This window comes from Bos javanicus, chromosome 11 (genome assembly GCF_032452875.1).
Source record: "Bos javanicus breed banteng chromosome 11, ARS-OSU_banteng_1.0, whole genome shotgun sequence".
Lineage (NCBI taxonomy): Eukaryota > Metazoa > Chordata > Mammalia > Artiodactyla > Bovidae > Bos > Bos javanicus.
Genome location: NC_083878.1, coordinates 30,789,936 through 30,851,703, shown reverse-complemented (window position 1 = coordinate 30,851,703; position 61,768 = coordinate 30,789,936). Strand labels below are relative to the sequence as shown.

The 61,768-nt window shown below is 38.6% G+C and overlaps 1 protein-coding gene across 3 annotated transcripts; it reads right to left on the bottom strand.

Moving 5' to 3' along the window:
* Positions 1 to 1,729: 1,729 nt before the first annotated feature.
* Positions 1,730 to 45,906, bottom strand: GTF2A1L (general transcription factor IIA subunit 1 like). 3 transcript variants are annotated; one of them, XM_061432318.1, is made up of 9 exons: positions 45,795 to 45,906; positions 43,082 to 43,183; positions 42,766 to 42,889; positions 34,880 to 34,935; positions 32,329 to 32,413; positions 30,981 to 31,300; positions 15,194 to 15,454; positions 14,427 to 14,516; positions 1,730 to 1,944 (listed from the first exon to the last, which is right to left on the bottom strand). In XM_061432318.1, the coding sequence occupies exons 1-9, from the start codon at positions 45,813 to 45,815 to the stop codon at positions 1,837 to 1,839; spliced, it is 1,167 nt and encodes a 388-aa protein (XP_061288302.1). In that variant the 5' UTR covers positions 45,816 to 45,906; the 3' UTR covers positions 1,730 to 1,836. The 3 variants fall into 3 exon arrangements, with proteins under 3 accessions (XP_061288302.1, XP_061288300.1, XP_061288301.1); XM_061432316.1 differs by lacking the exon at positions 45,795 to 45,906 and adding an exon at positions 45,520 to 45,785; XM_061432317.1 differs by lacking the exons at positions 1,730 to 1,944; positions 45,795 to 45,906 and adding exons at positions 4,373 to 4,422; positions 45,520 to 45,787.
* Positions 45,907 to 61,768: the final 15,862 nt, after the last annotated feature.

Here is a 61,768-nt window from a genome sequence, read left to right as displayed (position 1 = left end):
CTAGTACTAACTAAATCCTCATGCAGCTGCCACCTTGAGGCCAAAGACAGTGTCCCACTCACGTCATCCACGGTCCAGATGAGCTTTACCCAAATATCTCAAAAGACCTAACAGTAGCTGAGTCACTTGGGTAGAACAGAACAAGCACTGGAATAAATTAACCTCAGTAGGGATGCCTCTCTCTGAAAAAGAGATGGGGAATTCACCCTGTGACCAGCCAGATGCAGGAATCTAACCCTCAAGGAGCTTTTCACCCATTCCATCTCGGAACTTCTTTTTGTTAAAGAATTACTGTCCTGGAGAATACTAGTGAGTAAGTGAAAGTCGCTCAGTCATGTCCGACTCTTTGTGACCCCATGGACTATACAGTCCATGGAATTCTCCAGGCCAGAATACTGGAGTGGGTAGCCTTTCCCTTCTCCAGGGGATCTTCCCAACCCAGGGATCGAACCCAGGTCTCCCTCATTGCAGGCAGATTCTTTACCATCTGAGCCACAAGCGAAGCCCAAGTGGAGAACACTATTCAGGGCCAAAAGTAGGGATCCTAGACTTAGAGACCATGTTTCTCTGGTGGCTCAGACAGTAAAGAATCTGCCTATAATGCAGGAGACTTTCGGTTCAATCCCTGAGTCAGGAGGATCACCTGGACAAAGAATGGCTACCCACTCTAGTATTCTGGCCTGGAGAATTCCATGGACAGAGGAGCCTGGCAGTCTCCTATGTCCAAACCTATGGCAGTCCATAGGTTTGCAAAGAGTCAGACACGACTGAGTAACACACACACACACACACTCCATCCACTAAAAGCAGCAGTATGATGGGGAAAGTTTCCTTTAAGGAATTTGAATCTATTACTAAGGAAGAAAATATTGCAGAATAGTTTACTGAAATATTAATTTGCTCTGTTTTCATTGGTGTTAAGAAAATGAGAGCTATTTTGTTTCCGCTCTCTGATTTTAAGAATTATCCAGGTCTTCTGTTTTCAAATGAGATTGTCTCACCAAAATAGAAGGTTCCTGAAGAGAACATCTCTTCTTGACTTTTGATTTAGAAAGCCTAAACTCAATGAGGGAATTCCCTGTTAGGAAAAATGAAGAGAGACATTATGTTTGATGTTATAAGACTGCAAAGGAGTCTTCCACTGTAAGAAAAGTAGGAAAAAATTAGAGATGAGGAAGAAGACAGAAATATGAAGTTCTAAGAATTAAAATGGGAACCTAACCCACTCCCTAGAATTCCCCAGGGAAATATCAGGTACAAAGAAGAATGGTCTGGCCACAAGATAAACCCAGAGGCTAATCCTTGGCTCTAGGGATCCTGGCATCGACAAAGATTTTCATGTTCTAGTGTAGGCTCAACTGAGGCATCTGTCTCCAACGACCCATCTGGGCTTGCACAATCAGCATACTGTCGGTGATGAATGTAGACTAGTTTTGTCTAGAGACGCCTTCCTGGATATCTAGGTACTCACAAGACTCCAGGGTCTTTTGTAACATGGTTTGCTGAGTGGTGGGAGGAACACCAGCCCCAGTCTCATAACTGATACTGACCTTGCCATATTGCAGAATTGGAGTCTGACTTAAATTTTACTTCAGAATTAAAGAAATATGAAATTTCTTCATGCTACATCACACCTAATACATCTGTGCTTTGTAATGGTACAGACAATGAGGGTTAAAAAATAAAACCTGTTAAACAGTTTGAAATATAAAATGAAAGAAATGTAACATTGTATATTTGTATCTGCATCTGAATTATAATTTTATTAAATTCCATACAGTGAACAATATGTGATATAGTTCCTCTGATGTTTATGATGTACTGAGCTCGTAAGTGTCACCACTCTGCATCACCAATGGCTTTTGCAAATACATAGTCTCTCCCTCCAAAACACATAACACCATCTTTCAGATAGAATTTCCATTTGTCCTTGCTTCGATGAATCTGGAGGGAGAAGAACAGTCTAAATTAATCAAATTAAGAAGTTAAAAGATTATTTACATTTCTTTGCATATCCCATGGGATTATTGTGACCCTAAATGGGAGTTCTTTTTTTTTTTTTTAATATTTATTTATTTACTTATTTATTTGGTTGCCTTGGGTCTTAGTTGCGGCATGCAGGATCTTTACTGTGGCATGCAGGACCCTTTGCTGCAGTGCAGGAATCCTCCAGTTGTGGCTCACAGGCTTAGCGGTTGTGGTGTGCAGGCTCCAGAGCATGTGGGTCTCAAAAGTTGTGACATGTGGGCTCTCTAGTTGTGATGTGTGGGCTTAGCTGCTCCATAGCATATGGGCTCTTAGTTTCTGACCAGGGATAGAATCCACATCCCCAGCATTGGAAGGCAAATTCTTAAGTATTGGACCACCAGAGTTCTTTATAAATAAAATCTCTTTCAGTTCAGTTCAGTCGCTCAGTCATGTCCAACTCTTTGTGACCCCATGAATCGTAGCACTCCAGGCCTCCCTGTCCATCACCAACTCCCAGAGTTCACTCAGACTCACGTCCATCGAGTCAGTGAGGCCATCCAGCCATCTCATCCTCTGCCGTCCCTTTTTCCTCCTGCCCCCAATCCCTCCCAGCATCAGAGTCTTTTCCAGTGGGTCAACTCTTTGCATGAGGTGGCCAAAGTACTGGAGTTTCAGCTTTAGCATCAGTCCTTCCAAAGAACACCCAGGGCTGATCTCCTTCAGAATGGACTGGTTGGATCTCCTTGCAGTCCAAGGGACTCTCAAGAGTCTTCTCCAACACCACAGGTCAAAAGCATCAATTCTTTGGCACTCAGCTTTCTTCACAGTCCAACTCTCACATCCATACATGACCACAGGAAAAACCATAGCCTTGACTAGACGGACCTTTGTTGACAAAGTAATGTCTCTGCTTTTGAATATGCTATCTAGGTTGGTCATAACTTTCCTTCCAAGGAGTAAGCGTCTTTTAATTTCATGGCTGCAATCACCATCTGTAGTGATTTCGGAGCCCAGAAAAATAAAGTCTGACACTGTTTCCACTGTTTCCCCATCTATTTGCCATGAAGTGATGGGACCAGATGCCATGATCTTAGTTTTCTGAATGTTGAGCTTTAAGCCAACTTTTTCACTCTCCTCTTTCACTTTCATCAAGAGGCTTTTTAGTTCCTCTTCACTTTCGGCCATAAGGGTGGTGTCATCTGCACATCTGAGGTTATTGATATTTCTCCCATCAATCTTGATTCCAGCTTGTGCTTCCTCCAGCCCAGCGTTTCTCATGATATACTCTGCATAGAAGTTAAATAAGCAGGGTGGACAACATATAGCTTTGACGTACCCCTTTCCCAATTTGGAACCAGTCTGTTGTTCCATGTCCAGTTCTAACAGTTGCTTCCTAACCTGCATATAGGTTTCTCAAGAGGCAGATCAGGTGGTCTGGTATTCCCATCTCTTTCAGAACACAGTTTATTGTGATCCACACTGTCAAAGGCTTTGGCATAGACAATAAAGCAGAAATAGATGTTTTTCTGCAACTCTCTTCCTTTTTCCATGATCCAGCGGATATTGGCAATTTGATCTCTGGTTCCTCTGCCTTTTCTAAAACCAGCTTGAACATCTGGAAGTTCACAGTTCACATATTGCTGAAGCCTGGCTTGGAGAATTTTGAACATTACTTTGCTAGCGTGTGAGATGAGTGCAATTGTGCGGTAGTTTGAGCAATCTTTGGCATTGCCTTTCTTTGCGATTGGAATGAAAACTGACCTTTTCCAGTCCTGTGGCCACTGCTGAGTTTTCCAAATCTCTTTAGGATAGTTTATTCATTCATTCAGCAAATATTTGCTGAGTTCCTATGTATCAGGTATTGCTTTAAGCACTAGAGATTTATTCGTTTTTTAAAAAGGAAAATATATAATTTTTTTTAGAACAGGAGAAAAATTGCTGTCTTTGAAGAGTTTACATTTTACTAAGGATGGAAAAAACAAAGCCAATAAAACCATAAACTCCACAGACTAATAAAAAGTGGTGTGCATGCAAGCTAAATTGCTTTGGTCGCATTTGACTCTCTGTGACCCTATGGGCTGTAGCCTGCCAGGTCCCTCTGTCCATGGGATTCTCCAGGCAAGAATATTGGAGTGGGTTGCCATGCCCTCCTCCTGGGGATCTTCCCGACCAGGGACCAAACCCACATCTCTTATATCACCTGCACTGACGAGCAGGTTCTTTACCACTAGCACCACCTGGGAAGTGTTATGAAAAATAGATCAGGAAAAAAGAGTATCGCAAACACAGAGATGGGGTTACAATTTTAAGTAGAAGCATCAGTGGGAGCTTGAGGCAAAATCTGAGCAAAGACAGAAAAAGAATATGTTGACTAGAGAGCATTATAGGCAAAGAAAACAGAAGTCCTGAGATGGGCATGCCTGGATTGCTCAAGAACAGCAGAGGTCACTACATCTGCAAAGGAATAGAGAAGATGCAGTTAATATCAAGAATGAAAAAAATGGTTGTGTTTCATTTGAAGAAGAAAGTCAATAGTCCTAAAGAACACACTGAGCAAGGTCAGAAAATACAGCTTATAATCTATCAGATTCTATTGGCTATTCTTTAGATTCAGTAAACTAGACTGATACAAAATAAAAACTAGAAAATTTTACCATCTTAATAGGTAAGAAGTCATACAATTATTGTTACTTCTGGGTAAATCACAAGTGACTATTTAAAAAGCTTAGAAATACATGATCTGAAATCAAGAGTAAAAATTAAACCTAGTTGTTGACTGCAAATAGTCAAACTGAGGAAGAAAACCCTGTGTCTAGTATTCAGATGCATTTGGGGAGGCACAAGAAAATATAAAGGATAAGTCCTCCATTTGTGTGGGGAGGGGGGAAATGTCCTAACGATGGAAAATTTCTTCTCTGGGTTTTGATTTTCTAATTTTCATGTGCACTTATCTTTGGTCTCAGGGAACACAACCATGACGACAGAATCCTTAACAGAAATGATAAAATCTGACCAATATCAGGAAAAGAAAAATAGCAGAAGCAGCAACAACTCTTCCCATTACCTTTATCAAGTGACTATATTTATTAATTATTTTCTATATTTATTCTAGAAATGCAACCATGGTTCAACATTAGGAACTTATTAGTATAAAAACTGTATTACTAGACCTAAAGAGACAAATAATATAATCATCCCCAATGATGCTGAAAAAGCTTTTGATAAAATTCAAGCATTTTAAGAAAGACTATGTCCTACGAATACACACACACACACTCTCTCTCTCTCTCTCCCCTACCTCAACCCAAAAGCTGTGACTTAGTGCTTAGTGAGGAAAATCCTAAAAATATTCCCACTCAAGTCAGAACATAGACAAGAAAACTATTATCTAACTTTTCACTCTAGAGGTACTAGCCAATACAGTAGACAAAAGGAGAGTACAACTGGTACTAGACAACATAATTAGAGGGATTGGGGGCAGGAGGAGAAGGGGACGGCAGAGGATTAGATGGCTGGATGGCATCACTGACTCGATGGACGTGAGTTTGGGTGAACTCCGGGAGTTGGTGATGGACAGGGAGGCCTGGTGTGCTGAGATTCATGGGGTCGCAAAGAGTTGGACATGACTGAGCAACTGAACTGAACTGAAGAGATATGAAAACTGAAAAAGATGAAATAAATTTGCAGACACAATGACTGGATATCTGAAAAATCTAAGATAATCAATTAAAAATGACTAAACAAGAATTCAGTATTGGTACAAAATTAATATATAGAAATTCACAGCTTTCACATATACAAGCAACAGTTATAAAGAGCCTGTTTCCTGTAGCAAAAAAAGACATAGAATAGTTAGGAATAAATTTTACAAATACTCGACTACCAGCAACTTACACTCTCCTTTTTGAAATGTTTTCCTCATTTGGCTTCCAGAACATTCCTGGTTTTCCACTTCTTTCTATTCCATTTCTTTGACCATTCCTTTGTTCCTTTGTTTTCTGTACTGATTTCTCCTTCTCTCTCCCTCGCCTCACTTTTAGAGTGTATTCAGGACTCTTCTTCCTGTTTATATCATTCTCTTGGTGATCTTATCTAATCTCATGGTTTTAAATATCAACTTTGACTCCCGCAATTTATATCCCCAGCTCATACTTCTCCCTTAAAACTCTGATTCTCATTCAGCTGCTTCAACACATCTTCCTGAATGTCCAATAAACATCTCAAGCAAGTTTAAAACAAGGACACTGATATACATTCTCCCCTGAACTTCAGTCTTCCCCATCTCAGTGGGGAATGGCCACTCATTCAGACAAGAAATCTTGGACATAATCTTTACTCACACCTCATACACCTGTAAGCCATATTCATATTCCAACCATTTCCACCACCTCCGTGACTATTACTCTTGTTTCAGCTACCATCCCTTCTCACCTGGACTGATATGTTCCATGACTCGTTTCCCTATTTTCACCCTTGTCCCCCACTAAGTCTACTCTAAACATGGTAGCCAGAGTTGCCCTGTTAAAAACATAAATCAGATATCATTTCTATGCTCAAACTCTCCAATGACTTCTCATTCAAAAATAAAGTCCTTAAAATGGCCTAAAAGATCATTCCTCTCACTTAATGTTCTTCCCCTCACTTAACGCTCTGGTCTCCTCACTGTTCCCTGAACACACAGGTATACTTCTACCTCAGGACTTATGTATTTATTGTTCCCTCTGTCTGAAATGATTATATCCAAATATCCTTATGGCTCATTCTCTTACATTCTTTCGATCTTTACACTATCACGTCAGTAAATCCCCCCCCTGGACATCACATCCAAAACTGCAACCCACTCCTCCTTAATATTACTAAAATACCAAATTCTATTAATGTGATCTCAGTGAAAATCTCAACAGGTTTTTTTTTTTTTTTTAACCAGAGAAGCTGATTCTTAATACAGAGAAATAAATAAGAATGTCCAAGAAAACTCTGGAAAAGAATATGAAGAAATACCAGCCCTACAAGATATTAAAGCTGTGGTACATATACACAATTGAATATTACTCAGCCATTAAAAAGAATACATTTGAATCAGTTCTAATGAGGTGAATAAAACTGGAGCCTATTATACAGAGTGAAGTAAGTCAGAAAGAAAAATACCAATACAGTATACTAATGCATATATATGGAATTTAGAAAGATGGTGACGATGATCCTATATGCAAGACAGCAAAAGAGACACAGATGTAAAGAACAGACTTTTGGATTCTGTGGGAGAAGGCAAGGGTGGGATGATCTGAGAGAATAGCATTGAAACATGTATATTATCATATGTGAAACAGATCGCCAGTCCAGGTTTGATGCATGAGACAGGGTACTCAGGGATGGTGCACTGGGATAACCATGAGGGATGGGATGGGGACGGAGGTGGGAGGGGGATTCAGGATGGGGAACACGTGTACACCCATGGCTGATTCATGTCAATGTATGGCAAAAACCACTACAATATTGTAAAGTAATTAGCCTCCAATTAAAATAAATAAATTTTAAAAAATAAAGATATTAAAAACCTCAAAACAATTAAAGCAATGTAGCAGAGGTTAATGGACAACCCAATGAGACAAAACAGAAAATCAAGAAGTAAATTCAAAATACTGAACTTCAGTAGATATAAGGAAATCATTCTCTTTTAAGTGGAGACAAAATAGACTTATCAATAAGCAATATTAAGAAAACTGGGTAGCCATCTGGGGGAAAAAAAAAATCACCTGTCACACCAAGAAAAATGGCTCCATCAATCAAGACTTACATTTTTTAAAAGAAACCAAAGAAATACTAGAGGAAAACATGGGTGAATCCCTTTAAAATCCTGAGGTAAAAAAGAACTTTCTATTCATGATTCAAAATTCAGAAGCCATAAAATAAAGGTTGACAAGTTCAACATCTGCTTGAAAGGAAGAAAAAGCATTGAAAGCAAATAACTGAGGAACAAGTATTTTTGCACTGCTGCTGCTGCTGCTGCTGCTGCTGCTGCTAAGTCGCTTCAGTCATGTCCAACTCTGTGTGACCCCATAGACGGCAGCCCACCAGGCTCCCCTGTCCCTGGGATTCTCCAGGCAAGAACACTGGAGTGGGTTGCCATTTCCTTCTCCAATGCATGAAAGTGAAAAGTGAAAGTGAAGTCGCTCAGTCATGTCCGACCCTCAGCGACCCCATGGACTGCAGCCTACCAGTCTCCTCCGTCCATGGGATTTTCCAGGCAAGAGTACCGGAGTGGGGTGCCATTGCCTTCTCCGACCAAGAGCTAATCTCTCCTAAAATAATACAGAACTCTTAGGAATCAATAAACTGACTAATAATTCAATTTTTTAAAACATAGAGAGTGGGACGAATTGAGAGAGTAGCATTGAAATTTACACATTACCATATGTAAAATAGATACCTAATGGGAATTTGCTGTATAACACAGGGAGGTCAGCTCGGTGCTTTATGACAACCTAAAAGGGTGAAAGGGAGGCTCAAGAGAGAAGGTATACATGTATACTTGTGGCTGATTCACGTTGTTGTACAGCAGAAACCAACACAACGTTGTAAAGCAATTACCCTCCAATTAAAATAAATACAAATAAAACAGACAAAAGTTATGAACAAGCAGTTCACATAAAATTAAATATAAATGGCTCATAACACACAAAAATGTCACCAAAGTATCATTTTTCACCTTTCATAATAACAGAGATCCAAATGTCTCATTACACTCCATTGGCAAAGCTGTAGAAAAAGGAGGACTCTCAAACACTCTAATAGGCATATGTACTGGAATAACCTCCAGGAGAGCATTCTGGCAATATCTAACCAAATATATTTGCCCTTTAACCCAGTAATTCCACTTATAGAGATTTATTTAATAGATAAAACTGCCCACATATGAAATGTTTTATGTACATGGTCATTCAATAGCAAACAACTGAGAAATAGCTCAAATAAGAGATGAGTTAAAGAAATTTTAATAATTCCACAATGGAATATTGTGGAATTTATAACACAGTTATAAAAATATCCAGATGAAGATTTCTAAGATATATTGTTAATCTCTTAAAAGACAAGTTGCAAAATATAGTGTTGTCTATGCTACCCCTTTAGGCTTTACTGGAATAAAGATACTAAATATATAAAGAAATTAATGTAACTGGTTACTTATTTGCACTGAAGGCAGTGACAGGGAGCTACTGGTAGGAAGAGCAGATGGAGAAGGACTGGGTACCAGAGTCCTTATGGTATACCTTTTATAGTATTTAGGTATTTTAACAATGTGTATGCGATATCTATTCAAAAAACAAAAGCGAGAGAGAGAGAGAGATACTGTGCTACACACCTAGTAATTACCCACTGTAATACAAGTATCTAAGGGACAAAGTCAGCTAAACTGTTAAATGAAAATGGAACATATTTAAATAGTTTCACATTCCACTATAAATAGTATCCTATTTATAACACAGAACACTCCTAACTATAGTAAAATGTTTCATTTTGCCATTAATCTTCCCTATAATATCTTTATTATTTTAATCTTTATATTAATCATGTACATTCTCTCTGCCTCTGAAATAGTATGTCCATAACTTTCATTCAGCATGTTTATCAGTGACCTTCATTTAACCCTTTTTCACTGCACATCTTAATCTCAAAGTTTTTCCCTTGACTGTTAGCTTATAAATTTTAAAGTTAAATCTCATATGATAATCAAAGTCAGATAAAATATACTGAAAAGCAAACAAAAAACCCAGCTCTTCTCAAAGTTTAATGAGCATGAAAATCACCTGGGAGTCTTGTTAAAATGCACTTTTGATCCAGTACTCCAGGATAAGACTCAAAATTCCTTATTTTTAACACTCTCCAAGGGAAACTGATACTACTGGCCTTCAAAACACACTAAGCAGTAAAGCTCTTACAAGACTACTACTGAAGTTTTTCAATTTACTTGAGTTTGGTTACATTCAATACTTCTTCAAATAAGACAACTAGTAACCAGAACTTGAAAGTTATTCTTTCATAAAATTTCACTAAAACAATGGTTCCTCCCACCCCACTTTGATTGCAGATACATTCTCTTTGCTAGCTATCTTCCAACTTTCTCACTTCCTTTTCAAAAACTTTTCAGTAGTTCCCCCAATGTCCTGGTTTTGTATTGTTCTTAAAATATTCACTAGTTAGAGTGCCCTCAGACAACTAGATTTATTAACATGCTACATCCTCAGTCGTGTCCGACTCTGCAACTCCGTGGACTGTGTAGCCTGCCAGGCTCCTCTGTCCATGGAATTCTTCAGGAAAGAATACTGGACCAAGTTGCAATTTCCTACTCCAGGGGATCTTCCTGACCCAGGGATCAAACCTGCATCTTCTGCATTGGCAGGAACACTCTTTACCACTGTGCCACCTGGTAACACTAAATATCAAACACCACTCTTTCTATCTACCTAACAGGTTGTTGGCAAAAGACAATGTATAAGAAAATACTTTGGGGACTTCCCTGGTGGTCTAGTGGTTAAGAATCCACCTTGCAGTGCAGGGGACATGGGTTCAATCCTTGGTCGGGGAACTAAGATTACACCTGCCACAGAGCAACTCACCCGGTACCACAACTACTGAGTCCATACACTGCAACAAAAGATCTCACATGATGCAGAGAAATCCTGCAAGCCCAACTAAAACCTCAAACAGACAAATACATACTTTTTAAAAATACTTTGAAAAATATAAAGCACTGTGTTAATTAACTGCAAGCTATTTTCCACAGTGCAGTACCACTAAGGATACTGGATCCATAATGGTCTAGAAAACTATTTGTGACTCTGTGGAATGCAAATATAATTTAATGCCTTATATAATGCAACACACTGTTTATAGAATGCAATACACTATTTATAAGAATAAGAATCTAAACAGTTTCAAAGCAAGACCAGTTCCTTTTCTATTACCTCTTCCTTCTTATGTTTATGTTTACTAGCATATAAATTGCCATTTTCTATATATATAAAATGTTATAGGAGAGAAGATCCTATTTTTAGAGAAAAAGATTTATTTTTACAGCAATTCAAAATATCATCTTCTGTTTGACCTGAGTATATTGAAATTGTTACTGAAAAAAAGTGAAAGGTATAAATATGTATTAGTCATCAGGGAAATGCAACTCAAAACCACCAGATACCACTTAATACTCACTAGGATGGCTAGAATCAAAAAGTCAGATAACAAGTGTTAGTGAGAATGTGAAGCAATCTAAACCCTCATACACTATTGACAGGAATGAAAAAACAGTACAGCCATCTTGGAAAATAGTCTGATAGTGCCTTAAATTATCACTGTATGACCCAGGAATTCCACTGCTAGGTATATACCAAGAGAAATGAAAATATATAGTCACAAAAAAAACTTGAATATTTATAGCAAAATTCTTCCTAATAGCCAAAAATTAGAAAAAACTCAAATGTCACTCAGCAGATGAATGGATAAGCAAATTGTGGTATATCCATTCAAAGAACTAATATACATCAGTAAAAAGGAATGAAGAACAGTTACAAGCCATGATATGGATGAATCTTGAAACACTGTGTGTGGCAGAGGAAATCGGTTATAAAATACCACCTATTATAAATTCTTTTCATATAAAACTCCAGAATAGGGAAATCTACAGCAACAGAAAGTACATTAGTAGTGCCTTACTACTGAGCACGGGAGGAAATGGAGCAGTATGGGAGTGAGAACTAAAGGCAATAGGCTTTCTTTCTCAGGTGATGAAAATTTTCTAAAATTGACTGTGTTAACAGTTTCAGACTGTGGTGCTAGAGAAAACTCTTGAGACTCCCTTGGACAGCAAGGATATCAAAGCAGTCAATCCTAAAGGAAATCAGTCCTGAATATTCATTGGAAGGACTGATGCTGAAGCTCCAATATTTTGACCACCTGATGCGAAGAGCTGACTCACTGAAAAAGACCCTGATGCTGGAAAAGATTGAAGGCAGAAGGAGAAGGGGGTGACAGAGGATGAGAAGGTTGGATGGCATCATCGACTCAATGGACATGGGTTTTAGCAAACTCCGGGAGACAGTGAAGGACAGGGAAGCCTGATGTGCTGCAGTCCATGGGGTCACAAAGAGTCGGACATGACTGAGCAACTGAACAATAACAATGGTTACACATATCCATAAATATACTAAAAATCATTGAATTGTACACTTTAAATAGGTAAAGTGTATAGGGCATCTTCAACTCTCCCTTGTCAATCATTCTCTCATATCCAGCTAACTACTAGATCCCAATGATTCTTTTTTCTTTTTCTTAATTTTACTGAAGTATAGCTCATTTACAGTGTTTTTCTTCTGTACAGCAAAGTGACTCAGTTTATACACACACACACATATATATTCTTTTTCATATTCTTTTCCATTATAGTTTGTCACAGGATATTGAATACGGTTCGCTGTGCTATACAACAGGACCTTGTCATTTATCCATCCTATGTATAATATTCTATCTCTGTTAACCCCAAACTTCCAATCCTTCCCTCCGCTACCCCCACTCCTTGGCAACAAGTCTGTTCTCTACATCTGTGAGTCTGTTTTCATTTCATAGATATGTTGATTTGTGTTGTATTTTAGATTCCATACGTAAGTGGTATTATATGGTATTTCTTTCTCTGTATGATTTACTTCACTCAGTATGACAATCTCTAGATCCATCCATGCTGCTGCAAATGGCATTATTTCATTCTTTTTTGTGGCTGAATAATATTCCATTGTGTATATGTACCAAATCTTCTTTATCCACTCCTTTGTAGGTACACATTTAGATTGTTTCCAAGTGCTGGGCTATTGGATTGTAAGCAGTGCTTCTATAAACATTGGGGTGCAGGTATCTTTTCGAATTACAGTTTTGTCCAGATAAGTGCCCAAGAGTGGGACTGCTGAATCATAGGGCAACTCTAATTTTAGTTTTTTGAGGAACCGCCGTACTGTTTTCCATAGTGGCTATACCAATTTACATTCCCACCAACAGTGTAGGAGGGTTTCCCTTTTCTCCACACCCCCTCCAGCAATTGTTATTTGTAGACTTTTTAATGATGGTCATTCTGATTGGTGTGAGGTGGTACCTCACCGTAGCTTTGATTTGCATCTCTCTCAAACAAAATCCAATAACACGTAAAAAAGGTTCACACACCACAACCAAGCTGGACTCATCCCAGGTGCGCAAGGATGGTTTAATACACACCAATCCATACGATATACACATTAACAAAAGACAGGACAAAAACCATGTGATCCTCTCAACAGAAAAAGCATCTGATAAAATTCAACACCCATTAATGATTAAAAGTGATTACCCTTATGAAAGGGCGTATAGAGGGAACATGTCTCAATATAATGAAAGGTATTTATGACAAACCCACAGCCAATATAATACTCCACAGTGAAAAGCTGAAAGCCTTCCTGCTAGAATCTAGAACAAGACAAAGATTCCCACTCTCACCACTTCTCTTCAACATAGTATTGAAAGTCCAGTGATTCTTCCAACATAATCTCTAATTCTTCTATGTTCTATGCTTCCATCTTTAGTCTGGGCTCTGTTACTTTAGGTACCATCCCTGTTCTTCTTACTATTTGCCACTTCCAAATTAATAAAGCCAGTTTTTAAACCCAACTGAAATTTTCTCAATATCATCCTTAGAGGGCTAATGTCCACCAAATCAAGTTTGAATTTTCCCTACCAGGATTTTGGGTTTTCCAAGCTGCTTCAACCTCTGTCCCCCACCCAGCCTCATTTCCTAAAATATTCAAAAGGAAAACACTTTATTCAAGGCAGAGTTGTCTCTTCACTCTTCCTTATAATTCTACATGCATTCATTTCTCTGCCTTTTATTAGGCTATTCTACTCTCCTGAATGCCTACTCTCCATACTTATCTACATCCTACAAATCATTCAAGACCTATTTAAAAGCCCCACATCACCCAGGAAGGATTTGTGGAGAACTCCAACTACAAATGATTTCTTGCATTTCCCAGCCACTTCTAGGACTTAACTGTCTGTGCCACTTATCTTAGCATTTGATTTACATGCCACTCATCTTGGTATTTGATTTACATGCCATGTATTTTAGTATTTGATTTATCTGTCACATATTTTAGCTTTTGATTTACCTACCATCTTATTGTATGCCATTCTATTATTCCATACAGAAACATCTTGCTTCAATAAGATTGTCCCCTCTTTAAGACAAGGACTGTCACTTTTTTGGTTTCACTGAGACCACACAGCACAGTGTTAGACCCAAAATACCCCTCAAATTTATAGAATTAACTATCTGAGATTAATTTAACTGAATAAAAACTCATCATAGTATTTCCTGTCATTTTGCTTACTTTCTCCTATAAATGCAATTAATCAATCCAAAGTCTAAAAGGTGAGTACAGTACCTTATCATACTGACAGACAATCACATTATCCATGTCAAACAGGTCTGGCACATCCTGCTCACTAACATCATCTCCAGAATTTAAAGGGTCCTAAAGATGAAAGATAGTCACATTAATGAATTTTATGATACTCTGAATTTTTTAAAGATAGAGGGACATATTCTGTCTCTCCCAAGTGCAAAGAATAGTACTATGCTTAAAAGTCAAACAGCCTGAGTTTGACTCCCAGTTTGACCACTCAACAACCACAAGACTGACCTATTTGGCAAGCTATTAAAACTCCTCATATCTCAGTTTTCTCATTTGCAAAATGAGAACAGTAATAAGAGCCGTAGGGCAGTGGAATGTTAAATAACAAAAGGCAATACGATTTAGTATGGTACCTGGCACATATGTAAGGCCACCATAAACGATAGCTAATAACACTTATGCTTCTTAATTATCACATTCCACAAAGATTTCATGGCGTGTATTAGGATTAGAGCAAAACATTGTGCTTCTACCCTGGCTGCCTTCTTTAACTTCACTCCCATCCCTTCAAACTCCCACTACCTCTAGTTAAGACTAACAAATACAGTAACTGATTCCTAAATACTGATTTACATTGCAGCTTAAGGTCAAAAGCTTAAATACAAGTACAAATACAAGTCTCACTTTAAAGATTAAAGACAGCATTGATCTGAACTGTTATTTCTCTTGGTTCCAAAGTATATTAGAACACAAATGCTATAAATTTTTAAAACTTTCAACTCAAAAATAATCCTTACTTCTTCCAAAAGGTCTATCTCAGGGTCTTCATTATCACTACTGTTCACACTTGAATCTTCATTTGATACACTGCCAGTTTCTTCTTCAGTTACCTTCAGGTCTCCTGCATCAATAATCCCTAGCAATCCATTCTCATCTACATCTCTTGTATTTCCTATTTCATCATTGGAAGATGTATCTCCAGTTCCACCTATTTGAATTATCTCATTAACGTCACCATCAGTTACCCGAATGCTTAAATCCATCTCAGAACTGGAATCCTAAAAATAGAAAGAAATGCAATAAAGTTTTGTAAGTCAAAGGAAGTATACAAAACACTGAATCAGCAAAATATAAAATTACATAAGCATTTCGTAAGTGGCTTCTTAAAATATATTTCTCCCTAGTCAGGTGATGTTCCCTAATTTTGAATTTTAGAACATTGCTAGCATTTCTACATAATATGGGGATAAATTTATATTTAAATTGTAAATAAACTCGCAGTCATACATAGACAGAAATCAGTTGTCTGCTTTCCAGTAATATTTATCAGTTTTTATACATTTCTAATTTTAAAAAGATATGCAACAAGCAACAAATGTTAACTGCATAGCACAGGGAACTATAGTCAATATCTTATAATAACCTATAATGGAAAATAATTTCAAAATTAACATGTTAATACATACAACATGTGTCACACAAAAAAGAATTCTACTTTCTTTTTGCCAGTTCTTCTAAATGTCCTGCTGCTGCTGCTAAGTCGCTTCAGTCGTGTCCGACTCTGTGCGACCCCATAGACGGCAGCCCACCAGGCTCCCCCGTCCCTGGGATTCTCCAGGCAAGAACACTGGAGTGGGTTGCCATTTCCTTCTCCAACGCATGAAGGTGAAAAGTGAAAGGGAAGTCGCTCAGTCGTGTCCGACTCCCAGCGACCCCATGGACTGCAGCCTACCAGGCTCCTCTGTCCATGGGATTTTCCAGGCAAGAGTACTGGAGTGGGGTGCCATTGCCTTCTCTGCTAAATGTCCTGTGGACATCTAATAACAATCTATGAGATACAAAATTTTAAATACATTTGTGTAGGATATGATTAATATAAATTAAATATAAATCTATTACATTTAAATTATAAATGACATTTCAAGATGCTCTTATTCTTATTTTTTCTGCATTTGATAAAATATTCTCAGAGAAATGTTCATATGTCTTACTATGATTATATATTTTTTTATTTTCCCTTATATTTCTTCTGATATTCTAGTGGTTTATGATGTCTATCTTCTTGGTGAACTGTACCTTTTATTATTAAAAATATTCATCTTTGTTTCATTTAAAATAAGTAATTTTTTAAAAAAAGAAAGCCCAGAAAAAAAAGTATCAGCTTTTATACAAACTAATGTAAAATTAAATAATACCTCTAAAGTTTTAACTGTTTTATTTTAAACAATAATTCAACAAAGTAGAAAGGACAAGTGACATCACGTTTAATGGATAAATTAAAAATATAAAGGACTGTACTAACTAGAATAAGCCAAACACTAAAAGAAAATATAAATCGAAACTGACAGAAATGAAAAGATTAAGACAAATCCACAATTATAGTTGGAGAATTCAACATTCCTCTCCATAGTAATCAATTTAAAAACTAGACTGAAATTCAGTAAGAATGTAGAAAACCTGAACAACACAATGAACCAACATAACCTAACTGGCATTTACAGAAAACTACTCCCAAAGAGCTAAATGCACATTCTTTTCAAGAGTACACAGAATGTTCATGAGATGTATCATATTCTGGACCATAAAACAAACCTTGACAAATATAACACATACAAAGTATATGTTCACTTAGCAAAAGGAATTATACCAGAAATCAGTAATAGAAAGATCTGGAAAATCCTCAAATATTTACAAATTAAACAACACATTTCTAAATATCCATGGGTCAAAGAATAAGTCACAAGGAAAATTAAAACATAATTTTAACTGAATGCAAACAAAACCATGACATTGTAAAACTTGAGATGAACCTAAAGCAGTGCGTAGAGGGAATTTTATAGCATTAAATGATTATATAAGAAAAGAAGCAAGTCTCAAATTGCTGACCTAAAATTCCACTTTAAGAAATTAAAATGAGAAGACCAAATTAAGCTCATAGCAAACAAGGAAATAATAAAAAGGAGCAGAGTAATTACATGAAATTAAAGTTGATGTCAGTTCAAAACAGACTGTTAACAACTTTAACCACAAAGAAAACATGGAATACACACAAAAGAAATGAGAAAGGAATCAAAATGTGTCATTACAAAAAATCAACTACACACAAAAGAATATAATAAGGGAAGAAATGAAGGTCAAAAAAGCTAAAAGACACACAGAAAATAACAAAATAGCAAGAATAACTCCTCCCCTATCTGTAATTACTTTAAATGTAAATAGATTAAACTCCCTAATCAAAAGTAACAGTTTGGCAGAATGGATAAACAGTACCCAGCAATATGCTGTCTACAAGAGACTCAACTTAAACGGAAGACACACACAGGTCAAAAGTAAAACTATGGAAAAAGACATTCCATGCAAATAGTAACCACAAGGGTTGGGGAAACTATGCTAACATCAGACAAAAAAGACTTTAAGTCAAACACTGTTAAAAACAAAGAAATTATATTATGATAAAAGGATCAATTCATCAAGGAAATATAACAATTATAAACATATATGCACCAAACATCAGAGCTCCTAAATATATGCAACAAAAAGGGAGAAATAGCTCTGCAATAATAGTAGGACATTTCAATACTCCACTTTCAATAATGAATAGAACCACAAGACAGAATATCAATAAGGAAGTAAAGAACTTGAACATGACAGACTAATTACACCTAACAAACATAAACAAAATATGCAAAGCAGCAGGACACACATTTTTCTCAAGTTCACACAGAACATTCTCCAGGATAGGCTGGTAAGTTAGGCCACAAAAAAGACTGAAATCATACAAAGTATCTTTTTTTGATCACAATGGAATGAAACCAGAAATAAAAGCAGAAGGAAACCCAGAAAATCTACAAGATAGAGAAGTTAAAGAACAGTCTAAAAAAATTCAATGGATCAAAAAGAAAATCAAAAGAATCAGAATCTTCTGTCAAAAGATAAAAAATATCTTGAGACAAATGAAAACACAACACACCAAAACCTATGGGATACTGCAAAACAGTGCTCAGAGGGAAACTGATAGCTGTAAATGTTTGCATTAAAAAAAGAAGAAACATCTCAAATTATTAATAATAATTTTAAGAAACTAGAAAAAGAAGAAATAATAAAGCCCAAAGCTAGTAGAAGGAAGGAAATAATACCAAGTAAAGCGGAGATAAAGAAAAGGAAAACAATAGAGAAAATAAAATCAGGAGTTATTTCTTCAAAAAGATCAATAAAATTCATAAATATATGACTCAACTGATAAAGAAAGCTAAAAATCAGAAGTAATGAAATTTTACTACTAATTTTACAGAAATAATAAGAACTGTAAGAGAATACTATGACTAACTGCATGCCAACAAGCTAGATATCCTACATGAAATGAACAAATTCCTAAAAACACATAACCTGCCAAGACTGAATCATGAAGAAAGAGAAAATATACACAGACTTATAATCAATTATGAGATTGAATTTAGTCATCAAAAAATCTCTCAACAAAGAAATGCCCAGGACCGGATGGCTTCACTAAAGAATTCTACTTTTATAACCTCAATCCTCAAAAATCCTCAAGAAGGGAATTTCCTAATGGTCCAGTGATTAGGACTCTTGAGTTCTCACTGCAAGGGCTAGGTTCAATCCCTAGTCAGGGAACTAACATCCCACAAGTAGCACAGAACAGCCAAAAAAAAAAAAAAAATTCTCAACAAAATACTAACAAAATTCAATAGCACATTAAAAGGATCACACACCTTGGCCAAGTCAGATTTATTCCTGAAATGCAAAGGTGGTTCAAAACATGAAAAAGTAATATTAACACATTAACAGAATGAAGAGGTGGAAAAAACTACACAATCATCTAAATTAGTGCAGAAAAAGCATTTGAGAAATTCAACACCTTTTCATGATTTAAAAGAATTCAAACTAGGAATAGAAAGAAATTGCCTCAACATAATGAAAGTGAAAGAGGAGAGTGCAAAAGTTGGCTTAAAGCTCAACATTCAGAAAACTAAGATCATGGCATCTGGTCCCATCACTTAATGGCAAATAGATGGGGAAACAGTGTCAGATTTTATTTTTGGGGGCTCCAAAATCACTGCAGATGGTGACTGCAGCCATGAAATTAAAAGACGCTTACTCCTTGGAAGAAAAGTTATAACCAACGCCTAGACGGCATATTAAAAAGCAAAGACATTACTTTTCCAACAAAGGTCCATCTAGTCAAAGCTATGGTTTTTCCAGTAGTCATGTATGAATGTGAGAGTTGGACCATAAAGAAAGCTGAGAGCCAAAGAATTGATGCTTTTGAACTGTGGTGTTGGAGAAGACTCTTGAGAGCCCCTTGGACAGCAAGGAGAGCCAACCAATTAATCCTAAAGGAAATCAGTCCTGAATATTCTTTGGAAGGACTGATGCTGAAGCTCAAACTCCAATACTTTGGCTGCCTGATATGAAAAGCCAACTCATTAGAAAAAGCCTGATGCTGGGAAAGACTGAAGGCGGGCTAAGCGGACGGGACGACAGAGGATGAGATGGTTGGATGACATCACTGACTCAATGGACATGAGTTTGAACAAACTTCAGGAAATAGTAAAGGACAGGGAAGCCTGGCATGCTGCATGCAGTACATGGGGTCACAAAGAGTCGGACATGACTTAGCGATTGAACAACAATAATCATGATGGCAGGGTACATCTTCTTTAATTCTTAACAGAAATTGAGCCAAGCACCTCCCATAAAGCAATGGCAATGATTATTTATTACCTAGCTATGTACAAGATCATCCTATGCCACTCTACTCTTACCTGGGGTGAAATACATCTCAACATATTTTGACAAATACAAAAAACAGATTTTGTTAAATTGGCTTTTTCCTACAAAGAAATAAAAACATCACATCAGGTCAGTTCAGTCACTGAGTCGTATCCAACTTTGCAACCCCATGGAGTGCAGCATGCCAGGCCTCCCTGTCCATCACCAATCCCAGAGTTTACTCAAACTCATGTCCATTAAGTCAGTGATGCCATCCAACCATCTCATCCTTTGTCTCTCCCTTCTCTTCCTGCCTTCAATCTTTCCCAGCATCAGAGTCTTTTCAAATGAGTCAGTTCTTCATACCAGGTGGTGAAAGTGTGGAGTCTCAGCTTCAGCATCAGTCCTTCCAATGAATAGTCAGGACTGATTTCCTTTAGGATGGACTGGTTGGATCTCCTTGCTGTACAAGGGACTCTCAAGAGTCTTCTCCAACACCACAGTTCAGTTCAAAAGCATCAATTCTTCAGTGCTCAGCTTTCTTTATAGTCCAACTCTCACATCCATACATGACTACTGGAAAAACCATAGCTTTGACTAGACACAACTTTGTTGGCAAAGAAATGTCTCTGCTTTTTAACATGCTATCTAGGTTGGTTATAACTTTTCTTCCAAGGAGCAAGTGTCTTTCAATTTCATGGCTGCAGTCACCATCTGCAGCCACCACCTGCAGTGATTTTGGAGCCCAAAAAGTAAAGTCTGTCACCGTTTCCACTGTTTTCCCACCTATTTGCCATGAAGTGATGGGACCAGATGCCATGATCTTAGTTTTCTGAATGTTGAGCTTTAAGCCAACTTTGCGCTCTCTTTCACTTTCATTAGGAGGCTCTTTAGTTCTTCTTCACTTTCTGCCCTAAGGGTCATGTCATCTGCATATCTGAGGTTATTGATATTTCTCCCGGCAATCTTGATTCCAGCTTGTGTTTCATCCAGTCCAGCATTGCTCATGACGTACTCTAAATAGAAGTTAATTAAGCAGGGTGACAATATACAGCACGTACTCCTTTCCCGATTTGGAACCAATCTGTTGTTCCATGTCCAGTTGTAACTGTTGTTTCTTGACCTGCATACAGATTTCTCAGGAGGCATGTAAGGTGGTCTGGTATTCCCATCTCTTTCAGAGTTTTCCACAGTTTATTGTGATCCACACAGTCAAAGGCTTTGACATACTCAATATAGCAGAAGTAGATGTTTTTCTGGAACTCTCTTGCTTTTTCAAGGTTGGCAATTTGATCTCTGGTTTCTCTGCCTTTTCTAAATCCAGCTTTAACATCTGGAAGTTCATGGTTCACGTAATGTTGAAGCCTGGCTTGGAAAATTTTGAGCATTACTTTGCTAGTGTGTGAGATGAGTGCAATTGTGTGGCAGTTTGAACATTCTTTGGCATTGCCTTTCTTTGGGAGTGGAATGAAAACTGACCTTTCCCAGTCCTGTGGCCACTGCTGAGTTTTAAAATCTGATTAAGAGATATTCATTTTGAAGTATCATATAGTGACTTAAAAAATATGTGCTCAATTAACTAAATCATCAATTCAAATAACTATCAGTATGATGATTTATCTTAGAGGAATATCAGGATGGATTTGGAATTTTTTAATGTCCCAATAATTCTAATGGGTGTCCCAAGTGGCACTAGCGTGGGAGAGGTAAGAGGCACGGGTTCCACCCCTGGGTCAGGAAGATCCCCAGGAGGAGGGCATGGTGACCCACTGCAGTATTCTTGCCTGGAGAATCCCAACTACAGAGGAGCCTGGCAGACTACAGTCCAGAGGGTCACAAAGAGCCAGACATGACTGAAGCAACTTAGCATGCATGCACACAATAATTCTAATATTTAGCCAGAGCTGAGAATTATTGAGCCAAATAAACTCGTCACAGATCCTCCCTTTTAAAGTTTATATTCTAATATACATATATATCTTTCCCGCTCAGGTGCTGGGTCTGCAGATATTAATAAAATATACCTCTCCATGCACAGAGGACATTGTAACATATCTTTTAACTACATTATGACAGATACATGCTTAAGGGGCTATGATGATACAGAAGAGATACATCCAAGCTAATAATAAAAGGGGAGTGGTTAGGTAGAAAGGTATTAAAATAAGACTTCTGGAGAAAGTAATAAATGGCTAAGTAGGAATTAACCATAAGGAAGGATGGTGGGAGAAAAATCCAGGCACAAAGCTGAGGGGACAGCAAAACCAAAGAGAGGCAGGAAACAACAAAGTCAACACAGCTAATTGCTCGTGGTTTGTTGTTCCCAATAAAGCAGTAGGTATGAAAGGAAGGAAGAGTAAGAAAGAAACGCAGAAAACATGGAGTCCTTGTGCGCCACACTGAGTGCTGGCCTAGGAGAAGGAGACTGCCAGGGATTTCTCAGCAGAGACAGGGTTACTCAGGATCAGCAGAGATGTGGGGTGTGCAACCATGGGAGGCTTTGCGCAAGTCCCCTCGAGGTAAGAGAGCGTATAGAAAGAAGGCAGTTGGGAAAGCTGCAGTAAACAAAGATCCCACTGCTTTTCATTGCTTAAGTTGTTGTCAGGAAACAAGAGGGGTCTTTCTTCTGGCTGGGCTCTGCCATCGTCACTGGGTGTGAAGAGTGCCCCCTGTAGGTCTCCCAACAGTATTTAATCAAGGTTTCTATTAATGTTTTTTCACAAGGAGTTTAAATTTTATCCTGTAGCTTGATGGGCAATCAGTGACATGGCAAGCGGGCTGTATGCTGGGTAAATCTATGGTAGAGAAGAGGAGCAGAGATCATAGCAAATGTGCACTGAGTTCTTACCATGTGCTAGGAAGTACACTGCTGAGCACTTCACACTGATTTTCTCACATAATCTTCCCACCATCACAGTTCTACGGTAGATATGATTATCTTTATTTACAAATGAGGATATAGAAACTTGCCCAACTCACATGGTTATTAAGGGATATAAAAGGAATCCAAAACATTTCTCATCCCTGAATCTTTTAAGCTCTAGGATGGGTGGATTGGGAAGAGTGGAATAAGAACCCGCAAAGACTATAAGGCTAGTAATTAGTTAGAAACTATATTATCCCAAGTGAGAGACAATTAAGGCAATAGATGGAGAAGAGGGAATAGACTCCAGAAATACTTGGTTTTAAAGGATGTCAAAAATCATATGATTCAGTCTTTAAAAGGAATGAAATTCCTTTATATGCTACAACATGAATGAATCTTAAAAATGTGCTAAGTAAAATAAACCTGTCACAAAAGCACAAATATTGTATGACACCGTTCACAAGGTACCTGCTGCTGCTGCAGCTGCTAGGTCGCTTCAGTCGTGTCCGACTCTGTGCGACCCCATAGACGGCAGCCCACCAGGCTCCCCCATCCCTAGGATTCTCCAGGCAAGAATACTGGAGTGGGTTGCTGTTTCCTTCTCCACACAAGGTACCTAGAGTAATCAAATTCATAGACACAGAAAGTAGAATAGAAGTTACCAGTAGCTGAATGGAGGGGGTAATGAGAAGTTATTTTCTAATGGGTACAGAATTTCAGTTGGGGGATGATTAGAAAGTTCGAGAGATGCACAGTAGTGATGGCTGCACAACAACGTAACATACTTAATGCCACTGAACTGTACACCTAAAAAATGGTTAAAATGGTAAATCATATGCTATACAGTGGACCCCTGAACAATATAGGTTTGAAATGTGCAGGTCCATTACACATGGATCTTTTTCAATAAATATGTACTACAAGATCTGTGATTGGTTGAATCCATAGATACAAAGGGCTTCCCTTGTGGCTCAACTGGTAAAGAATCTGCCTGCAATGAGGGAGATCTGGGTTCGGTCCCCGGGTTGGGAAGATCCCCTGGAGAAGGGAAAGGGTACCCACTCCTGTAGAGTCAGACATAACTGAGTGACTTTCACTTTCATGGATACAGAGGGCTAACTATAAACTTGTACATAGACTCTTCACTGCAGAGAGCTCAGGGTCCCTAACCCCTCTGCTGCTTAAGAGTCCACTGTATGATAAGAGAACAGACTCTATATGATTTCAATACTTTCAGTTCAGTTCAGTCACTCAGTCGTGTCCAACTCTGCTACCCCATGTACTGCAGCACGCCAGGCTTCCCTGTTCATCACCAACTCCCAGAGCTTACTCAAATTCATGTCCATCGAGTTGGAGACTGAAGCTCAAGAGAATAAGAAGATTGGAAATGCACTTATCAATAAGAAGATCATCATTAAAACCATGATATTGCATGAGACTGCCCACGGAAAACATGAACTAAGAAACGAGCTGAGGATAGAACCTTTAGGAAACAGGAAGGGCAGATAAAGAGGAGTCATGAAGGAGATAAGAAGAAGCAGTCAGAAAGGTAAAAGAGAAGGCAGCAGAAATAATATTTGGGAGAGGGACAATGAAGATGGTGGGGAGAGAAGCAAGAGATGAAAAGGAGCTGGAGAAGATACACCATCATACCCATTTCTCTCCTTCTACTTTTGGGAGTTACAGTGAAAACCTGAGTTCCTAATTTTCTATAGCATTGTAAGATTAGAAAACAAAATTCCTCCACTGAGGAAAAACTTAACATAGTAATATACAATAATATGCACCTTAAAATAGGAGCATGTCAAAAACTGTCAGGAATATATTTTATGCAACAGTAATGATGTTAAACCTACATAAAAACTTAAGATCTTTGGCAGTCTACACAGGAAAAGCAGGCTAATTGTACACGAAGGGCTAACTGTAACTTGTTTTCAGCAACAAGAATTTCTGAAAGCTACTTATAAAGAGTTATTTATAAACTTTTTTGAAAATTATATTAGTATAAATTTTACCAGATTACTATTTTAAGATATCCTACGGAAAAAATTTTTAATATAAATTAAATTCCTTTCAATGTTTGTGTTTTAAATACAGATATATTTTAAATCAACCAACAAGTTGTATGAACCATTATCCAATATGTCACATGCCCATAAAGCGTAACAGCACTAATCTAAATCTTATCATGGTGACAGAAGCTATTAAAAACTCCATAAACATCTCTGATAACTCTAAAAATTATGAGGCTGGTTTTATGCCCAGTCTACAGCAATCACTGAATTTTAAAGAGCAACATTACATAGTTTGCTTTTAAGAGGCAACCCTGGAATTTGAACCTGTTGTGCTTAAGCTCTTAACCACTACCCTCTAAACAATCCTTGCTTAGTCTTCCTTAACTGATCTATTTCTCCATATCAAAACAAAGTACAAGATGACATCTAATAGGTGACAGTAGAATAAGTCCTTGAATCATCACTCCAGAAATCTTTAAAGGTCAGAGCCCAGGAGGAAAATGCCTCTAAAATTATAAGTGATGAAAACACTTACAGTCATTTTCTCTCAAAATCAACTGTTTCATAATTAGGAATTTATCCTACATTTCTTAAATTTTATATGGTTTGTGAAAATATGATAAAAAATGCTCAAAAAGTATTTTACCCTTAGTGTGTGTACTTAGTCACTCAGTTATGTCTGACTCTTTGCGACCCTATGGACTGTAGCCCGCCAGATTCCTTTCTCCGTGGGGATTCTCCAGGCAAGAATACTGGAATGGGTTGTCATTCCCTCCTCCAAGGGATCTTCCCAACCCAGGGATCAAACCCAGGTCTCCCGCATTGCATGTGAATTCTTTACCATCTGAGTCACTAGAGAAGCCCTTAATACATTATACCAAACTAAACTAAAAACACTTGCTAAAAGATTTTGAACAGGCTTCATCAAACATCTGAAATACTCTAATAATAAGTCAAATGGTTTCTGATAAACATGTTCTTTGTTCATTATCCTTCACTGTACCCTATAGGATACCTTGGGCTTCCCTGGTGGCTCAGACAATAAAGAATCTGGCTGCAATGCAAGAGACCTGGGTTTGATCCCTGGGTTGGGAAGATCCCCTGGAGAAGGGAACGGCTACCCACTCCAGACTAGATCTGATAGACAGAGTGCCTGATGAACTATGGATGGAGGTTAGTGACACTGTACAGGAGACAGGGATCAAGACCATCCCCATGGAAAAGAAATGCAAAAAAGCAAAATGGCTGTCTGGGGAGGCCTTACAAATAGCTGTGAAAAGAAGAGAAGTGAAAAGCAAAGGAGAAAAGGAAAGATATTCCCATGTGAATGCAGAGTTCCAAAGAATAGCAAGGAGAGATAAGAAAGCCTTCCTCAGCGATCAATGCAAAGAAATAGAGGAAAACAACAGAATGGAAAAGACTAGAGATCTCTTCAAGAAAATTAGAGATACCAAGGGAACATTTCATGCAAAGATGGGCTCAACAAAGGACAGAAATGGTATGGACCTAACAGAAGCAGAAGATATTAAGAAGAGATGGCAAGAATACACAGAAGAACTGTACAAAAAAGATCTTCATGACCAAGATAATCACGATGGTGTGATCACTGACCTAGAGCCAGACATCCTGGAATGTGAAGTCAAGTGGGCCTTAGAAAGCATCACTACGAACAAAGCTAGTGGAGGTGATGGAATTCCAGTGGAGCTCTTTCAAATCCTGAAAGATGATGCTGTGAAAGTGCTCCACTCAATATGCCAGCAAATGTGGAAAACTCAGCAGTGGCCACAGGACTGGAAAAGGTCAGTTTTCATTCCAATTCCAAAGAAAGGTAATGCCAAAGAATGCTCAAACTACTGCACAGTTGCACTCATCTCACACGCTAGTAAAGTAATGCTCAAAATTCTCCAAGCCAGGCTTCAGCAATACGTGAACTGTGAACTTCCAGATGTTCAAGCTGGTTTTAGAAAAGGCAGGGGAACCAGAGATCAAATTGCCAACATCTGCTGGATCACCAAAAAAGCAAGAGAGTTCCAGAAAAACATCTATTTCTGCTTTATTGACTATGCCAAAGCCTTTGACTGTGTGGATGACAATAAACTGTGGAAAATTCTTCAAGAGATGGGAATACCAGACCACCTGACCTGCCTCTTGAGAAACCTATATGCAGGTCAGGAAGCAACAGTTAGAATTGGACATGGAACAACACATTGGTTCCAAAAAGGAAAAGGAGTTCATCAATGCTGTGTACTGTCACCCTGCTTATTTAACTTATATGCAGAGTACATCATGAGAAACGCTGGGCTGGAAGAAGCACAAGCTGGAATCAAGATTGCTGGGAGAAATATCAATTACCTCAGATATGCAAATGACACCACCCTTACGGCAGAAAGTGAAGAGGAACTAAAAGCCTCTTGATGAAAGTGAAAGAGGAGAGTGCAAAAGTTGGCTTAAAGCTCAACATTCAGAAAACTAAGATCATGGCATCCGTTCCCATCACTTCATGGGAAATAGATGGGGAAACAGTGGAAACAGTGTCAGACTTTATTTTGGGGGCTCCAAAATCACTGCAGATGGTGATTGCAGCCATGAAATTAAAAGACGCTTACTCCTTGGAAGGAAAGTTATGACCAACCTAGATAGCATATTCAAAAGCAGAGACATTACTTTGCCAACAAAGATCTGTCTAGTCAAGGCTATGGTTTTTCCAGTGGTCATTATGGATGTGAGAATTGGACTGTGAAGAAAGCTGAGTGCCGAAGAATTGATGCTTTTGAACTGTGGTGTTGGAGAAGACTCTTGAGAGTCCCTTGGACTGCAAGGAGATCCAACCAGTCCATCCTAAAGGAGATCAGTCCTGGGTGTTCATTGGAAGGACTGATGCTGAAGCTGAAACTCCAATACTTTGGCCACCTCATGCGAAAAGTTGACTCGTTGGAAAAGACCCTGATGCTGGGAGGGATTTGGGGGCAGGAGGAGAAGGGGACAACAGAGGATAAGATAGCTGGATGGCGTCACTGACTCAATGGACATGAGTTTGGGTAAACTCCAGGAGTTGGTGATGGACAGGTAGGCCTAGTGTGCTGTGATTCATGGGGTCGCAAAGAGTCGGACACGACTGAGCGACTGAACTGAACTGAACTGAACTGAACCCACTCCAATATTCTTGCCTGGAGAATTCCATGGACAAAGGAGTCTGGCAGGCTACAGTCCATGGGGTCGCAAAGAGTCAGACATGACTGAGTGACTTTCTCTTTCATAGTAAACTTTATACTATACCCTTCCCTTTTATCTAGAAAAGTATTAAGGTTGCAGTTAACTACTATATTGCTACAGATTTGTACAGCATTTCTAAAGGACTACTAAATCATTAGTCAGAGACACAAGTTTTCAATTATTTGTCATATGTCACTAAATTGTATAAGTGGAGTTAGCTGTAAGACATTTTACATTTGTAAAAAAATAACACAAACCACTTGTAAAAGAATGAAACTAGAACACTTTCTAACACCTTACACAAAAATAAACTCAAAATGGATTAAAGATCTAAACGTAAGACCAGAAACTATAAAACTCCTAGAGGAGAACATAGGCAAAACACTCTCCGACATACATCACAGCAGGATGTTCTATGACCCACCTCCCAGAATATTGGAAATAAAAGCAAAAATAAACAAATGGGACCTAATTAAACTTAAAAGCTTCTGCACATCAAAGGAAACTATTAGCAAGGTGAAAAGGCAGCCTTCAGAATGGGAGAAAATAATAGCAAATGAAGCAACGGACAAACAACTAATCTCAAAAATATACAAGCAACTCCTACAGCTCAACTCCAGAAAAATAAATGACCCAATCAAAAAATGGGCCAAAGAACTAAATAGACATTTCTCCAAAGAAGACATACAGATGGCTAACAAACACATGAAAAGATGCTCAACATCACTCATTATCAGAGAAATGCAAATCAAAACCACTATGAGGTACCATTTCACACCAGTCAGAATGGCTGAGATCCAAAAGTCTACAAGCAATAAATGCTGGAGAGGGTGTGGAGAAAAGGGAACTCTCTTACACTGTTGGTGGGAATGCAAACTAGTACAGCCACTATGGAGAACAGTGTGGAGATTCCTTAAAAAACTGGAACTAGAACTGCCTTATGATCCAGCAATCCCACTGCTGGGCATACACACTGAGGAAACCAGAAGGGAAAGAGACACATGTACCCCAATGTTCATCGCAGCACTGTTTATAATAGCCAGGACATGGAAGCAACCTAGATGCCCATCAGCAGATGAACAGATAAGAAAGCTGTAGTACATATACACAATGGAGTATTACTCAGCCATTAAAAAGAATACATTTGAATCAGTTCTAATGAGATGGATAAAACTGGAACCTATTATACAGAGTGAAGTAAGCCAGAAAGAAAAACACCAATACAGTATACTAACGCATATATATGGAATTTAGAAAGATGGTAACAATAACCCTGTGTACGAGACAGCAAAAGAGACATTGATGTATAGATCAGTCTTATGGACTCTGTGGGAGAGGGAGAGGGTGGGGAGATTTGGGAGAATAGCATTGAAACATGTATAATATCATGTATGAAACGAGTCGCCAGTCCAGGTTCGATGCACGGTACTGGATGCTTGGGGCTGGTGCACTGGGACGACCCAGAGGGAGGGTAGGGGAGGGAGGAGGGAGGAGGGTTCAGGATGGGGAACGCGGGTATACCTGTGGCGGATTCATTTCGATATTTGGCAAAACTAATACAATATTGTAAAGTTGAAAAAAAAAATAAAGAAAGAAAAAAAATAAATAAAATGCATACATAAAAAAAAAATAACACAAGATTTTTTAATTTTACCATGCAAAATTCTCTATGAATCTTTCTGCAATCACTATGAATTCCTTGGAAATTAGTAATGTGAACCTATTTTTAATATGGAAAGTTAATTAGGAGCTATTTTTTAGTGGTTTGAATTCCAAAAGAAATTAGTATTTTAGCAGAGAAACAAAATATCTACCAGAAAGATACTTCCTCTTGCAGAGAAAACTTTCATACGGAAATTTAGGAAAATTATGTAGAACAGAGTGACTAAGCACAAAGGTAGAACAAGAAATAAGACTTTGGATCTCTTTTGAACATTTAATGAATTACCTCAAAATACTCATTTAATTACTAGGATGCACTTCTGAATCTTAAACTTTATCTGCACACAAAAACAATCCTCACAATGTAAGGGAAACATAAAACAGATTGAAAAGTGAAGGTTGCTCAGTTGTGTCCAGCTCTTTGTGACCCCATGGATTATGCAGTCCATGGAATTCTCCAGGTCAGAATACTAGAGTGGGTAGCCGTTCACTTCTCCAGGGGATCTTCCCAAACCAGGGATCGAACCCAGATCTCCCGCACTGCGGGCAGATTCTTTACCAGTTGAGCCACCAGGGAAGCTTAAAACAAATGCATTTTCTTCAAAGAAATATTCTAATTCATTCATGAAAACTAAAAGTTTAGAAATGTTGAGCATGAATACTTTTAAAAACTGATAGGTGTGTTTAAAGAAAATAAAGAAACAATCTTCTAAACGAAAAAGCAAAGCATACTTTTGAATAATGTTACAGGTTAAAAAAAAAGCCACTCAGGACATCTAATCACTGGCTACTGTTTATCTGTTAATATCAGTAAGTTAAACACAGTACTACCTTCTCTGAGACAGGTAGGCTGCTGGGCTCCTCTGTATTTCTTGGTTGCTTTACAGAATCACATCCACACAGCCTGTTTTTAAGAACACTAGGCTGAGCCTCAAGCACATGTTGGTGCTGAGCTCCCTGAGGGCTAGTGGAAAGGGGCCCATGCAGATTTTGAGTCATGCGAGCTGAAACCCAGAGCACTGGCTCCACAATGGAATCTGTTTGAGAGACCTGTGGAGTAAATACACCACCTGGAAAGCTGATGTACTGAGAGCTTACCAGCTGATTCAATAAAGCTTCAGATATGGTTTTATGCTCATTTCCAGGAGGTACAAGAATATCACTGGTAGTGTTTTCTAAATGTTTCCTATCCACTGTCTCAGAAGGAAGAACTATAGGTTGCTGGAGCACAGTTTCCATTCTCAGTGATTTTTCAGTAGTTGCTTGAAGAAAACACGGGTTTAATTGTGGAATACTGGTCTGTATTATTGACGGCTGCCCAAGCAGCTGAAATACTTGCTGAACTGGATGCTGAAGAATACTTGCTCTTTCAGAAGTCTGTGTCACCATAAATGGTACACTGACTTTATAAAGGTGAGCTTTAAAAGGAGAAAACAAAACTGTAAGTATAACAGAATCCTAATCTCCTTTAAAAAAACAATCTCATGCACAGGAGGCCAGGAGGAAATATATCAATAGGTTAACAGTGGTTATCTCTAGGAGTTTTTTTTTCCAGATTTTTTTTGTGTGTCTTCTACCATAATAATCTATTACTCTTATTTCAAAAAATTAAATATATCTTGCTTTAACTTTAGGCTTTTCCCACTATTGCTTATATGGCACATTTGGAGACGTACACAGGCCACCAATATTTATTCCATGAGCCTTTCCCACTGTGTAATAAATTACAGTGTTAATAACCTAAATTGGGATTTTTAAGAAACCTAGTCATGGAGAATGTATACTTTAGATATAAGATACCATAGAACAACTATAAGACAAGGCTGTCCAAAAAGGATTTAATAATTTCAAAAGTTAACAAATTTCCCCCTTCTTTCCTTAAAATAATACTAAAAAGAAGAAAGACATTTACTTTTTGAACACTGAGTCAGGTACTTTGCTTAAACTCTGTAATGACCAAAAAAAAAAATAGGTATGATTCTCTTTCAAATAAAGAAACAGTTCTCTGAAAAGCAGACACAAGTTAAACCTCCAAATTTTTCAAATATTCTGATACAATCTCCAATAAGAAAGGAGGCAAAGGTTGATAAATCTAATCTTTAGTTTTTCCTGATTAGACCTAGCTGGGACATGTGTATAAAAATTCCGGAAACTAGCTTAAACTAGAGAAAACCTACACAAAGCATCTTATACAATGTTGGGAAAGAGAACTGGAAGTGAAATGTGGGGACAAGCTTAGTGCCTGTCTTAATAGAGAGGCTTAGTGTTTTTTGCAGTAGCTTGCTTTCATAACAACTACTATTTATTATTACTTTTAAGTAAGGCTTATCAAAAGTTCCTATAACTTCAATGACTTGAGGTATAGTTAATTTAAACTCATGGAAGTTAATATCCAGAAGTCAGTACCAATGCTAAAAACAAAATATTCGTAAGACTATACTCTTACCAGATGCAGTCTGCTGTGTCACACCCACCGGTACATGAATAGGATAACCAGGAAAAGTAAAGCTTGCACTGGAGTTTGAGGTGCCCTAGATATGAGAATTTTACATTCGAAAGTTAGAAAGACGCTTTACTTGAAACTTTTTTCCTGATCTCATAGAGGATACAAAAAAAATCTGATTAAGGTCAACAGGACAATAGTAACCCAACATTAGGGCTGAGTACTCTTGAGTAAAACAGCTTTTTAATATTTGATGTAGATCATCTCATTAAAAATAAAAGGAATTTCCCCCTATGGCTATTAGCAATGAAGTCAGTAAGTCTTCATAAATAACATGAACACTGACTCATAAAATCTGCCCACAGCATAGCTTTAAAATGGGTACTGATCCTCAAGATGTCAAATATAAGAACCACAGTTGTTTATAGGAGTCCTCTAGTCTGTAAGTTGATCACTAATATTATTTTAAAGCAGATTAAAGTGTATCATTTTTATTTTAGAATAATTAGACCTTAGGGTTTTAAAATTTTTTAAAAACTAAATGAAAAGATAAGGAAATATGTTTGCCTATCTGACATGCAAAAATCTAAAAGACTGATTAATATTACCCAGTGTTGCTAGAATATGATAAAAATCATATTCTCTCACACCACTGCTTATATGAGCATATATGGTACAATCCTTTTGGACGGCAATTTTGCAGTATATACCAAAACTAAAAACATGCATTATCTTTGACTCAGAAATTCTACTTCCAGAAATTTATCCCAATTACCTGATTATCACAAACACACCAAAACATTATCTACAAGTATCACCAATGTAAGTCCATATTAGAAAAATACTAACAATAATTTAAATGTCCATAAACAAAAGACTGGTTAATTAAACTGTGACACATCCACTAAGGCTAATCAATATTTACCTGGCATTGAAAAGGGCCATCTATATTACTAAGTTTAGAAAAAAGAAATGACAGAAATAGTCCAGAGAATGATCCTACTTTTACTGTGAAAATTAATACAACTTTCTTTAATGAAGAAGTCTAAATGGATATATATCATACAGTTAAAATAGCTACCTTTGGGATACAATCCTGTAGGGCCCTATCACTTTTTACTTTCTAAATCTGATTTTACTCTTCATGTGTGCGTTAGTTGCTCCAGTCAAGTCCAACTCTTTGTGACCCCATGGCCTGTAGCCCACCAATCTCCTCTGTCCATTGAATTCTTCAGGCAAGTACTGGAGTCAGTAGCCATTCCTTTCTCTGGAGGATATTCCCAACACAAGGAACAAACCTGGGTCTCCTGCACTGTAGGCAGATTCTTTACCATTTGAGCCACCAGGGAAGCCCATCATTAATGAGAACTTATTTCCAAGAATTCCAAAGATAGAAATATTTCTTCACTGGTATCCTATCAAAAGCAGCACCATCCTTTCTAAAAATTGTGGTAAGGACTATGATTTTTGTTTTTAATGAAGAAACAGAAATAAATGGTCCACTAAGTGAGTCAGCTGTAAAGCACCTGCCTGCCAATGCAGGAGACACAGGTTCTATACCTAGGTTGGGTAGATCCCCTGGAGAAGGAAATGGCAACCCACTCCAGTATTCTTGCCTGGAGAATCCCAAGGACAGAGGAGCCTGGAGAGCTACAGTCCAAGGAGTCGCAAAAGAGTCAGACACAACTTAGCGACTAAACAACAGCAACAACAAAAGTCTTGTACCCCAGAAAGGTAACTCATGGGCTGAAAGAAAATGAAGAACAGTTAGTGGATCATTTATCATCTTTTGTCGTTGTTTAGTTGCTAAGTCGTGTCCAATTCTGCGACCCCACGGACTGTAGCCCGCTAGGCTCCACTGTCTATGGGATTCTCCAGTCAAGAATACTAGAATGGGTTGCCACTTCCTTCCCCAGGGGATGTCCCTGATCCAGGGATGGAATCTGCACTTCCTGCATTCGCAGGTGGATTTCTTACCACTAAGCCATCTTAAAAAAAAGAGAGAAAGAGTTCTATTTTTCCCCACCTGAAAACTACTCAGTTTTCTATATGTAAGTTTTAAATTTTATCTTCTGTCCCCAAATCCTAGGGGGAAAACCGACCTCTATTATACAAAGGTAAAAAATAACCAAAATATTCCACTTAAATAAAAGGAAGAACTATGATGTGCCTCAACGCTAGGGGGGAAAAAGTCAGAAAATGCAGCAGATCAAAATCATCTACTTAGGAACCACTAAGTATGTAACATTATACAGTGTATTAAAACTCCATACAATGTAACTTTAGAAATTTCCTAATCTTGTAGGTACAGTCTTGGCAGATGCTAACAACTGCTCTGGAAGATAGGAAAAGTTGGTGAGAAAATATTACATCTGAAACTCCTGACTTTTTCCAACACCTATATTATAGAAGCTATTTTTGTCTTCCCATCCCTTACGACATCTTTCCTCATTCAACTAAAGTTTTACAAATTACATCTCTGCCCAGCCTTCAGCCACCATTCACTAAAACTGGGGCATCTCTTTTAAAAATATATCTTAAATAAGCTACATACCAGTTCTGCTGCGGTAAAACTGGGACGAGTTCTACCAGCAGGAATAACAAACGATGCTGTATAGAAAACAAAATAAATATTAAGTAGTCATTAGATTTTACCAATTTAATAAAATTGCTCTAAGTATACCTTATTTTTTTTAATGCTTTCCATCACTAACATTTCAACATTCAACATTCAACATTCAATGATAAATTCTATACTTTCTGATTCCAAGTGAGGTAAAAATAGTTAATCATATCTTTTCCCAACAATTTCAGATAAAGACTTTACAACTAAGTCTTTAAGTACCAAAAGAAAATCCCATTGCAATCAAGTATATTGTACTATAGAAGTCCATAAGAAAACAGCTAGGTTGTCTTTAGGAAGTCAATGTACCTCCATCACAACTTTTCATAACAGAAAAAAGTAATTTTATGGCATTTTTCCAAGCAACTATACTTTGAGCAAAAAAAACCAAAAATGTAAACTACCATAAACCATTCTAAGTTTTAATAGGTTCAAAAGAAATTTCAATTCATTTATTTCATGAAAATTTATTTATAGTACTTTAGTCAAGTAATTAAGCAAACACAGATACACAGTTTTAAGAGTAAATCTAAAAGAACATGTCTCCTGAAGTCTCTGCAGTACTTCAGGTAAACTGCGAAGAAAAATATGACAATAAATTCTTAGAAGAACACCAACTCAACCTGCATTAAACCTGTCATCTCATTTATCTTTATTTGCACCAACTTCCTATGCTAACTGTCCCTTTGGTTATTGTACATCTAGAAGGTTGGCCAAATGGTTTTAAATGCAATTGTTTAAAAATAAGTCTAAAAAAGAACAAAATAATGTCATCTGCAGCAACATGGAAACCTAGAGATTGTCATACTGAGTGAAGTCAGACAGAGAAAAACATATATATAATATCATTTATATGTGGAATCCAAAAAAATGGTACAAATGAACTTATTTACAAAATACAGTCACAGATGGGAAAACAAACTTACAGTTACTAGGGTGGGAGAAGGTGGGGGAGGGATAAATTGGGAGAGTGGGAATAACATATACATATTACCACATATAAAATAGGTAATTATTAAGGAGCTATTGTATAGCACAGGAAACTTCTCAAAACCCTGTAATGACCTATATGGGAAAAGTGAAAAGTGAAAGTGAAGTCACTCAGTCATGTCCGACTCTTAGCAACCCCATGGACTGCAGCCTACCAGGTTCCTCCGTCCATGGGATTTTCCAGGCAAGAGTACTGGAGTGGGGTGCCATTGCCTTCTCTGCTATATGGGAAAAGCATCTATAAAAGAGTGGATATATGTATATTTATAACTGATTCACTTTGTTGTACAGCAGAAACTAACACATTTTCAATCTACTATGCTTCAATAAAATTTATTTAAACATCAGTCTAAGAAACAGTTACTAGAAGGATCTTAGTTGACCAATATAACCTTAAACCTTATCTCAAGGTTCATTGTATCTCCTTGAACCTGACTGTTAGAAGACCATCTCTTTTCTTCAATGAAATAGAAAACATTTTTGCATGTTTAAGCAGGCTTTTTTTTTTCACATATTGTATTAAGGAAGACTTGGAAATGGCAACCCACTCCAGTACTCTTGCCTGGAAAATCCCATGGACGGAGGAGGCTGGTAGGCTACAGCCCATGGGGTCGCAAAGAGTCGGACACGACTGAGCAACTTCACTTTCACTTCCCCAAAGATCCATTTCTGACATAGAGTGGCTCCATCACACACAACAAACAGCTCAGAAGAGCAAATTTTTTTAACTAACCATTCTTGTCACATTAAGACAACAGAAGTGAAGCTACAGAGACTGATAGTTAATGAGGTACAAAATTATTTTTATCCTCTGCCATCTATGGCTTTGCTTATTAGCAGGCATTCTTTTAGAAAGGCCCAATTAGAAAGAACTGGAGTGGCAGGAACACAATGGTATTAGTCTTAATTAGCTGAAGTGAGCAAAGCTTAGGCTGGTACAGCTTAAGTCACAGCCTGAGAGGAAACAAAAATCTGTTAACATACTGTCTGCAGCAATTAAAAGAATTTCTTGAGGAAAAATAGCAACAATTCTCCCCTTTTAAATACTCTGAAATAAATCCCAGAGGATAATTCTCTCTACTCATGTAAATCAAACAAAGCTATAAGAGAGTTTTAAGAGTTTCTTTATAGTCATCAAAAGAACTGAACGAACAAAATTTTATAGTAAAGTTTCACGCAGTTCCTACTGAATTTTGATACTAAATTCACAAGTTAAATTCACCATTCATACACATTCACAAGCCTGAGCATTTGGGGCAGGGTATTGTTGACATCTGCACTGTGGCACAAAGCCACAGTGATTAAAACCGAAGGCACCGTCACATGAAGTAAGCCTGGAAGCACCAAACCCTACTAGTGCTCACTGTATTTACTCTCCATGGCTGTTCACTCACAGCTAAAAAATAAATAAAACCAACAACAACAAAACTGTTTCACTTAAGAAGTTCCTTGCTGCTAAGTCACTTCAGTCGTGTCCGACTCTGTGCGACCCCATAGACGGCAGCCCACCAGGCTCCCCCGTCCCTGGGATTCTCCAGGCAAGAACACTGGAGTGGGTTGCCATTTCCTTCTCCAATGCATGAAAGGGAAAAGTGAAAGTGAAGTCGCTCAGTCGTGTCCGACTTCTAGCAACCCCATGGACTGAAGCCCACCAGGCTCCTCTGTCCATGGGATTTTCCAGGCAAGAGTACTGGAGTGGTGTGCCATTTCCTTCTCCAAGAAGTTCCTTAATGTAACTATAAATAATTATTTTTACTAAATTTCAACCCTCAAGTATACTTCCTTTTAATATTCTGTATGAGGAAACTGGAAGAACATATAAAGCATTTCTGTAGCATACAGAAGTCCAAGGAAGTACAATGAGACGCAATGGTGCTATTGTTTAAGTTGGGAGCTGACATAGCTAATTTCTTTTTTTCAAGAAATACTACTTTCACTTGAAAGAAAAACTGACAGTAACCATGCTTCTTCAAAGCTGGGTATATGGCAGTTTTCTGAAAATGAACTAAGTGTGCCCATCACTTCAAAGAAAAGCAAACTGACAATGTTTGTTTAGGAATGATAAAATTCAAGTTTTCAAGCAAAAATTAGAATTTTGGAAACTATATCCACAACAGTGAGCTTCATTGCTTTCTGATACTTAGAACACTTTTCTAATGAGATGTGGGGGGATGATAATGACTTTTTATCCTGTATCATGAACAATGTGTCAAATATTTAACTCAGTGAACCAACATTTTCCAAGTCATCAACATATGTTACAAAATTACACACAGGTTAAAGAGTCATTCAAAGTGCAAGATACACCAGGGAACTTTAACAAAAAGTCCACTGATATGGTTTCAAAAAGTCCACTGATATTGATTCTACTTTGCACCTAATCTCTCAAAAGCTACCACTTGTTGAGTTTTACCTTAGTACCAAATTACCTGAAAAAGCTATTAAAATACTCCTGCTTTTTCAATTATCTAACCGTGGAATTCAGACTTAAATTGAAGAAAGTAGGGAAAACCACTAGACCATTCAGGTATGACCTAAATCAAATCCCTTATGATTATACAGTGGAAGTGAGAAATAGATTTAAGGGCCTAGATCTGATAGATAGAGTGCCTGATGAACTATGGAATGAGGTTCGGGACATTGTACAGGAGACAGGGATCAAGACCATCCCCATGGAAAAGAAATGCAAAAAAGCAAAATGGCTGTCTGGGGAGGCCTTACAAATAGCTGTGAAGAGAAGAGAAGCGAAAAGCACAGGAGAAAAGGAAAGATATAAGCATCTGAATGCAGAGTTCCAAAGAATAGCAAGGAGAGATAAGAAAGCCTTCCTCAGCGATCAATGCAAAGAAATAGAGGAAAACAACAGAATGGGAAAGACTAGAGCTCTCTTCAAGAAAATTAGAGACACCAAGGGGACATTTCATGCAAAGATGGGCTCGATAAAGGACAGAAATGGTATGGACCTAACAGAAGCAGAAGATATTAAGAAGAGATGGCAAGAATACACAGAAGAACTGTACAAAAAAGATCTTCACGACCCAGATAATCACGATGGTGTGATCACTCACCTAGAGCCAGACATCCTGGAATGTGAAGTCAAGTGGGCCTTCTAGAAAGCATCACTACGAACAAAGCTAGTGGAGGTGATGGAATTCCAGTGGAGCGCTTTCAAATCCTGAAAGATGATGCTGTGAAAGTGCTCCACTCAATATGCCAGCAAATTTGGAAAACTCAGCAGTGGCCACAGGACTGGAAAAGATCAGTTTTCATTCCAAGCCCAAAGAAAGGCAATGCCAAAGAATACTCAAACTACCACACAATTGCACTCATCTCACACGCTAGTAAAGTAATGCTCAAAATTCTTCAAGCCAGGCTTCAGCAATATGTGAACCGTGAACTTCCTGATGTTCAAGCTGGTTTTAGAAAATGCAGAGGAACCAGAGATCAAATTGTCAACATCCGCTGGATCATGGAAAAAGCAAGAGAGTTCCAGAAAAACATCTATTTCTGCTTTATTGACTATGCCAAAGCCTTTGACTCTGTGGATCACAGTAAACTGTGGAAAATTCTGAAAGAGATGGGAATACCAGACCACCTGATCTGCCTCTTGAGAAATTTGTATGCAGGTCAGGAAGCAACAGTTAGAACTGGACATGGAACAACAGACTGGTTCCAAAGAGGAAAAGGAGTACGTCAAGGCTGTATATTGTCACCGTGCTTATTTAACTTATATGCAGAGTACATCATGAGAAACGCTGGACTGGAAGAAACACAAGCTGGAATCAAGATTGCCAGGAGAAATATCAATAACCTCAGATATGCAGATGACACCACCCTTATGGCAGAAAGTGAAGAGGAACTCAAAAGCCTCTTGATGAAAGTGAAAGTGGAGAGTGAAAAAGCTGGCTTAAAGCTCAACCTTCAGAAACGAAGATCATGGCATCCGGTCCCATTACTTCATGGAAACAGTGTCAGACTATTTTTTGGGCTCCAAAATCACTGCAGATGGTGACTGCAGCCATGAAATTAAAAGACGCTTACTCCTTGGAAGGAAAGTTATGACCAACCTAGATAGCATATTCAAAAGCAGAGACATTACTTTGCCAACAAAGGTCCGTCTAGTCAAGGCTATGGTTTTTCCTGTGGTCATGTATGGATGTGAGAGTTGGACTGTGAAGAAGGCTGAGCGCCAAAGAATTGATGCTTTTGAACTGTGGTGTTAGAGAAGACTCTTGAGAGTGCCTTGGACTCTTGCAAGGAGATCCAACCAGTCCATTCTGAAGGAGATCAGCCCTGGGATTTCTTTGGAAGGAATGATGCTAAAGCTGAAACTCCAGTACTTTGGCCACCTCATGCGAAGAGTTGACTCATTGGAAAAGACTCTGATGCTGGGAGGGATTGGGGGCAGGAGGAGAAGGGGACGACAGAGGATGAGATGGCTGGATGGCATCACTGACTCGATGGACGTGAGTCTGAGTGAACTCCGGGAGTTGGTGATGGACAGGGAGGCCTGGCGTGCTGCGATTCATGGGGTCGCAAAGAGTTGGACACGACTGAGCGACTGAACTGAACTGAACTGAATCGTGGAATATTAGATTTTCGTCTTATACGTAGTTTTGCTAAAACTACATATCAAAACAGATTAAATTTAGAAATAGATATGAGAATCCAGCTGTCTTGAATTAAGCCAGACATTAACTAGAATTGCAGAGAAGTGAAACAATACCAATCTTCCCACTAAATACTTTTTGTTCTAGAAAACAGTTATTTTAAACAAATATATATTAACATGCAATCACTTTTTAAATTAATAAATCAACATTTTTAAAAGTCTCAGCTTTAACTTCTAATATGCCAGATATCTATAACCCAAAAGAAAAGTACTTTGAGGTTCTCGATTTCAAAGTGTAAAGCATTCCTGAGTTACCCCCCCCTAAAAAAAAGAAAAAAAAAGCTGACAATTGAAGATACAGCAAATTATTAAACAAATGGATAATACAGTCAAAGAAAACATAATAAAATTTGTGGAATAGACAAAGGCAAATGACTTATTCCATTGTAGATTTAATTAGAACTTGTTATCAAGAGATGAAAAGGTTGTAGAAGTTTAGGTTATCTTAATCAGGCTTTTAAAAGCATACAATGAGAAGACATAAAAAGCACTTCCAATTTTATGAGGTTATTTACTAGGTACTAGAGTACCTAGAAATGAAGATGGAAGGCAGTAAGGCCTATAGTGCAGTTTTACAGGACACACGTGCTTCCTCTTCACTTCATTATGAATGAAGCAGGAGAGAATAAGAAAAACTATCTTGTTTAAATGTAATTATGTCTATTATTCTAACCTCTAAGAAAGAAACTAGAATGAAGTGTTGAGTGAAAGTCAGCTAGATATATTAGTTGCAAGACCATTTTGTGATTTAAATCATTGGTAATATTACCATCTTGCGGCAAAATCTAGTATTGCAATTTTGAATGACAGAAAGTGGAAGTGTTCTGGCTATTCTTTTTTCAAGAACTACACTTTTGATAAAATTCAGTCAAGTATATTACTCCTCCACATTGACCACACTCCAAGCCACTCCTAAGGAAAAAAATCTTTAAAGTTCTTTAATGATGAAAAAAAGAGTAAAAGAATGTTATTTAAAGGCAGAAATAAAAGGAATGCCCTAATAAAACAGTAAAATTAAAAATGAAAGCATAGCCAAAAAAAAAATTTGATGGAAAATGTTTCAGTGTGTCAACTAAGTAATTAAAACTGCTATGGCTAACTCTTACAGTGCAATATTCTACATTTTAGGCACAGAGTCAGATAAAAGCTGTTTGGTAACTCAACACTCTTTGCTGGTTTCATTTTTATAAGTTATAATTGCTACCACACTTGAATTCTCTCATCTTGTTATAGAGAAGGTACAAGCCTACTTACTATTGTCCCTTTGCCTTGGCCCACACCAGTTTGTACTGACAATTTAATCCACCCTTACAGACATTAATCTATCAAATTCCAGCTAAATCAAATAAAACCTACTTTGTGTGTGTGTGTCTGTCTGGGCATGTCTGTATCTAGGCGTGTCTGCTGGTGTGTGCCTCTGCGTCTGTCAGTGTCTCTAACTGCCTGCTTCTCTGTGTATCTGTGTATCAACAAGAAAATGTATACACATACATATATCAGGACAGCATAATGATCATAAGAATCAGGGGAGAAAAAAGAAATAAAGGCTAGAAAGACATAATAGTATTGCTAACAGCTAATCTTTTCCAGTGTAAACTAATAGACATATTATGGACAAATATTTCCCTTAAAAGCAGAGATCTAGATTCACTAGGATCAAGATTAGTGACAATACATGTAAGGTCCATTTCTAGCCATCTTCACAAAAGCTCCATTTTGCTTCCAATTCAATGGCAGATTTATAATACATACAGACAGCAAGAAAAAAGAGTGCATAAGCTTGCAAGTACCCATCTTTCCCTCTGCTTCTTTACCAACGATGGCTGGATTACTCCTTGACTACAGCCAATTAAATTTTCTGAAATAACCAGAGGGCACTCCCAATAGCCCATGAACTATATAACTGTTCTTCTGAAGTATGGCTTTGTCACCTTTTGGGACTACAGAATTAAAAAAAAGAAAAATAGTTTAAACAATCTAATTTTCTTATCAATAATTACATGGCAGTTATGACTTATCCTGCATTCATTTATTTAACAATGATTTTTGAAGTCCAAGCCCTCTTACCTTAAGAATATTACCCTAATTCAAAACCACCACCAAAAGAGAATTTGTTACAAAGACAAATACTACTAATTTACTAACTGTATCCAACCTGATGATGATTGCAATGTTTGGTGCAAGCTGTGTGGCAACTGAAGAGTGAACAGAGGTGAATGAACACTATTTCTGAAGAAGTCTTCTGTGGCTTTAGATTGCAAAACCTTTGTTTCCCAGAGCTGCAGAGAGAAACAAAATGTTTGCTTTAAAAAAAATTAGGATATTTACTGCTATTCTTTTAACTTTTAAATTGTCAACTGAAATCTCAATAAGTGGGTAAGTGTTAAATGCTAATTAAGAGCTCTGAATTATAGTTTAACCATTTTTTAAGCTGAAAAAACAAAAGACAGAAACTTTTACTGTCTACAAACCTGCTTCAAGTCTTTTAAGACTTGTTCTTCCACACCTTCTTCAGCAAAGAGATCCCTCACTCCTTCAATCACATCTTCAATTACAGATCTGTAAAGTTTAGCCTACATAAAAGCAATTGTTAAAAGTTTTACATTCAAGTTTGAGCATGCCCAGCCTTAAAAAACATGAAATGTACACTTTCTAATCTTACACTTAAAGAAAAGCCACCACAAGGATTTTCACTAAATGCATCCTATTCCCAGTATAGTCTTAGCTTTTCATAAATTGTGTTAATTTCAGATCCATAGTCTCAGTCTATCTATAAGGCTGAATCACAATGAGTGTGTAGGCTGCTCACTCAGGTCTGACTCTCTGTGACTGCAGGGACTATAGTCTGCCAGGTTCCTCTGTACAAGGGACATTTCAGACAGGAATACTGGAGTGGGCTGCCACTTTCCTCCTCCAGGGATCCTCCCAGCCCAGGGATTAAACTGGCATCTCCTGGGTCTTCTGCATTGCAGGAGGTTCTTTACCTGCTGAGCCATCAGGGAAGCCCTGAATCACAATACTACAAGAAAATACAAGGTACAAATCTCATCAAGATGTATGCTTGTTTTTATGTTCCCTGACTTCTGTGTCAGTATTTAACCTCCCCAGTCCTTTTTAAAAGGAAATGAATTTAAGGCAGGTGGAAATGAACCTTTTGTTTTCAGTTTACTCTTTTCTCAAACAGATCAAAAGAGAGTTTTTAGAGTTTATTATTTCCACAAATGTAAATAAATTCCAACTCATAAATTTGGGGCAGGCATTTACAATAGTCACCAAAGTGCTTCCCACTTCCAAAACACACATAATCCAAAAGATATCCTGAACCATGGTCAAGTAAACTGCAACAAAAAAAATTTCCTAAGAGGGACAGAAACTAAGAAACTAAATGAACCTTATCCTTCCATAGTCTGCAGAGAGTAAGTAACATTCTAAAAGCACATTTTTATCAGATTAAAAATTGGTCAATATCAATAGAAAAATAGCCCTTGTGAAATAAACTCAGTCCTTCAAATCTATGTAAACTGCGCTTCACTTCCACCATAATCCTGGCAGTCCAGTGGTTAAGACTCAATGCTTTCACTACTGGGGGCACGAGTTTAATCTCTAGTCAAGGAATGAAGATTCATTGCAAGTCATACAGCATGGCCAAAAAATAAAATAAAATTTAAAAATAAATAAAATTTAAAAATTAATAAATGCAAAAAAAAAAAAAAGAGCCACGCTAAGTATTCTAACAATACTGACCTGACCTAGTGGACTGATAGGAAATGACAAAATAGGAATGTAGTTGAATTGCTCTTATTTCAGCAATTAACAGGCCAAATTGAAAATTCTGTTATTCAAGGACTGCTTTTTCATACCACTCAGTAAATAAATACGTTCATGCCAAGAGTAGTTAGGCTTTACACTTATCCTTCTGAGGACAAAGGGTAAGCCTATAAATAAGCCAATCAACAATATTTTAAGTAATATGTTATTCACAAATATAAACAGTAAGATTAGGTGCTCTAGATTAGTCACTTCTTCTAAAACAGTTTACCCTGATAAAGGAGTGCTAAATTGAGGCTTCGGTGTTGGTCTCAGCTAGTGTGATCACATTTAAAGCGAGGGGGAAAAACTGCTAGGGATAAAAACATCTTTTAAGATCTACCCTCAGAATGTAACAGCAGCCATCAAAAATGACCCATTACGACACAAAATTTCAAAAGCAAAGTAGGAACTGAACGTACTTTCTCTTCTAGGACTACAGTTAGACTTTATGTTTATCTTCATTATAATCAAATGGTATACATGGTAAATTCAAGTATAATTATTTTACATATCTTAAAACACACTAAAATCAGACAATGGATACACATTATGATAATAACTTTTCTCAAGACATGAACCCTTTTATGCTGTATATGTATAGGTGGAACCCATAAAATACCACAGATCTGGACAAACTACATTGCCTTTAACCAAATGTGAACTTTTGACTTGAAATGAACTGAAAATCAACATGACTCCTTGCCTTTATCTTTAATTCAGGTTTTTAAGATTGATAGAAAGTCTCACAAGGCCATTTAACCTATCAATTCTCATGTGAGGTTTAGGTACTCCTTAGCGGTAGGAGAGCAACGTCTCCGTTTATCAATTTCAATTCTACACTTACACATTAAGATACTTACGGATGGGAAAATGGAAGGATGAGGGCGACCTCTAAAAATATGTGTTGGGGTAACAAAGTATCACATTACCTGTTGTATCAGGTAAATAATACAGCTTAGAATCAACAGCGGCCATACTAAAATTAAGGGCTACAATTAAAAGTACAACTGAATTTAGTAATTCTAAACACATAGGAAACTGGAAGGGCTAAGGTGCATTCCACCTCTAACCACCGTCCCACATCCGTATTCTAGAGGACCTCAGTTTGGATGAGAAGCGAGGAGAAGAGGAGGGACATCTGCTCTTCTGATGAGAGCCAGATCCAACTTCCAGGTGAGCTACTGGCTCTAATCCGTGTCCTCCAACACGGAGGCGAAGAACAGCCGAAGCCCGTACGAGAGAGGGCCTCTGAATGTCTGTGAAGGGCCAGGAGGAAAAAAAGTGGTGTGCGGAGCTCCACTTCCATGACCGCAGGGTCACACTCCCCGCCCACGGGGCGCAGGCCAAGAGGCCATGCTGATGATCCTCACTTACCACCCAGTTGACGCAATCCATGACACCGGCTCCAGCGCCTTGCTGCTTGCGCCTGCGCAGCACCTGCGGCGCATCACCGAGGACGGCCCCCTGTGGGCTTTGAATGTGGGTGCACGTTGTCCGTGCAACTACGTCAAGACGCTGCGGGCGGGGCAGGGGAGGAGAGAAGGTTAAGAAACCGATCAGGGTTAACTGGAGATTCTGTGCTGAGGTAGGGGACAGGTTGGTCTGCTGGAGCAAGGAAACCACCGGTGTAATCAGCTTTGGGCTGTTCACATGACCCTTAAAGAGCCTTTATTTTCTCAAGTTGCAAAATAAAGGCTACCAAAATAGGGAATGAGCAATGCAGTGGTAGATCCCAGTTCACTTTACCTTTGAAAAGAGAGGAATTAGAGGTGTCTGTCTTCTACTAATTTTCATTCCTCTCCTTAGGCCCCACTCACAGCTGAACTCCAGTATGTAACAAGAATCTAACTCTTCTAAGATGGGTTCTCAAAGTGTGGGACAGCAGCAACCGCTTCATCTGGGAAGCTGTTAAAATGCAAATTATTGGGTCCCACCCTAGACTTTACTGGGCTTCCCTGGTAGTTCAGCTGGTAAAGAATCTACTTGCAATGCAGGAGAACCCGGTTCGATCCCTGGGTCGGGAAGATACCCTGGAGAAGTTAGGCTACCCCTCCAGTATTCTTGGGCTTTCCTGGTGACTCAGACAGTAAAGAATCCGCCTGCGATGCGGGAGGCCTGGGTTCAATCCCTGGGTTGGGAAGATCCCCTGGAGAAGGGCGTGGCAACTCACTCCTGTATTCTAGCCTGGAGAATCCCCATGGACAGAGGAGGCTGGTGGGCTATAGTCCATGGGGTTACAAAGAGTTGGACACAACCCAGCGACTAAGCACAGCACAGCACAGCACAGCCAGATTTCCTGAGTCTGAAACTCCAGAGATGAGGATCTAGCCTTCTGTAAGTTTAACGTTCTCTCCAGGTGATTCTGATGGGCACTTAAATAAGACTTGGTGTCCCAAAACTAAGATTCTCAATTTTGTCTGCACACTGAAATCACCTGCAGATTATTAAAGGTTTGGCACCTGGGTCTCTCCCCCAGAGAATCTGATTCTATCTTATGCAGCCAAGGTGGAGAACCACTGCTAAAATAAAGTCAGCATCCCAATACCACCCAGCTCCTTTCCTCCTTAGGCAGAAATCACAGTCTCTTGACCTATAACAATTCTCTCCTTCCCTTGAAGGGTAAAGCATCCAGGGGCACAGCTTGCCTGGGGCTGAGGGCAGATGTAAGCACAGATAACCTGGAGGGTTAGATAACGCAAGAAGTCATCTTATTGCCAGTACTCTGCCTTTCAAAGAAGCCTTTCTGTCCTATCAGATAAGTCCTGACCTAACCAGAAGACTTAAATTAGTTAATGATTAAAAATCCTATCAGGTTTAAAATTGAGTATTTGTGCATGTAAATTCTGGAGAAGGAAATGGCAACCCACTCCAGTGTTCTTGCCTGGAGAATCCCAGGGACGGGGGAGCCTGGTGGGCTGCCGTCTATGGGGTCACACAGAGCCGGACACGACTGAAGTGACTTAGCAGCAGCAGCAGCATGTAAATTCAGTAGAGCTACTTATGCCCAACCATTCTGTATTTGCTTTGCCTGGGTCAGGTACCTTATGGTTGATGAGTTTCAAGAAGCTGATTTATATGAAGCTCTTTAGAAGATTTTCCTATATTGAAAACTATCTGAAATTTCTTTTTCAAAAAGTCAAGAATTTTATGTAATAATTTTTAATGATTGTGTCTCTACCTGGCAATTTACTACCAAAATTATTCAAAGTGACATCTTATACCTAAAACAGAAAAGCTAGAAACAGTTATTGATTCCTGCTGATATCAAAATATCCAATTAAATTATCCAACCTGGGAAATAAGCTGCAAGGTCTCGTTTATCATCTTTTTCATAGTCAAATTTTAAAACTTGATTCCTAAATGCGTAGAATTGGTAATCACTTAACTTTCTGTGATAGCATACTGTTTTATATTCGGGCTTCCCTGATGATTCAGCAGGTAAAGAATCTGCCTACCATGCAAGAGGCTTCGTTATTTGTTCTATCCTTCTCAGATGAACCTATGTACTTTTGAAATTAAATGTGGACCTTGACTCATCAGTTCAGTTTAGTCATTCAGTCGTGTCCGACTCTTTAAAACCCCATGGACCACAGCACGCCAGGCCTCCCTGTCCATCACCAACTCCCAGAGTTTACCCAAATTCATGTCCATTGAGTCAGTGATGCCATCCAACCATCTCATCCTCTGTCATCCCTTTCTCCTCCTGCCTTCAATATTTCCCAGCATCAGGGTCTTTTCCAAGTGGTCAGTTCTTCACATCAGGTGGCCAAAGTACTGGAGTTTCAGCTTCAGCATCAGTCCTTCCAATGAACACTCAGGACTAATCTCCTTTAGAACAGACTGGTTGGATCTCCTTACAGCCCAAGGGACTCTCAAGAGTCCTCTCCAACACCACAGTTCGAAACCATCAATTCTTTGGTGCTGAGCTTTCTTTATAATCCAACTCTCACATCCATACATGATTACTGGAAAAACCATAGCCTTAACTAGATGGACCTTTGTTGACAAAGTAATGTCTCTGTTTTTTATTATGCTGTCTAGGTTGGTGATAACTTTCCTTCCAAGGAGTGTCTTTTCATTTCATGGCTACAGTAACCATCTACAGTAATTTTGGAGCCCCAAAAAACAAAGTCTGTCACTGTTTCCAATGTTTCCCCATCTATTTGCCATGAAGCGATGGGAATGGATGCCATAATCTTAGTTTTCTGAATGTTGAGCTTTAAGCCAACTTTTTCACTCTCCTCTTTCACTTTCATCAAGAGGCTTTTGAGTTCCTCTTCACTTTCTGCCATAAGGGTGGTGTCATCTGCATATCTGAGGTTATTGATGTTTCTCCTGGCAATCTTGATTCCAGCTTGTGTTTCTTCCAGCCCAGTGTTTCTCATGATGTACTCTGCATATAAGTTAAATAAGCAGGGTGACAATATACAGCCTTGATGTACTCCTTTTCCTATTTGGAACCAGTCTGTTGTTCCATGTTCAGTTCTAACTGTTGCTTCCTGACCTGCATATAGGTTTCTCAAGAGGCAGGTCAGCTGGTCTGGTATTCCCATCTCTTTCAGAATTTTCCAGTTTATTGTGATCCACACAGTCAAAGGCTTTGGCATAGTCAATAAAGCAGAAATAGATGTTTTTCTGGAACTCTCTTGCTTTTTCCATGATCCAGCGGATATTGGCAATTTGATCTCTGGTTCCTCTGCCTTTTCTAAAACCAGCTTGAACATCAGAAAGTTCACGGTTCACGTACTGCTGAAGCCTGGCTTGGAGAATTTTGAGCATTACTTTACTAGTGTGTGAGATGAGTTCAATTGTGCAGTAGTTTGAGCATTCTTTGGCATCGCCTTTCTTTGGGATTGGAATGAAAACTGACCTTTTCCAGTCCTGTGGTCACTGCTGAGTTTTCCAAATTTGCTGGCATATTGAGTGGAGCACTTTCACAGCATCATCTTTCAGGATTTGAAAGCGCTCCACTGGAATTCCATCACCTCCACTAGCTTTGTTCATAGTGATGCTTCCTAAGGCCCACTTGACTTCACATTCCAGGATGTCTGGCTCTAGGTGAGAGATCACACCATCGTGATTATCTGGGTCATGAAGATCTTTTTTGTACAGTTCTTCTGTGTATTCTTGCCACCTCTTCTTAGTATCTTTTGCTTCTGTTAGGTCCATACCATTTCTGTCCTTTATCAAGCCCATCTTTGCATGAAATGTTCCCTTGGTATCTCTAATTTTCTTGAAGAGATCTCTAGTCGTTCCCATTCTATTGTTTTCCTCTATTTCTTTGCACTGATCACTGAGGAAGGCTTTCTTATCTCTCCTTGCTATTCTTTGGAACTCTGCATTCAAATGGGTATATCTTTCCTTTTCTCCTTTGCTTTTTGCTTCTCTTCTTTTCACAGATATTTGTAAGGCCTCGTCATACAACCATTTTGCCTTTGCATTTCTTTTTCTTGGGGATGGTCTTGATCCCTGTCTCCTGTACAATGTCATGAACCTCCATCCATAGTTCATCAGTCCCTCTATCAGATATAGTCTCTTAAATATATTTGTCACTTCCACTGTATAATCGTAAGCAATTTGAAGCTGGTAATGGACAGGGAGACCTGGCGTGCCGCGGTTCATGGGGTCGCAAAGAGTCAGACACAACTGAGTGACTGAAGTGAACTGAACTGATACCTGAATGGTCTAGTGATTTTCTCTACTTTCTTCAATTTAAGTCTGATTTTGGCAATAAGGAGTTCATGCTCTGAGCCACAGTCTTGTTCCCGGTCTTGTTTTTGCTGACTGTATAGAGCATCTCCATCTTTGGCTGCAAAGAATATAATCAGTCTGATGTTGGTATTGACCATCTGGTGATGTCCATGTGTAGGGTCTTCTCTTGTGTTGTTGGAAGAGGGTGTTTGCTATGACCAGTACATTCTCTTGGCAAAACTCTATTAGCGTTTGCCCTGCTCCATTCTGTACTCCAAGGCCAAATTTGCCTGTTACTCCAGGTGTTTCTTGACTTCCTACTTTTGCATTCAAGTCCCCTATAATGAAAAGGACATATTTTTTGGATGTTAGTTCTAAAAGGTCTTGTAGGTCTTCATAGAACCATTCAACTTAGCTCCTTATAAAAAGTGACTATGTTGAACTGTTACTTCTTAGTATATTTAGTGGACTCAGGTTGCAGAGAGGTTATGTAACTTTAGCAGAGAGATGTCAGTAACTTTCCATTTGCCCCTGAGGGTCTGTTTGCCTGGTCACTAGACTGAGATTTAGTTTCTTCCCAACAGTAGACAATGGCTTTTAGAGAAGGTATACTTTAACATGGAAACTTACGTTACCATATGTAGAATAGATAGCCAATGGGAATTTGCTGTATGGGTCAGGAAACTCAAACTGGTGCTCTATATCAATCTAGAGGGGTTGGATGGGGTGGGAGATGGGAGGGAGGCTCAAAAGGGAGGGGATATATGGATACCTATGGCTGATTCATGTAGACATTTGACAGAAAATAACAAAATTCTGTAGAGCAATTATCCTTCAATTAAAAAAAAATTTTTTTTAAGAAAGAAAAGAAAAAAAATAGAGGAGGTATACTTTAACCTACATTCCAGGTGAATCCAGGCTGCAAATCTGCTCTGAACCTGTGACAGCCAGCTTCCAAGATGGCCCCCAGAATTCCTTACTTCCTGGTATTCACGACCTTGTGTTTGCCCCTCCCACACTGTACCATGGTTTGTCTGGGTGACCCATAGAATAAAGCAGAAGTAATGACGTGTCACTTCTAAGATTATGTTATAAATGACTATGGCTTCCATCTTTGGATTCCTTCACATTACTCACTTGGGAGAAGATAGCTGTCATGTTGTGAGGATAGTCAAACATTCAACCTGTGGAGAGGTCCATGTGGTAAAGAACCAAGACTCCAGTCCACAGCCAGCAGGGATCAGAAGCCTGTAGACAATCACAAAAGTAAGCTTGGGAATTGATCCCTCCCCATATGGGCTCTCAGATGACTGTGGCCCTGACTGATAGCCTGTCTGTATCCATTTGAGCAACTCTGAACGAGAAACACCCTCTAGGCATCTCCCAGATTCCCAATCCTCTGAAACTGTGTGAGATAATAAGTATTTGTCATTTAAGCAGTTAATATTGGGGATAATTTGTTACACAAAATGGGATAACTAATACAGGCCCCATTCTCGGATTGAACTGTGACTAGTGAAGACTTGGTTTTTTCTCATTGTAATCTCAGCATTTAAAGTTTCTTGAATATCCTCATCAGTCACAAGAGCATTTGAAAAGTATGTAAAGGAATCTGTACAGGCTGATATTTGATAGTGTTGACCCCAGGTTATCATCAAACAAGCAGACTGTTGTAGTCATGTAATGATCACATTTCTTTTGTCAATTTTTCAAACTCAGAAGGGAAGTGTGGTGCATACACAAAACACTTTTGATGCTAAAATTTAAATTTCCAGATCCCAAAGTCTCAGTGAGGCAATTTTACAGTGACTCTTTTTTATGTTAGTAAATAGAGAATAAAAAAGGAATGCTGAGCTTTGGTCCTTCTTTGAGTATGTAGTTCTTTGAAATTACACCTGTGGCAAAGCATAAAGCTCCTCCCCAATTGCCCATCACAGTTCAAAGCATCAGATTTTCATTTCCTCCTGCTTTGTTTAGAAGCTATAATATCTAATATATCATTTGTAATCAACACTGGTTTTACAACATTTAAGCAAATCTTAATAATCAGATTAATTTCTCTGCCTTCTGTATGTTCTTATTACTTTTGCCTGGAGGTTTCAGTGATATTATTATAAAAGTAAAGAAATAATTTCTCTTTGCTTATTGTGAGAAAAGGCCATATCTATGAAGCCCTTTCTCTGAATAAGAATGTTTTTTAAAATGTATTTTAGAGACAGCCCATTATCTTTTACATATTAAATTTTATAGTCAAACACAGGGCATTTCAGTAACTCTAGATTCTAAATAATATATTTATCAGTAATGAAAAATACAAGTTAGTCTATGAGCATATGGCTTAAGGCAGCAAATATTTATAATTAGTTTCTGAACATTTTTTATGCAATGCAGTAAACCCAGCAGTATTGTGTTTCTCTGCTTCTGTTTCATCCTTCACATCATTCAGGAAATGAAAATTCAGATAATCACTGCCTTACCTTGTAACTTTGAAATGTTTGAAATGTTAGTAGTTCTGATTTATACTTTGCACTTCTATGACATTTTCCATTTTCTAATACAACTGTAAAATCAACTTACATTATTGGAACATCAGATACAATTCCACCATGCAGAATCCCTCCCCCAACCTCAACAGGAATTCAGCTAAAATGACCCTGTGAAACAGTTCTATGGCCAACTGGTGACCTTATCACATGGTGGAACACTGTTCATGATCACATTACAACCTATTTTTTAAATGTTTATCTCATCTACTTAGCACAGCAGTATAGTGTTACAGTTAAGCACAAAGACTGGAGCCAGACTGAGTGGGTTCAAATCCCAGCTTTGCCCATTTATAGCATGTAAACTGTGGTGTTTACATTTGAACTGTGGTGTTGGAGAAGATTCTTGAGTCCTTTGGACTGCAAGGAGATCCAACCAGTCCATCCTAAAGGAAATCAGTCCTGAATATTCATTGGAAGGACTGATGCTGAAGTTGAAACTCCAATACTTTGGGCACCTGATGGGAAAAACCGACTCACTGGAAAAGATCCTGATGCTAGGAAAGAATGAAGGTGGGAGGAAAAGGGGATGACAGAAAATGAGATGGTTGAATGGCATCACTGATGCGATGGATATGAGTTTGAGTAAGCTCCAGGAGTTGGTGATGGATGGGGAAGCCTGGCGTGCTGCAGTCCATGGGGTCACAAAAGTAGGACACGACTGAGCAACTGAACTGAACTGAACTGAGCATGTAAACTTGTGCAAATTTATTTGCTTCCCTTGTGGCTCAGACAGTAAAGAATCTGCCTGCAATGCTGGAGACATGGGTTCGATCCCTGGTTCAGGAAGATCCCCTGGAGAAGGGAATGGCTACCCACTCCAGTATTCTTGCCTGGAGAATTCCATGGACAGAGGAGCCTGGTGCGTTATAGTCCATGGGGTCACATAAGACTGAGCGGCTAACACATTAATATTGAAGAGATGTACACATTGTGTACGTATGAAAATTAGTGACTATAATTAACTCATGGAAAGTGTGAAGGATGTCTCCAAACACAATTTTCTCTGTGGCTACTTTTCAACATTCTCATCAGGGTCTTGATAAGAATTCAGTAATTTCCAAGTTAACAAATGATTTCATTTTCATTACTTTAATCACAATATGTATAATCAAATATGAACATGAAATGTTAGCAAGAATAATGTCTGTCTCCAGTGAATTTTCCAACCTAAATTTCTACTTAGAGAAGACAGAAGTAAAAACTAATACACTGAACTTAAGGCTATGATCTGGAAAGAACCAACCAGCTTTGTTCCCACAATAACTGTACTTATCTTCTTTCATAATTGGTCTCATTTTATAAGATGTAATGGTAGGATCTTAAATATTCTATGTTATCATAGGTGCTTCAAATATCAGGAGAGGCAGGGACAACATGAATTAGACACACTCCTGCCTATTCTTTCTACTGTGCTGTGCTGTGCTTAGTCGCTCAGTTGTGTCTGACTCTTTGTGACCCCATGGACTGTAGCCTTCGAGGCTCCTCTGTCCATTGGGATTCTCCAGGCAAGAATACTGGAGTGGGTTGCCATGCCCTCCTCCAGGGGATCTTCCCAACCCAGGGATTGAACCCAGGTCTCCTGCATGCAGGTGGATTCTTTACCAGCTGAGCCACCAGGGTAGCCCAAGAGTACTACCAAGTACAGCTTTTAAAAAGTACAGTTTAAAAAAACTCTGGATATTACACATAAAAGATGGAGAGAAGAGCACAGACCAGTTAGGAACCTCACACCCCAAAGAATGCACAGCAATAAATTCCCTTGTTTTCTTTTTACCTTGTCTGAAGCTGGCAATTCAGAGACATCAAAGGTCACAGACAAAAAAGAATAAAAAGCCTTTTTATACAGCCAAGGGCCAGAAAAATGGGCAGCAAGACAGAAAACTCTTATTAGACAAAAACTGCTCTACTTCACGGAGAAGGCAATGGCACCCCACTGGAATGGCCTGGAAAATCCCATGGATGGAGGAGCCTGGTAGGCTGCAGTCCATGTGATCGCTAAACTGAGTGACTTCACTTTCACTTTTCACTTTCATGCATTGGAGAAAGAAATGGCAACCCACTCCAGTGTTCTTGCCTGGAGAATCCCAGGGATGGGGGAGCCTCGTGGGCTGCCGTATATGGGAGTTGCACAGAGTCAGACATGACTAAAGTGACTGAGCAGCAGCAGCAGCAGCAGCTCTACTTTAAACACCAAAGAAAAAAACTGACCCCAATTCACCCCTGTCAGCAAAGGCAGAGTAGAGTTTAGACTTCCACTCTTGCCCAGCTGCACTGAGGTGCAGCCCTCCCCATGATGTCACTGGAGGCCACGTGGGTTGCTTGGACTTGTCCCCCTACCCAACTATAATGAGTCATCCCCACCAACCACTAAGGTGGTGTCAAAGAAAACCAAGACTTTCATTCCTGCTAGGTGACAGTGAAACCTCCCTCTGAAGTGTCGGTGGAGGCCACCTAAGAAGGAGTTACAAGATTCCCCTCCCTGTGTCAACCAGCATGATGTCAGTGGAAGCCAAATGGGGAGCCTGAACACCCACTCTATCCTGCAGTCACTAGGAGATCCTCCTCCCCTAGGCTGTCAGCAGAGACTGAGCCAGAAAACAGGACCCTTCACTTCTACCTGCTACAGCAAGTGGGCACTTTCACCTTCCTCCACTGGCCCTGTGTCAGAGGAGACCTGCTAAGACAGAAGATTTAAATAAGATCCAGAGTCTCATAATGACCAAAATGTCCAGGATATAATTGAAAATCAGTTGTCATACCAATAACCAGGAAAATCTCTACTTAAATGAGAAAAGACAATCGACACCAACACAGAGATGACTTAAGATGTTGGAATTATCTGACGAGGACCCTAGAAGCAGCCTTCATAAAACTGCTTTGATGAGAAATTAAGCAAGTAATTTAAAGAGTGATTTAAACAAAAGTGGAAAATCTCAGCAAAAAAATAGATATAAGGAAGAACCAAATGGATATTTTATAAATGAAAATACAATGACCAAAATAAAAGATTCAATGGATAGGTTTATTATGGGTTAAAATATGTTCTTCCCAAAAGGTATTTGAAGTCCTAACTCATTGCACCTCAGAATGTGACTGTATTTGGAAATAGAGTCATTGCAAATATAATTAGTTAAGATTGAGATCAGACTGGAGTAGGATGAGCCCCTAATCCGGTGTGTTGTTGTTGTTTAGTTGCTAAGTCGTGTCCAACTCTTTTGTGACCCCATAGCCTGTAGCCTGCAGCGTGCCAGGCTCCTCTGTCCATGGCATTTCCCAGGCAAGAATACTGGAATGAGGTGCCATCTCCTTCTCCAGGGGATCTTCCTGAACCAGGAATCGAACCTGCGTCTCCTGCATTGGCAGGCAGTTTCTTTACCACTGAGCCACCAGGGAAGCCCAATCCAATATGACTGATGCACTTATAAGAAAAGGACAAAGATACACAAAGAATACAGCCATGTGACCACAGGCAGAGATTGGAGTGATGCATCTTACAAGCCAAGCAACACCAAGGATAACTGGCAAACACCAGAAGCTAAAAGAAACATGGAAGAAATTCTCCCCTACAAGTTTCAGAGGTGGTATGGCTTTATCAACACATTGATTTCAAACTTCTGCTACTGCTGCTGCTAAGTCGCTTCAGTCGTATCCGACTCTGTGCGACCCCATAGACGGCAGCCCACCAGGCTCCCCGTCCCTGGGACTCTCCAGGCAAGAACACTGGAGTGGGTTGCCATTTCCTTCTCCAATGCATGAAAGTGAAAAGTGAAAGTGAAGTCGCTCAGTCGTGTCCAACTCCTAGCAACCCCATGGACTGCAGCCTACCAGGCTCCTCCATCCATGGGATTTTCCAGGCAAGAGTACTGGAGTGGGGTGCCATTGCCTTCTCCATTCAAACTTCTAGCCAAACTTTAAACTTAGGCCAATATATTTCTGTTATTTTTTAAGTTGCCCAGGTTATGGTAGTTTGTTATGGCAGCCCTGGTAAATATAGGGCTCAACAGCAGAATGAAGATGAGAAAGGAAAGACTCAATGAACTTGAAAAAAGAACAGTAGAAATAACCCAATTTGAATAATAGAAATGGTCAATTCAAATGCAAGTGGATTTCTTTATTAATTAAAAAAAGTTTAATAGTACTAAAATACATATAACATGAAATTTACTACCTTAAAGTTTTTTAAAATTTATTTATTTTTAGCTGAAAGATAATTGCTTTATAGTATTGCATTGGTTTCTACCAAATATCAACATGAATCAGAGATAGCTTTCCCCATGTCCCCTCCCACTTGAATATCCCTCCCACCTCCCTCCCCACCCCAACCCTCTAGGTTGTTTTCAAGCCCCAGTTTGAATTCCCTAAGTCATACAGAAAATTCCCATTGGCTATCTATTTACATATGGTAATGTATGTTTCCATGTTGCTGTCTCCATACCTCCCACTCTCTCCTTCTTCCCCTACTCTCTCCTTCTTCCCCCACCAGCTGTGTCCATAAATCTCTTCTCAATGTCTGTGTCTCCATTGCTGCTTTGCAAATAGTTCATCAGTACCATCTTTCTAGATTCCATATATATGTGTTCAGTTCAGTTCAGTCGCTCAGTCATGTCTGACTCTTTGCAACCCCATGAATTGCAGCACGCCAGGCCTCCCTGTCCATCACCAACTCCCGGAGTTCACCCAAACTCATGTTCATAGCGTCGGTGATACCATCCATCCATCTCATCCTCTGTCGTCCCCTTCTCCTCCTGCCCCTAATCCCTCCCAGCATCAGAGTCTTTTCCAATGAGTCAACTCTTCGCATGAGGTGGCCAAAGTACTGGAGTTTCAGCTTTAGCATCAGTCCTTCCAAAGAACACCCAGGACTGATCTCCTTTAGGATGGACTGGTTGGATCTCCTTGCAGTCCAAGGGACTCTCAAGAGTCTTCTCCAACACCACAGTTCAAAAGTATCAATTCTTCGGCGCTCAGCTTTCTTCACAGTCCAACTCTCACATTCATAACGACCACTGGAAAAACCATAGCCTTGACTAGACGGACCTTTGTTGGCAAAGTGTCTCTGCTTTTGAATATGCTATCTAGGTTGGTCATAACTTTCCTTCCAAGGAGTAAGCGTCTTTTAATTTCATGGCTGCAGTCACCATCTGCAGTGATTTTGGAGCCCAAAAAAATAAAGTCTGACACTGTTTCCACTGTTTCCCCATCTATTTCCCATGAAGTGATGGGACCAGATGCCATGATCTTCGTTTTCTGAATGTTGAGCTTTAAGCCGCCTTTTCACTCTCCTCTTTCACTTTCATGTGTTAGTATACGATAATTGCTTTTCTCTAACTCACTTCACTCTGTATAATAGGCTCTAGGTTCATCAACCTCATTAGGACTGACTCAAATGCATTCCTTTTTAGGGCTGAGTAACATTCCATTGAATATATGTACCACAGCTTCTTTATCCATTCATCTGATGATGGACATCTAGGTTGTTTCCATCTTCTAGCTATTGTAAATAGAGCTGCAATGAACTTTGGGTTACATGTGTCTTTTTCAGTTTTGGTTTCCTCAGGATATATGCTTAGTAGTGGGATTGCTGGGTCATATGGTAGTTTCATTGTCAATGGATTTTTTAAGAGAAACCACTGAGGCCAAAAGGAAGTGGCCTGGGAGAAAAGTGCTAAAAGAACTGTCAACTCAGAATCCCATCAAAGTGTTGAAAGTGTTAGTCATTCAGTTGTGTCTGACTCTTTGTGACCCCCATGGACTGTAGCCCACCAGGTTCCTCTGTCCATGGGGATTCTCCAGGCAAGAATACTTGAGTGGGTAGCCATTCCCTACTCCAGGGAATCTTCCCAACCCAGGGATCAGATGTTCTGCATTTCAGGCAGATTCTTTACTGTCTGAGCCACCAGGTATCCCATACCCAGGGGTAATACTCTTTGCGGGGAAAACAAGGAAGATTAAAATATTCTCAGGTTAAAGAAAACTAAGACTACTTCTTACCAGCAAAACCACCATAAAGGGATGGCTAAAGGAAGTTTTTTAATAGAACAGAAATGATAAAAGGAGGAATATCAGGAAGATAGAACAATGAAAAGTAAAACCATGAATAAATATAGTAGACTCTCCTTTTGAGTTTGCTGGTATGTTTGACAGTTGAAGCAAAAATTGTAATATTGCTTCATGTGGTTCTCAAATCCTATCATCAGTTCACTGGAACTGATAAAAATGTAGAAGATGATAAATTATACATACATGATACATAGAGCAACCACTAGAAAAAGATACACAAAGAAATATACCCCCAAATACTATTTTTTGTGTGTGTGCTCAGATGCTCATTCATGAAATAAATCAAAATGGAATTCTTAAAAAAATGTATAAAAGTAATCAGTGGGAAGGCAGAAAAAAAAAGAAAGAACAGAGGAAACAAACAAAAAACAAAAAGGCACAAACCAGTGCTGGGAAGAATGTGAAAAAAGTATAAAATAGTACAACTATTTTGGAAAACAGTTTGGCAGTTTCTTGAAAAGTTAAAATATAAATTCCACTTATACCCAAGAGAAATGAAACATATATTGACACAAATACTTGAACATGAATGTGTGTAGCAGAGCTATTGATGACAGTGGGAAAGTGGGGAAAACCCAAAAGTCCACCAAGGGATGAATGGGTAAATAAAATGTGGTACAGTCATACAATGGAATACTATTTGACAATAAAAAGAAATAAACTACTGACACATGCATGAACCTGGATAATCAGAGCAGATGAACCTTAAAGTATACTAAGTTAAAGAAGCTAGAGACAAAATGCCTATATTGTAAAATTCCATTTATATGAAATATCCAGAAAAGGCAAATACATAAAGACAGAAAATAAGATTAGTGGTTTCCTGGGACTGGGATCAGAACAAAGAGTAACTGAAAATGAGCTTAAGGGATTTTGGGGGATATGGAAAAGTTCTAAAATAATTGATTGTGGTGATGGTGGTGTAATTTTGTAAATATACCAAAAACCATGGAGCTGTAGAATTAAAACAGGTATATTTTATCATATATAATCCTCAGCAAAACTTTTGAAAGATATTGGGGGGGGGGTCCTTCTTTAGATTGGCCCTGTTTAATAGTAAAAAGTACAGCTTCTTTGAAAATATACAGAAGAATAAATCCCTTCTCATAGTAGTAAAAGTCTCTCACTTTTTAATGAAATAGGCTACTGTAGACTCACCACCCACCCCACCCCGCCATTTCCCTTTCTGATCTCATTTCCTGTTATACTCCTAACTCATTTCATCCTACTCATGTCTCTTGCATCAAGCCATTTGTCCTCTTCTGGGGTAAGCTTCTCTTCTTTAAGTCTTCTCTTAAATAGCACCTTTTCAGTAAAAATGTTAGTGATTCAGTCGTGCCTAACTCTTTGGGACTCCATGGACTATAGCCTGCCAGGCTCCTCTGTCCATGCAATTCTCCAGGCTAGAATACTGGCGTGGATAGCCATTCCCTTCTCCAGGGGATCTTCCAAACCAGGGGTCAAACCTGGGTCTCCTGCATTGCAGGCAGATTCTTTACTGTCTTTTCTTAAATGTCACCTTTTCAATGAAGCCCATCCTGAATACCTTCTAAACTAGCAATTTCCATCCCCATACTCCCATATCTTCTATCCCTGTTTATTTTTATTCTGTAGACATTAACTCCTTTAACTACTATATAATTTATTCCTTATGTTTAGTGTTTATTGTCATTAGGATATAAATTCCAGGAGGAAAGCAATCTCTCTTTCATTCTCTCTTATACCTAGAATTGTGCCTGGCTCATACTCAGCCCTCAAAAAGTGCTGAATAAAAGAATGAATTAAATTACACTTAAAACTGAAGGCTGGGGACTTCCCTGGTGAGACCTATATTTTTACATTGTGGTATTGATAAAATACACATAAAATTTGCCATCTTAACATTGTTAATGTGCAGTTCAGTGGCATTAAGTACATTCACATTGCTGGGCAGCCATCACCACCCTCCATCTCCATAACTGTTTTCATCTTGTCAAAGTGAAACTCTTTACCCTTAAAATAATAACCCCTTATTTTAATTTAAGGTTATATCTTATCCTTATATGGACAGGTCAAAGAAATTAAGTATCTGGTCTTGTTTCCAGTGCAGGAAAATACCTTCTCCAGCTACAGAATGGTTCCAAAATTCTTCTAACAAAAGACAGATATTCTTATTTCATAACCAGAAATTACCTTATAAGATATTCAGTATTAAATAAGAAAACCAGATCCGCAGCACACAGTAGGTGCTAGAAGTCTAAAGGTTCTTCTTGACTTTCCGCAGCTTTCACAAACAACTTTATGTCAAATTTTAAAATAAACATTTAAATCTTTCCAATCCCCTGAAGATACATGTGTTTATTAAGAAAAAGTATATTTGTAATTAGAAGTGTGATAGATTTTGAATTTCTTGAGGACTGAGGCTGTGTATTATTCATCCTTATATGCCTCCTGAGTTCCTAACATAGTACCTCCAATATGAAAGGCATGTATTAAATGTTACTTATTTAAATTTATTATTAAATTTCTAGCTTGTTTGTAAGAGAAAATTAGGGACTAAAATCTATCTATGTTTAGAAGAAGTAGTACATTGATCTGGGGCTTCCCTGGTGGTTCAGTGGTAAAGAACCCACCTGCTAATGCTGAAGACACAGGTTCCATCGGTGGGTCAGGAAGATCCCTTGGAGGAGGGAACGGCAAGTCACTCCAATATTCTTCCCTGGAGAATCCCATGGACAGAGGAGCCTAGTGGGCTACAGTCCATAGAGTCACAAAGAGTCACACACGACAGAAGCAACTATGCATGCCAGCAAGCAGTACATTGATCTAAATTTGACCTATCATTCATTCATTCGTTCAAAATTTAGGTCCTATGCCTTGGCTAAGCTTATGTGCAGCTGCCATTGATATCACCATCACCTACCACCACCCCTGTATTTGGGTCTCTTCTCTGAGAATGGGAAATCATGTGGACAGAGCCACACCCCAGTGAAAATCTCAGCTGGGGAAGAGGAAGAGAAATACATAAACTTTTACAATATAATGGGCCTACGTACTAAAAATTATTTATGA

Excerpts from the sequence above, each read along its gene's own strand:
- GTF2A1L (XM_061432316.1), bottom strand. The coding sequence starts at position 45,726 with ATGGAAGTGGAGCTCCGCACACCACTTTTTTTCCTCCTGGCCCTTCAC. Across the intron at positions 31,301-32,328 it reads GACACAGCAGACTGCATCTG|CTCACCTTTATAAAGTCAGT; the intron begins GTAAGAGTATAG and ends CTCCTTTTAAAG. Across the intron at positions 15,455-30,980 it reads AAGCTTTATTGAATCAGCTG|GATTCCAGTTCTGAGATGGA; the intron begins GTAAGCTCTCAG and ends TTCTATTTTTAG.